Here is a 72089-nt window from a genome sequence, read left to right as displayed (position 1 = left end):
AAGTTAAGATTAGTATCCATTAAGGGTAGTATTTTCATATTATAGATATCATGGGAGTTTGGTGTTCATGTGTAAGGTGATAACACTATTGTGCTGAGTGTTGTGCTTGTAGATATAATGAGAGGATATGTCCTCAAGTCTAGAATGGGGACTTTGATCTAAGGAGGAGATGATGAATTAAGGTAGTTCCCAAATTTTCCAATGGTGGCAAGTTTTAGGGAAGAGTCATGATAAATCTATTCCTATTCAAGAAAACTCCCCCTACTTAAATTTAAAAGGGACATCTATCAGTGCCTTATGTATTTAATTTATGCCTATGCTGGAGATTTGAGTTCTTTACTCAACTTATGTCCTAGTTTGGACTTCCAAACAAGAAGCAATAATGTTCCTCAACAATCCAAGCTCTTAAGTATTCAAGCTCCATGTTATGATTGCTCGTGATCCATAAATCCATGTCTTATATCATGCTTAGTTCTAAGAAAATATGTTTTCTATCTGTACTAATAATTTTATGTCGGGTCTAGCCTAGAGATATAAGGTTTATCAAACATATGGTCATTCTCAGCTCTTAAATTAAGAAGCTATAGATTCGAGCAGCAATCCCCGTGTTATACCTTGAATAATAAATTTTGGCTTTATGTTGTACAACTCATGATGTGTGCACTCATATCTCTCATTGTGCCCAGTTTGAAGAACTCACGCTAAATTATATTTATTCTCAAACAACTCTCTATGTATGACCTAGGTGGTTTCTATGAGGTATTTCATGCCTATTGTACCTTCTCTCACATCGCAGGTCTCACCTTGATGATAGTGGCTATGGAAGGTAATGTCATAAGTAAGGGAGTAGATATTCTTTGATGTGAAAATTTTTTGTGTGGCTATTCAACTTAAGGTTAAAGGTAAAGAGGGAAGAGGGGTATGAACATTTGTTACGTAAAATAGTTAGGAAGAGGATATGTGGAAAAAACCTTTGTGAGAATGATTGAAGTTGCTAGTTTTTAGTGGGGAGATCTATAAAATGGGTGTAGTAGAGATAGGCTTGAATATTGTGATTTATAGATACACAAAAGAATGTTCTATGTGGTTAGTAATCCTCGATTTAATACCTTGAAGTTGTTTGATTATAGTGATTAGGCGAAGTAATTTTCTTAAAGGGGTGTAGAGTATAAGGTCCCTTATCTTAAGCTAACACTTTTTTACTATGGGTTATTCTTCAACATGGAAGTATGATTTAGTTAGAATTAAGCTCTTATAGTTATGTATTTAGTGAGGGAACTGTAAGATTCAGATGTTGAAATGTGGTAATCGTAGCTGAAAGCATAGTTGAGAAGCGTCACAAAATTTAAAGGCTATTAGACATATCATTTTAGGATGAGAATGTTTCTATTCTATTATTATGTCCTATGATCTCAGTTCATGTCTTATACCAAACTTAATCAGGCTGAGGATTCTTAGAAAAATTCATACCTTACAATGTTATGATTATGTGTCATAGAACACATGCCAAGATCATTTCTATGTCAAGCCTCATTATCTCATGCCTCATGCTTGCACGATTCACTTGGTTATGTCATGAAGCTCCTCTTGAATGCCTATATGTTTTATTCCTAATGTGGGATTACGTCCTTTATTCCATACTTTAATAACTTCAACAAATTCCTACCCATCATTCAGGATGAATGATTCCAATGGGGAGATAATGTAACACCCCTCATTTTCATACTAGAATTTGAACCGTCATTCCTATGTGTACAGAGCTGAGCTCAAAGATTCAATGTCAGTATGAGTGGGATGATCAAATCTAAAGTGTGGTTATATCTTTGGAGGTCAAGTGAGATCATAAAAATCTCCTAACTCAAAGACGGTTTGAGAACCTTTCTATCGATAGAGTTTTAGCTAACATACTAACTTGGGTCAACTTCTAACGACCATTTCTTCTATAATGTAACAATTTAGGAGGCCTACTATATATCAAATGAAATATCTTCGAGTCTTCTTTCCAACACATCCAATTTCAAATTAATCCAATATCAGAGTAGAATGTTATGTTTATTTTAATTCGGAGTGTTCTTCTATCAACTAGGTGACGACTAAGCTGACAAGCCATAACTTAGGTGAAGACTAAGTTGGCGAGCCATCAACTAAATGATGAGCCACCAGCTCTAGTTGTTAGTCTAGGTTAGTAAATGGTAAATCCCAACTTGTAAGTCACGACTAGGGTGACGAGCCGCCACCTAACTGATGGGCCATCAACCTTGTCATCAACTAAAGAATTTTGGCAAATTGTTTTGGTTTCTTTAGGGGTATTTTAGTATTTTCCTCACCTCAAACCCTACCCCATGACTTAAAAACACTTTTTAAACGTCAATTACCCATTGTATGTCAGTTTTTCATCGTTCATTTTCCTCTCCACTCTCAAGAGAGCAAAGTTAGGGTTATTTTCAAAAACTCATGCTTGCAAGGAATAGATTCAAGAGGTCTCAAATTTTCGTTCATAAAAAAGGTATGATTTACTGTTTTGCAAGCTTTTAGAATATGTATTATGTATCCTTTATAATGGGTTTTGAAATTATTAAAGAGTATGCATTGGGAACCCCATTTTGTGATAAAATCCAGTTTAAACTACTGGGATTTTCCCTATACTTGAATTATGTTCATGTGTATGGATGTTATGATCTTAAGAAATTATATGAGAGCATGATTTACAGAATTCCCTATCATGTTATGAAATCCATTGTCTTAATGTGTTGTTGTTTTTTATATGAATGGTTAAAATCTTGAGTTTAAATGTTTTCACTATCAATTGTGGATTTGCATCACTTTACAATCCAATGAGAGGGTGCTTTTTTTTGGTTAAATTTTTGGGATTTTTATTTATCAAAAATAAAACACCTAAAAAGTCTTAAGCAAGAATGGACCAACCCATCCAATTAATAGCCCAAATACAAAATAATTCCTAAAAATTATGGATCCTACCCGGTCCAACTCAAAATAAAATAAAGAGAAAATGAAAAAAAGGACAATATATAAAATCAATAGGGTTTTTGAATTGGACTGTTCTTTTTCATTTGCTGCCTCCATCGTTGTTGCGATGTTTCCCTTTGTCAACCATCGCTTCTCTCTTCTTCAACTTTGGATCATCAGAAAAGTACCTTGTCCTCCATTGCATGACTCTTGTCTCAGCTTGCATAAGTAAGTTTCCTTCTTGACTTCCCCTTTGCTCTTTGTTTACTGATGGAGATCCTTGTATTTGCACTAATTTCTTGATCTTTAGCCTTTTCAGTTCTGTTCTCCAGTGGACATGATTTAGTCTTGATTTTTGTAATATGTCACGGGATCTAGTCAGAGGAACAATGTCAACTCTTCTAAGTAAGTAACTCACACCATATATCGTTGTAATACATCGAAGCTTTGATGTGTTATAACTGATATCCCCTCTATTCTGAAGACATTATTGGTAGGGAGATAATGGGATGCTCGAAACCAGGATTGTTTGGAATGTACTTTGTTCCTCAGGTTCTTGAAGCTCAACCAGACCATCAGAACCCCCTTTTTACTGAGAGACTTTTTTTGTTGGCTGTTGTATACTAGGCTACTTAGCTGATTCACCTTTTTTGTCATTATGTGATAAGCAAATATAGCGTCTTGTAAAAACTTAGCTTAAGACTTCTCGGCTCTTTCACCCCTTTTATGGTGACAATCTTATATAAGGGCATTGTAGTTTATCACTATCAATAATTTTCTTTCATGTTGATGTATCTGCTAAACTATTATAAATATAAAGTCTCCAATATCCAGGGCCCAATTAGAAAAAAATCAGCTAACGGATTTCCTTCTTTGAATATATGTTGATATTGAACTTGCTTGCCTGTTATCAAGTCCCATATTTGTTGTACATAACCTGGTATGCTCTATGGACAGTCCCAATCCCTTGTTAACATCCTTTGCATTGCCAATGAGCCTGTCTGCATAATAATATTTCATACCTTATATGATTGGAGTGTTTTTCTGCATTTAGGATAGCAATTGCTTCAGGTTCCATATTATTGGTCTCTTCTATTATAGCCGCCTCAGCATGCATTAAATCTCCTTTGTCATTTTTTTAGGCAGAAAGAATATGAACTACATCCAGGGTTCCCTCTTGAGGCATATGCGAGGATGTTTTATTAATTTGTAAATACTTTTGTTTCATGATAAAGAATTGTATGCGATTGATGAAAGAGATGACCACTATATGTTACAATATTGAAAAAAGAGTGTTTTTGGAACAATTTTTCATGTGTTTTAAAATAAGAACTCTTATGTGACGTTAAATCTCTTGGGTGGTCATTAATATGCTTTGAAATAAGAAGGGCTATAGATATGATGTGGTATGAAAAGAGTGACTTGAAATTCTAAAATTAGGCTTAAAAAGAGTTAGAGGGTTACTCGAAGAAGTCATGAGTTCAGATAACTCATTACCTGAAACTGTGTTTTGCTAATACAAGTTTTATTTTTCCATGAAATAGGGGGATTGTATGCTGGTGACGCCCCAATGGCATAGTAGAGAGTAAAGACCCTAGCATTTACTGCAAACTTGGGTTAAGCGCGTGGCCGCTGAGTCAAAGGAGGATTCCATATAGCCCATGGGATTTCAAAATTGTAGGGTGTACCATCTAGCTCAGAAGTAAGACAAAGAGTTGAGTCAAGAGTTACAGAAATGTTTTGAGATCATTAATTCTGCCTATGTATTTCTATATATATTATGCTAAATTGTTTTCATAATGTTGTCACTTATTTGACATGAAGTTTGTGATAGCTTTGGATTTTTCTACATACCAGTACTTTTGAGTATTGACCTCCTATCTGTAGGTTTCGAGGTTCAGTCCTATTGTCCAGCTCAATAGTAGATTATTCCCAGTTTTTTAGAGTTTGGTGAGTCTTCCTTACACCAGAAGTCATTCCATCTATACGTAATCTCAGTCAGTTTATGGTCCAGCCAGGAGCGTTGTCCCGGCCTAGATAGTTAGTTTTTAGTAGAGTCTTCGAGGATGGGATTTGACTATTGTATTGTCATAACTTCGTTGACTCATTTTAAATTATAAGTTTCCACTGAATATTATTATAGCTTCCACACTTTAATTTATGTATGAATTATGCTTACGATGGTATGCTAAGGGGGTCTCTCAAGCCTTCGTGGTTCGGGATGCCCATCACGGCTAGGGCCTCGGATCGGGTTGTGACATATACATTTATGATTAGAAATCTAACTTTACGTTATTTATATTTTTTGAATAATGTATGGTTTGAATTACTTTGTTGGAAGCCGTACTTTTTCATAGCCAAGCTAAATCGACCTAATCATGCCCGAGAAGATTCCACCATCCCATATAAAGTATATTGCAGCTACCACAACACTGTTTTAGAAGATGCAATATACCCTGGTGGTATATCCATGTACACATCCTCCTTAAGAACGTCCTATGAAGAAAGATATTTTCAAATTATAGTGGTGCAATGGTCAGTCTGTTGCTGCAACAAATAAAATGTCTCCAACAGTAAATAGGTTTTATCAGATAAAAGGTCTCTTCATAGTCTACACCATATGTTTTTGTGTATCCTTTCCACAAGCCTAGCCTTATATCTATCAATAGATCCACCTTCCTTGTGATTAATGGAGAAAACCCATTTGCACCCTACTGTCTTCATTCCTTCAGGTAATGGCTAAACAAATCTCTTTATCTGTTGAAAAATGATAATTGTCTTTAACATATATGATTAAGTAGAGAGTTTGGAAGCGCCATTTGAGATAGTTTTGGACTTTTGTGAAATATATTATATGGAAAAATATGAATAACTGATACCCCCACCAGTTTTAAAAAATGGTTAAATGGAAGTATTTTTCAAAAGAGTACTAATTGTACGTGCGTAAAATATATAAATTTCATTGTTTCATCTCTTCTATCTCCATATTATGTTTGTTAAGGTTGCTAAGTTGAATTTTTTTGGTTGAATTTTGAGGCTTATTATTGTACTGCAATTTCAAGTTACAAATTTGGATTCAATTCTACATATGTTCTGTTTGGAAAAAGTTCTAGGAGTTTATGTTGAGAATTGGGCATCAATTCCTCAGACTTAATTATAGTAAAATAGCAACACTGACTATATGCAGTGTTTAGATTAGTTTGGGTTTATGTTGACAATTTACCCTTTGATAAATGTAATTAATTAACTTTCATAAGGGGTGTGCGCACACATAATAATTAAACTATGATGAATTGGCCATAAGTTGGTTTGGTGATGTTCTTTTCAATAGCTTGCCTGGAAACACGTACGTTACTAATCTAACATAATATATCCTAGTTAAGTGTGGTAAAGTAAAAGAACGAAAAACCCATCTAATTTAAAAGGGACATTCATCTTCAACTGGTGAATTTTTTCTGTTAGCAATAGAAAATTTTTGAAATAAACAGTAGTTATACAAGTTTAAGGGACAAGAAACCAATAACAAGTAAAAAATCTGTAATTTTGGCCCTTTTCGGCATTTGTTAGCATTTATAGAGATTTTCCTGGTTGATTATTGGATATGACAAGAGATTTTGGGTTAAAATTGGTTGGTTTAATGTTTTCTAATTTTTTGGCTTAAAACATTTGGTGACATGTCATTAAAAGCTAATTGGATTGACTTTTTGAGTGAAATAAATGATAAGCGACCTTTCTGATACAAAATTTAAATGATGTTTTTTTTAGTGAAATAACAAAATAAGAAACTTATCTTATACAAAAGAATGAAAGTGACTTTGAGGACGTGTTTTCATTAGTTGTGTGACCATATAAGAAATAAACTTAATAAGCCTAGCGTTAACTCAAAAACACAGCAGTTGCAAAGGATAAGATATTCGTTGTTATCCTTACAAGCAAGAAAAACAATCCTCAAGTTCAAAAATAAATAAATGCATTTCTAGAAATACAATGGATAGATTCATGAACGATAACGTAACTCCCCCACCAGTAAAATCTTGAACACGCAGATTGTTGTTCATGATTTTATTCAAATTGAAAACTATACCTGAACATATGGTAACCATTAGAATTTTAAGAATACGATAAAATAAATTCGAGGATTCAATATCTACATCATGTGATAATTAGCTGGTTTTCATGTCAAATATTGTAGCAAAATAAGGAGAAACTAAAACCAATGCAAATGTTTAAGACAAGTATTGCAATATGTCCTTTCTGCATAGAAGTATTAAAATCAGATAATCAAATTATGATTAAGAAGACTCAGTAATAGTGCAGCTATTCTTTGGCATGGTAGCTAAAATATCGAATAAAGTGATGCAGATTCACTATACATGTAGGACTGCATGCCAATAGAGAATAGCCCTATCACTGCTTCACTTATAATTCCAAGATCATATATTGTCAGCCATCTACCTGCTCTTCTTTCTCATTTTTATGTTTCTGCTTCATCACAACAAAGCCCTTTAATGCTTTTATATAGCATTTTTGTTCAGTTTAAGAGGTGGAATAAACCCCTGGAGAATCGACATATACTATAATTTGTGTTATGGCCAGTGCTGCTTCTCTAGGGTCAGCAAAATAGGGGTAACTTTCATATCCCTTTAAAATTCCATAAGATACTTTAATAATATATGTTCATCAGATTTTCCAGTTGCATTGTCCATGATGTTTTTGGTAAAATACAGATAAAAGATAGCTTAAGGCTAGAGATGCTACATGATTTTGCGTATAGAATTGTTCCATTTGACTATTGGAGGGTTGTGACTGTGGAGGCAAAAGGTCCTTCGAACAACATATCCTCTGTCATATTCCTCATTTTCCTCTTCTTTTTTCTATGTCAGGTTTAGTTTTCTTACTAGGATTTTATGTTGCTATTTCATTTCCCAATCTTTCTGAAATCAAGAATGGGTAATTTTTTTCGCAAGTACTTTTTACTCTAGTATGTTGTCATTTATGCACATTTACATATCAAAATTTTTAGACATTATATTCTATATTTTTATTTTCCTTGAGTTCAAGAAAAATTTCCTTGATTTCTAGTATTTCTTTTTCTTGAGTTCCAGAATATTTAACATAATTACCAACATATTTTCCTTGAGTTCCAACAAATTTTTCTTGACTTGTTCATACTTTGGAGTCCGGACAAATTAAAATCCAAATAAAGTAAAAAGGGCAAAAAGAACCTAGTTGTGAGCTAGCCCAACTAGGACCAAAATTCACATACCTTCATCATCCTGGAATAATTATTCACAAACTTGGAACTCTAGGAAATACTATGGCTTTTGAACTGATAATTAATTTTTAATAATATGTAACAGGTCATTAAGTTGATATATACAAAAGGCCACATTAATATTTATAACTTGAAATTTAAATTATTTGCAATGACAGTGTATATTACTTAAACTCATATATAAAATATAATGTTCTAGTACAAGTTGTGTGATGCTAGAACATGCGGCAAAGCATTTTCCTTGAGAGACTTGTTGATTGAGAAAACTAAGATGGTCGACAATAATTATTTTTTCTTTAGATGAAATTATCATTAATAATTTATCTATATTCAGTAACACTACATAATTTCCAACACTTGAATAGTGCTTGAAATGAGCCCATAAGACCTTTGAACCAAAAATAAACAACTTTAGGTTGGGTTTGAGTGGGTTGGAGCATTTTTAGGCTTAGAAAATGCCTGTACGATGCGAAGGGAGCACCATGGGGCAGCCCCATGCCACAATGGCCTCCTCAAAGGGCTACTTCCTTGCCAACACGGTGGGTTCTACACGGCGATGGGGGCAGCTTCATGATAGGGGTCACGTCGTGTAGCCTCCCTCCCTCGATGGGGTTGCGCCGCGAGCCTGACCCCGCGCGATGACGGTCGCGCCGTACCCCTCCCCTTTTCATCTATAATGCTCCATTTTTATAATATTTTAAGGGTCCTAGGGTCTTTTCACACCCTTAAGTCATTTCCAATTCCTTATGTACGTGAATTGGGCCTTAAAAATGACTTTATACCTCAAAAATCACTTTTGCTTCATTCAAATCGGAAGAGAGGAGAAAAACACCAAGGGCTTAAGGTTCCCACACTAATAGAGATCAATTACAATAATTTATATCCATTTTAAGGTATGTAGAATTATCCTAGTACTCATAAGAAAAATTATGATTTCTTTATGAATTTCAAAGTGTATTTATGTATCTGTATATGTATGATCTTTGAGAATCAATTTAAGAGCGTGATTTATGGCATTCCCTATTTCATGTTAAAATCTATTTACTTAAAAATGTTATGGGTTTCTCAAATGCAAGATTAAAGGCTTTAGTTTAATGCTTTACTATAAATGGCTAATTGACTTGGTTTTATTTTCCAAGAGAGGGTGTTATCTTATTTTTTAAATGCTCTTTGGTGATTAAATGAGGATTTCATGTGATTTATAAAAGAGATGACCACCTCATGTTAAAGTCATTAAAAGAAAATGTTTTTGCATAAGTTTTCACATGCAGTGTGAAATAAGAACTCTTATATGACATTTAACTCTTTTAGGTGGTTATTAGTTGATGTGTGAGTAGAAACTAACACATTTGAGGCTTTTAACGAAGAATAATTGTAAGGTCTTAAGAAACTTTTTTTTATTTTTGATTGTTTTATCTTTGATTTTGTAGTAGAAGCCAAGATGCAAGAGAACCAACAGGGATGGAAGCAAAAGAGTTGAAATCTGAAGAAGATAGAAAAGAAGTATGGCTGACGACATTCCTGGTAAATCGTCAGCCCTGTGATAAGTTATCAGATATACCATCATCCTTAAATAGTGAATGGACCTTAGCTGAAAGTCGTGACAACATTTCTTGATAAGTTGTCAAAGAGTTAATAAGTCGTCATAGTCGCCATTAGCCTTAGGCAGAACATATGAGCTGAGGTGGAGAAGTGACGACATTGTTTGATATTTCATCATATTTCTGATAAGTCGTTAGGATTCAACATCAACCTTAAACAGGAAGCACTAAAAGTGAAGAGGGAGCTGACGACATTTGTGATAAGTCGTCAAACTCTTGATAAGGTGTCACGAATGTCGTCGCCTAATTTGAGGAATTATTAAACTCTGTGATTTTGTTTCCTTATTAAGGATGAACTATAAAAAGTATTGTTTAGGGTTTTCTAAAGCAGATCTGAACATAATTTTGGAATACGTGTATTTTGTTATTTTTCTCTCTAGTTTCTTGGCTTGAAAAATAATTAACTTTGAAGAGATTTTCATAAATATTTTGGAATTTCTATTGTGATCTAATCAGAGAATCACTAGTTATTATTCATCTTGTGGTAAGTTCATCTTTCAAGTTATGAATACGTCTAGTTGTTTCGCTTATTACATTATGAGTGGCTAAATCCCTTTGACCCGAATTATGGGATCTATGGGTTAAGTCTTGGTAAGATGCTATGTGTTTTCGATTCTAAAGGTAATAGGACTCCTTGATAATTCTGAGATTTTAATTATTGTCTATTGGTTGCAAACGATAGATAGCACCTGCTTTGATTTACTTGAGATAAGAAATCAAATATAGTAGGAAGTGAATTATTGACAGGGACTTGGAAACATTAAACTTCCATTTAATAATCAATGTTGTAACAAGGTTAATTAACCTTAGGTAAAGTCTGATTAGTAAATATAAATTTCCTAAGTCTGAGAGGATTAGTTAATTAAATGTTTAAGTAGGTCGAGAGACATTTAGGCATAACTTTGATGAAGACAATCTATTGTTCCTACCTACTGTGAGAATTTTGAATCACTATTAGCATCTATCAAGTACTAAAACCCATAGTGAACATAGTTCTGGTTTTCCATAAACTTTTGATTACAAACACTGTAACTAAAGTGACCAATAATTATTTGCTAATCTCCAAAAACCCCATTTTTTTTGCCAGTTGTTTGAATTCAACTTGTAGCAATAGTTTTAAATTAGTTTAATCGTCACTCACATTGTTCCCTATGGATTCGACCCCAACTCAAAAATTTGGGTAAATATATTGACGACGACCGCCTTGTACTAAATTGACGTGAAAATTGAGCGTTATAAAAAATGTCACCGTTGTCAGGGAACAATTTGGCGTATTGAGTTGGTTTGGAATTCTAGTTTACTTGCTTGAATTCAAACTTGTAAGTATTTGTTTAGTTTATTTTTTTTATTTTCTTTTACTCTTTTTTCTCACACATTTCTTGAGATATCAGCCTGGATAGATAGTTTTTTGAGTGATGACGATTCTTGTCACTGTTCTAACTGGGGAACAAACTGTTACTTGGTATTTGTCTTGTGGTCAAAGTGATCATTCTGAAGATATGTGTGTTATCATGATTCAAACGAATAAATTAATGAAATGAATTTTAGAGAATCAAGCATAGTTGTGGGTAGAGCTGAAGGATTTACCGCTGCCACCATGTCTACAATGGCTAAACAAAGAAGAATATGAGGAGGACATTAGCCAATTTATGGGAAAAACACAAGAATCACAGCCACTCGATTGCCATCTCAATCTTGAGACTAACATTGAGAAGGTGAATAAAAGTGAGTGTGTAGTAGATAGTGTAAATTTTGGAGTAGAATTAGTTGGTCCTCACTCAAAGTATTTTACCACATTATATTTAGATGATATCTTACTTGTGGAATCATTTAAAATACTGTAAGAGTGTGAAAATGAGGAAGAAAAATCCTATATTCTTTATTTTACACTTGAAAAGCAACATAAAAACACACCTCACTTTAAGGCTGAGTGGTTTACCATGCTCAATCCATTACTCGACTTCTTAATTTTTGTATAACCCCCTATGATAGAGGAAAGAATAAGGATTCCTAGTTGGGGGTGAAATTCATATTCTCAAGGTAGAGGGAAAAGCTGAGTTGGGTCATGCCGCGACATTAAATCAAGTGCTTCTTAGGAGGAAACCCAAGGTATTTTATTGTTTGTATTCTTATTATATGATTGGCATTAGATCTTCGCACCCATGGTGCCACAGGTATGTTTCTAACTCTATTGCTTTGGTTTGATGCATTGGGGACATTGCATGATTTTAAGTTGAGGAAGGGGCTACTTATGGGTGCTGATGTCCTTTGGGGTTTTTGTTGTCGTACCTCTTTTCCCCGAAGTCTTGTTCCTAGTAGAGCCGGCATGTTTAGGCCTATTATGTTTGTTTTGTGATGTGTTGTGATCAACTGGGGAAAAAATGAGTACCTTAGGCAGTTAAAATGTTTTTGTTAATTTTTGAACACCTCTCCAATGGTCTATTTTATAACTGTGTGATATGCATTTATGTGTGACCACTGTGCATTTTGTTATGGCATTAGTACTAGTGACATAATAACCACTGCTAAATAATTGCATGAACCGAATGGGTAGTAGCTTATGATGTACCTTTGTGCCATGTGTGTGTGAGATACTACCTAGTTATCGTTGTGTGTTAAATACAAAACTTGCCCAGTTGGTCTTGCCTTGGTTGTAGGATAGCGTATAGGAAAAGATCATAGGTCATTGATATTAGCCAACTTTTAGCCTAAATGACCTTCCCTATATACATAATATCCCTTGATCCCTATTTTGAGCCTGAATAGCCTATTTCTTTTATGAAACCTATCACCATTCCATTTATATCGTAATGAACCTATTTTGGCCCTGGTTCTCCTTGGACACTGTGCACCTTGACTTAGGCAAATGGCCTAAGTTAAGCGTGGCTATCATAAGGGCGCCTAATGTAAAATGAGCATGAAGAAAGGTAGAATAAAAGAAAAGAATAAAAAGCTGGGTGCGGTGGAAAAAAATAATAAAAGAAAAGTTGTGAAAGAAAAAAAGAGAAGAGATTGTAGAAAAGATCGCACCCATCCTGAATATATGTAATCAAGAAAAGAGAAGAATAAAAAAAGGTTAATAAGTGAGACCCCAGAAGCTAGTGTAGTATCAAGGAGGCTTAGTCACTTTAAATATCATCAAGTATCATACCAGCCCCTAGCCTACATTACAAGACAAAGAGAAAACCTATAGTGATCCTAGTTGACTGTCTGAAATTCTTGTTAATGAAAATAAGGGCAAGCCTATAGTATTTGGCATACATTGATTGGTACTTCATTCTGAGAGTGAGTGTCTGGTGATTGTCCCCATGGTTACATATGTAATATCTGATATAAGTGAAGTGGGACTTCTTTGTAGTGAGGGCAAACTGGTTACGGTGCTAGTTGCTAACTTATTTGGATAGTGTAATCTTGAAACATGCATGGTTGTTGTTGCTGAGTTGATGTCATATCTTGATTCCTGTGTGCCCCATTGTTGTTCTTTAGTAGCATACACAATTGATTTGGAATTGACTAACCTTAGAGAAGGTAAAGATGGTTTTGAGATAATATATATAATTGACTGTCAAATGTACTTTGTGTCCTCTTGGTTGTGTTTTAGTTGCTTGAGAACAAACAATTATTTTAAGTTGAGGGTGTTGTTGTGTGAGCAGACGCTAATACATTTGAGGCTTTTAACTGAGAATAATTGCAAGGTCTTAAGCAACTTTTATCATTTTTTATTGTTTTATCTTTCATTTTGCAGTAGAAGCCAAGATGCAAGAGAACCAACAAGGATGGAAGCAAAAGAGTTGAAATTTGAAGCAAATAGAAGGGAAGTAAGGCTGACGACATTCCTGATAAGTTGTCAGCCCTGTGATAAGTTATCAGATATACCATTATCCTTAAACAGTGAATGGACCTCAGCTGAAAGTTATGACGATATTTCCTGATAAGTCATCAAAGAGTTGATAAGTCGTCAGAGTTGCTGTCAGCCTTAGGCAGAACATGTGAGTTGAGATGGAGAAGTGACGACATTGTCTGATATGTCGTCAAATTTCTAATAAGTCATTAGGATTCATCGTCATCCTTAAGCGGGAAGTGCTAAAACTGAAGAGGGAGCTGACGACATTTGTGATAAGTCACCAAACTCCTGATAAGGTGTCACGAATATCGTCGCCTAATTTGAGGAATTATTAAACTCTTTTATTTTGTTTCTTTATTTAGGATGAACTACAAGAAGCATTGTTTAGGATTTTCTAAAGCAGTTCTGAACATAATTTTGGAACACACGTATTTTTTTTATTTTTCCCTCTAGTTTCTTGTCTTGAAAAATAATTAACTTTGAAGAGATTTTCATCAATATTTTGGGATTTCTATTGTGATCTAATCAGAGAATCACTAGTTATTATTCATCTTGTGGTAAGTTCATCTTTCAAGTTATGAATACGTCTAGTTGTTTCGCTTATTACATTATGAGTGGCTAAATTCCTTTGACCCAAATTATGGAATCTATGTGTTAAGTCTTGGTAAGATGCTATGTGTTTACGATTCTAAAGGTAATAGGACTCCTTGATAATTTAGAGATTTTAATTATTGTCTATTGTTTGCAAATGATAGATAGCACATTCTTTGATTTGCTTGAGATAAGAAATCAATATAGTAGGAAGTGAATTATTGACAGGAACTTGGAAACACTAAACTTCCATTTAATAATTGACGTTGTAACAAGGTTGATTAACCTGAGGTAAAGTCTGTTTAGTAAATATAAATTCCCAAGTCCGAGAGAATTAGGTAATTAAATGCTTAAGTAGGGCGAGAGACATTTAGGCATAACTTCGATAAAGACAATATGTTGTTCCTACCTACTGTGAGAATCTTGAATCACTATTAGCATCTTTCAAGTACTAAAACCCATAGTGAACATAATTCTGGTTTTCCATAAACTCTTGATTACAAATATTGAGACTAAAGTGACCAACAATTATTTGCTAATCTCCAAAACCCCCCATTTTATCTTTTTGTGCCAGTTGTTTGAATTCAACTTGTAGCTATAGTTTCAAATTAGTTTAATCGCCACTCACTTTGTTTCCTATGGGTTTTACCCCAACTCCAAAAGTTGGGTAAATATATTTACAACGAACGCCTTGCACTAAATTGATGTGTAAGTTGAGCGTTCTCATTAGCATGCTCTAAAAAAAAGAGCTATGGATAGGACATGATGTGAGATGGATTGAAAGTTTAGGTATGATGGTACCTAATGAAAAATACCCTTAATATGAAAGGAATAGATGTTTATTATCATGAAGCACGATTTTAAAATCCTAAAATTAGGCTTAAAGAGAGCTAAATGGTCACCCGAATAAAGCACGACTATAAAGACTCATTTCTGGTGTGTTTTATCGACGCGTGTATTATGATATGTTATCATGAAAGGGGGATAACTTAAGTGTCCTGAGAGTAGGATGCATACTGTATGCATGTAAGGGGGTACACCATTATACAGAAACTCAAATCCTTGTGGAAATTTTGGATTAAAGGCTTAGCCGATGAGTTAATGATGGACCCATAGAGCCCATGATGTGATAGAATTATAGCGTGTAACGATGAGTTAATGATGGACCCATAGAGCCCATAATGTGATAGAGTTATAGGGTGTACCATCTATCTTAGAATTTAAAAGCGACGAGTTGTGTCTATGTTTTACAAGAATGATTTGAATCTCATTAATAATACACATGTGTTTCGATCTCTATTAAATTGTACTATTTTCACATTGCTCTTGATTATTTTATATGAACTATATATCTAGTGTTTGGATTGTTCTACATACCAATACATTCCATGATTGACTGTCCTCGGGGCGGCTGCATTGTCTCATAATATAGGTTTTGAGGTATAGTGCAACAATAGACCTCTTTCAGAAATGGGAGCAGGTAAGCCTCCCTTATTTCAGAATATATTTCTTCATATATTAGTCTCTTTCAGTTTCATGGTCCAATCGGGGCCCTTGTCCCAGCATAGACAGATAAGTTTTAAGTAGAGACTTCATATACTGGATTGGGTTTTGTGTTTTAGTATGACATGATGTATTAGTCTTGATTATGATACTTTGCCAATGTTTTGGTTTACCTTCTACTTATATATATGCATTATGCTTATGGTAGTATGCCACGGATCTCTCAAGCCTTTGTGTTTTGGGATGCACATTGTGTCTAGGGCCTCGATATCAAACCATGATTTAGAGACCCAGAGTATTTATGAAGTCGTGTCGAGTAGAGTCATTTTTATTGGTGTATAGTGCACCACACTTATAAGAGAGAGGCTACGAGGCATTTAGGAATGTTTCACCTTCTTTATGTTTTAGTTCGTGCTATAAAGACTCGTTACATGAAATTCTCCTAACATATGACTTTCTGCATTTTAGATCATGCTTCCTTGAAGAGCCAACATTAAGAATACCTCAGTTGGACCTTTTATTCCCATTGGGACACATGTTGAAGAGGCCCATCCTTCTTATGGTATACAAACCTAGTATAAAGATAATACTATAGAATTTATTGCTCTTCTAGAGCTTACAACAGTCTTAACTAGCCCTCCTAGAGCTTCTGAAGTAGGTAACAGCCATACCCAGTCTCCTTAGAGAGAGGTCTCAAATGTTGAGTTATATTAGTCTATCTATATGCTTGCTTAGCATATGGAATTGCAGTATCATAGGTCAAGAAATATTAGTTCTATCACTGGTTCTTCTGAGGAGGATCATCAAGGTTTTGTGAATAAAATGCAGAAAATATTTAGAGTCATGCAGGCTAGTGATATGGAGGGGTAGAGTTTACAGCTTATCTATTGAAAAAGGTGGCTTACCAGTGTTATGATGAGAGTGAAGAGTTAATAGATAGGGAATTTTAACTATCAGTATGGGGAGGGTTTTTGGATACTTTTATTTATCACTTCTTTCCTTGAAAATTAAGGAAAGTTACGATAGAGGAATTTATTAATTTGAAGTAGAGGAAGATGAGCGTCAAAGAATATGCATTGAAATTCACTCAACTATCCTATTATACTCTAAGATTGGTGTGCAATATGAGAGATCGTATTGGCATTTTTGCGTTTGGTGTTTTTGATAATTTGATGTTTGAGTGTAAGAAGGTAATGCTGAATAATGATGTGGATATCTCCAGGTTGGTTTTGTTTATGCAGCAAGTGGAGGAATAGAAGATGAGGCAAGCAAAACTAGATGACAGAAATATTAAGACAACTAAGTATGTAGGCCAAATAGTAGTCAGCATCAAGGTGGTAAATATGGCAAGAAATAGTCCAACAAGAAATTTGGGGCGATGCTCAGTCATCAGCTAGTGCGCCTGCACCGATACCTTCAAGTGAGCAATGGTCCAACCTGGTATTGGACCCCTGATGTAGGGCACTTAGTCTCAAGGGAGCGTGACTCTGTCCTTTAAATCCACCCCTCGATGTAACATTTGTGAAACAAATAACTCGGGGAAGTACCATATTAGAGACACGGTGTACTATACTTCCAGTCAGCCTATCCATCTCTAGAGGTATTGCACCTTAGGGAGGGGACATTTGGGGGTAGTAATACCCCAGCTACCACATCTTCTTCCTCTGTTGCTAAGAGAAATATTGCTGGATCAGGCATATGTCATAATCGGTTGTATGCCTTATCTACTCGCCAAGACTCAGAGGTTTCATAGATGTTGTTACATGTAAGTTATAGGTTTTCTCCCTTTATGTTTATGAGCTACTTGACTCGGGTCTACATTGTCTTCTATGACTCCTTATAAGACAGTGAGTTCTTATTTCAAACTTGAAAATAATTCTGAACCCTTCTCTGTCTCTACACCCGTTGGTAACTTTTTTGTTGCTAGATGAGTTTATGGGAATTATGTGGCATCTATTTTTCATTGGTATATTATGGTACACCTTGTAGAGCAAGACATGGTAGACTTAGATACGATTCTAAGAATGGATTGGCTTTATTCCTTTTATGCTATACTAGATTGTAGGACCATAATAGTTACATTCAGTTTTCCTAATAATCCCATCATAGGATGGGAGGAACATTTCTTGGCACCCAAGGGGAAATTCATAGCTTATCTTAAGGTCCGCAATATAAAATCTCTGGGTTATCTATACCATCTTGTTTGGGTCAAAGATTTCAATGTGTAAAGTCCTTCATTTTGGTAAGTCCCAGTAGTAAATAAATTCTCAGAACTCTTTCTTGATGATCTCCCAAGGATTCCCCCAAGATAGGAATTAGACTTTCGTGTTCACCTATTGCCTTATACACAACCTATTTTCATTCGGCCATATAGAATGGCTCCTACAAAACTAAAGAAATTTAATAAGTATTTATAGGAGCTTTCTTATAAAGGATTCCTTCATCCTAGCGTCTCTCCCTGTGGTGATCCCTTAGACTTCATGCATAAGAAAGATGGCTCCCTCCATATGTGTATAAATTACTGGCTGTTGAATAAAGTCACTGTAAGAATAAGTACCCACTTCCCAGGATTAATCATCTTTTTGACAAACTTCAGGGTACTAGATATTTCTCTATGATAGATCTTCATTCGAGTTATCATCAGTCGAAGGTTAGGGAGAGTGATATTCCTAAGAACGTCTTTCGATCCTGATACGGTCATTATAAATCTTTGGTCATGTCCTTTGTCTTAACTAATGCAACAAAAACTTTTATAGATCTCGTGAATAGGGTGTTCCGATAATTTTTGGATCTATTTATCATAGTTTTCATTGATGATATTTGTAACACCCCATACTCTTGGGCTAAAGTTGACCATCTTTCCTATGTTTATAGACCTGAACCCAAAGGTTTCTTCTTAGATATAAGTGTGACTAACATTTCCTTAGTGTGGTAACATCCTTGGAGATGAATATACAATATAAAATCTCTTAGCTCAAAAGTTAAGTTGAGCACTTTTCTATCGATTGACTTTTAGTTGATGATTTTTCTTCGGTCAAGTTCCAGTGACCATTTCTCCAAGGATGTCAACAGTCATGTGGCCTACTATATATCAAATTAAAGACCTTCAAGTCTTCTTTCTAAGTCCACCGACCGTTCATCAATCCGAGCCTGGAGTCAATGGTTATGAGTTTTTGAATGAGATATTGTCTAGGGTCTGCATTGGCCCTGTGCCAGAAAGATGCCTCAGCTATGCCTTGGCCATGTGAAGTACACCCTAAGGTTTTCTATGGCCATGCAACACAAAACCTTTTTGAAACATCAAAAAGAGTTCCATTTGATTTATTTTAAGGGCATAAAGGTCTTTTATCTTCCCATAATCATTCCCAACCCTATTTTGACAAAAATTAATCCTTAAAAATGTTTTTTTCACCTCAAAAATCCCTAATCATCTTCCTTTCAACAAGACAGGAGAAACCACCTAGGGTTTGAGGATTTTGAGCTCTAAAGGAAAATCTCTCTACGTTCTTTTTAAATTTTCTTTGTCAAAAGCTACGTGGGACTATCCTAAATCACATGGGCATAATTTTTACATTTTTAAAAATATTTAAAGTTATATATGTATGTATGTAATGAGTTTGGAAAATTTTTATAAGAGCATGCATCATGAATCCAATTTGATGAAAGTATGTATTTATCATGAGGTTTTTCCATAAGCTTGATTTATAATCATGCCCATACATGCTATGAGTATTGAAAAGTGATTTATGAGCATTATTTGTGAAATTCCCTTCCCCGTGATGAAATTCATTGTCTTAACATGTTACGAATTATGAAATGGGTTTGAGAGCATGAATTTTATGTCTTCGTTTTAATCATGAAAATTATGTGTGTCTAATGTTAGGGTTGTTTTATCATTGATGATCATTCTTGCGTTTAAATTCTTCTTGATTATTATACATGGTGGTTTGATGTATTTTTCAAAGAGGTGATTTCTATTAAAAATGCTATGGTTTCCTATTGAAGAAAACTGTATGTGATTAATAACAAAATTGACCACCATGTGTTAAATTCTTCAAAAGATAGTGTGCTGTATAAGTTTCATATTCTTTCGAAATAAGAACTCTCATGTGATTTGAAAAATCTTTTAGTGGTCATTAACATACTTTGAATAAGAATGGTTGTGGATAAGATGTGGTATGATTTGAATAGCTTGTAAGTCTAGGTATGACGATACCCTATGCTAATGTTCCCTTAATCAAATAAGAAAAGAACTTTTTTATAAGCATGAGTATTAAAGGACAAAAAATATGCTTAAAGAGAATTAGATGGTTACCCAAGGAAGGAATGAGTTAACATAACTCACAGCCCAAAACCGTATTTTGCCGATATTGGTTTCTTCTATGAAAAGGGCATGTCATGCAAGGAGGCATATTCTTTTTCATGAAAAGATATGTCATGCAAGGAGGCATATTCTTTTTTTATGACACGGTATGTCATGCAAGGAGTCATACTTAGTGTTTATTACATACTTCAATCTTGGCGGAAAACTTAGATTAGGGGCTTGGCCACTGAGTTAGTGGCGGATTCCATATAGCCCATGGGATAATCAGAAATGTAGGGTGTACCATCTAGCTCAAACGTAATACAAAAAGTTGAGTCAGTGTTTTATAAGAATGGTTGAATCTCATCAAATTATGCTCATGTATTTTTCAATTGTTTTATGCGGACTTGAGTTTATAAAATACTCTCACTTATGTTATGCAAAATATATTTTATTTTTGGATTGTTCTACATACCAGTACTTTCAACTATTGACTCCCTCATAGTACAAGTTCTAGGGGTCAGTCTCGTGGTCCATCACATCAGTAGAACACATGGGATAGTGATAGAGTTGGTGAGCCAACCATCTTTCTATAAAGCCCTAAGAGTACACCCTGGGCGTCACACGGTGCTTACAGTCTCACGGACCACAAGCTAACCCATGAGCTGGTACCTGTCGTGAGCACTGAACAATAATATCATAATTGTGGAAAACATCTGATATTGCCATCAGGTTTTATCACTGAATCAATACTGAAATATGAATCTATAGAAAAACTAACTGAATTTGATTAAATACTGATAAACTGACATGTCAACTGAAAATCTTAATAATGGATAACTGACTCTAATGTCTGAAAAGCCTCTAAAACTGACTAACTAAATATGAGTTGATGGGACAGGCCCCCAACTAACTCTGCTAACTACTGAAATAGAGATATGAAGTAAAATAATCTATCCTCAGATGATAAGGACTCACCACAGCTACTGTATTGCTGATAGCCTGAGGAGTGAGGTGTAAGAGCGGTTCAGGAACTGAGCATCAGAACCAATAATATAATACATCATAGCATAAAAGAAAGGTATGCGATCAGTACTTTAAATGTACTGGTATGCTAAATGAGGTAGGCTGACATGCAAGGTTTCATAAATAGGAATAATAAACTATCTGAATATATATGTAAAACATGGGATACTAAATAAAGATCATGAAATATGTAGGCACTAGAGATACGAGAAGCATGTAAATACTGTGTATGCATAAGAATCTATAAATACTGAAAATACGTAAAAATCTATAGACACTGAGGATGCATGACCAAAATATAACATGAACTGAGTAAAATCTGTAAACTAAAATACTAAAATAACTGAAATATGTATGCTTTGACCAAACAACACTAACACTGAATAACTGAACTGGAAATGTATCTGATACTGTGGGAGGTATCATCTAACCAACATTCCACAATTTGAGCTAACCGGGGTCCAACCTATAACCCTAGTTGGAATGGTGTTAATATCATTCCATGGGTACTAATGATGCCTAGATGGATCTACTAAACTGATATAATGTCCGAAGGACTAAGGGTGTCAAGCCTGAACTGACAGGTGACCCCTACAAGATAGTCAAGTCTAATCTAATGGGTGAATTATCATATCCTACACTGGCAACATAGTTCTGGAGTATAAGGACTGCTACTAACGACTCTGCCTATCTGACGGGGGAATCCTCCATCCCTACACTCGCTCGGTGCTAAATCCTACTCCCAACTGAAAGACACTGAAGTACTAGATTGTTCTGAGTTCATCTGACTGGTAACTGACTATTCTGATAATGCTCATAGTATGTTCTGAAGTCTATTTTGTAATGTACTGATACTAGACTAAGTAAACAGGTATTGATTTCGAGTATTCAATACACCCAGGACTAAAAAACAACAATAGTAAAATGACACTAAAGCTTGAAGGACAAAAGATGAAGGCTTTTATTTAAATCAATTACTTTTGTAGGCATTTTATCAAACACTTGTAGTTCAGGGTTTAACACAATCTTAGGAATGCCATGAAACTTATAAAAATAGAATGAACTCATCATAATAGTACTAAATCATGGTTTTATTCAATAAATAATAATATAAAAACATGGAGGATTAAATGATATCAATAATTTCATGGTAACATGTTATAAAATCAATAGAACATAGAGGTTCATGGGTGAAATTATAATTTAAAATCAAAAATCTTGAAAAGATTATAACTTGGTAATTAAAATAGGATATTTGGACTCCATGGATGAAAGTAATCCATGGATGAACATCTAACATACCTTGTATAGTGAATTTCTTGAAGTTCTGGGTGAGTTCTTAAGGATTGGCCTTCAAATTAGAGAGCTAGGGTTCTTGATTTGGGAGAGAAAGATTCTTGATTTGGGGGAAAATAATTTTAAAAATGAGTTTAAAAAGGTTTTTGGGGCTTAAAAGCACACCTGGGCGGATTAAAATTAGGGAAAAAGACTGTTTTACCCTTGGCAAAACTTTTAATTTTTGTCAAATTTTTTTGAAATGGGCACCTGGTGCGACGCGGAGCTATTGCACTGTGTCAATGGAAACTGACAACTGGGAACTGGCTAAAGGCGCAATGCAAAGAATCCCGGTACCCCTTTGATTCTGATTTTCACCATTGGCGCGGCATGCCATGATCGCGCTGCCTCACTAGATTTAGACAATTATGAACTGTGCCTATGGCGCAATGTGCCACTTTTGTGGAGCAACACTATAAATTGACAATTTCTATTTACACTGACTCCGCGATGCGCTAAGGGTTAAAATGAAGGTGTTTAACGATTGAAACTTAAAATCACCATAACTTCTTACCCGATTACCGAATTTAGGCAAATTTTATATCGTTAGAAAGTTAATTGAACTTCCTACTTAATGGAAGTCTATAATCTAAGAAATAATGAGTGTTTTGAAATTTTTATTTATGAATACTCATGCACTAGGACTTAGATTATGCTAGGGAAAATATGGGGTATTACACTTTCGAAAGGCGTGTTATTCATATATATATCTAATATAGTTTATGGTCCAGTCGGGGGCCTTGGTTTGTCCTAGATAGTTAGTGTTCATTAGAGGTTTCTTAGATGAAAGTTGAGTATTGTATTGTCATATTTTGTTGGCATAGTTTGTATTATAAATTTCCTTTGAATTTCCTTATAGCTTTCGTACTTTTATTTATGTATTGATTATGCTTATGGTAGAATGTTAAGGGATCTCTCGAGCCTTTGTGATTTAGGATGCCCGTCGTGGCTAGAGCCCCAGATCGGGTTGGGATAATATTTTGATTTACTATAGAGAGATTAGGACAATCCCAATCACATCTAAGTTGTCTTTCAAAACCTTAAGTACCATGAGATGTATGCTAAATTATTTAAGTGTGAGATCCGGCTCATTGTAATAGCTTTTCTGAGGCATGTTTTTTCTAGTAAAGGAATTAAAGTTGATCCCCAAAATACTAAAGGAGTAAATATATAGCCCAAACCCACCAATCTAACCGATATTAGTAGCTTCATAGGTTTATCCTGATATTACCTAAGGTTAGTGGTAATTTTTTTACCTATATATTCTCCCCTTACCAAGTTAATGCAAAAATAAGGGAAGTGTTTATGGTCCGAAGCGTGTGAAAGTAGTTTTTAGATTAATGGACATGTTGACTATAACGCCTGTTTTGACTCTACTGGAGGGTATTTAGGGATTTATTGAATGTTGTGCTGTATCATGGGTGGGACTTGGTTGTGTACTTATGCATCATGTCAAGGTGGTGGCTTATGTATCTAGGTAGCTTAAAGTCCATGAAATAAACTATCCCACCCATGATTATGAATTGGCAGCTGTGGTGTTCGTACTTATGACCTGGAATTATAATCTTTATGGAGTGTATGTTGACACTTTTACTAATCATAAAATTTATAGTACATGTTCACTTAGAAAGAGTTGAACCTATGTTAGAGGCAGTTGCTCTAGTTGTTGAAGGATTATGAAATAAGCCTGCACTACCACCAATATAAAGCTAATATGGTTGTTGATGCTCTTAGCAGGTTATCTCTGGGTAGTTTTTCACATGTTGAGAAAGAAGAGAGAAATCTAGTTAAAGATATTCATCAACTTGCTAATATGGGAGTCTAACGCTTGGCTCTGAGGATGGAGGGTTGGTCATTCAAGAAGTGGCTAAATCCTTCTAATGTGCAGAAGTTAAGAAAAGGGAAGCTAGTGACCCCATATTTATGCAAATTAAGAAAGATGTTGTCAAATAAAAGGTTATGGCATTTGAAATTTGGAAGATATTATTTTGAGATATCAAGGAAAGTTGTGTGTTTCAGATATTGAAGAGTTACCTGAATAAATTTTGACTCAAACGCATATTTCCAAATATATTATTTATCTCGGTTCCACTGAATTGTATCATGACATAATGGAATTGTATGTATGGAATAACAAGAAAAGAGATGTAGCTAATATTGTAGCAATGTGTTTAAATTTCAAAAAGTCAAGGTTGAGCACTTGAGGCCGGGTGGTACCTCCCAAGATATTTGCTTACTCATGTGGAAATCAGAGATGATCAACATTGATTTCCTTGCCATCCTTCCCCGAACCCGAAATAAGTACTATTCGATTTTGGTTATTACTAGTAGAATGATCCAGTCTACTTACTTTCTACCGGTGAGGACTAACTATTCCGGAAAAGATTATTTGAAATTATATTTTCACGAAATAGTTCAATTGTATTGAGCTCCGGTGTCAAGTATATTCTATTGAGGTACACAATTCTCTTCTTAATTTTGGCGGTCTTTTAAGAAAGGTTTGGGTAGCCAAGTGAACCATAGCACCGATTCCCACCCTCAAGTAGATAGGTATGCGGAGCGTGCCATTTAGATTTTAGAGGACATGTTAAGAGCGTATGTGATTGATTTTAAAGGCAGTTGGGTGGATCACTTGCCCCTTATAGAGTTCACCTACAATAACAGTTATCACTCTAGTATCCAAATGGCCCCTTTTGAGGCTCTCTATAGTAGGAGATATAGGTCACCTATTGGTAGGTATAAGGTGGGTGAGAACTATCTGTTTGGACCTGATCTTGTACATTAAGTGATTGAAAAAGTAAAATTCTTTAGAGAGAGACTTGAGACGGTCTAATGTCGCCAAAATTCTTATTCTGTTATGAGGATAAGAGAGTTATAATTTGAGGTTGGTGATTAGGTATTTGTGAAATTCTCCCAAAAGAAGGGAGTCATGAGATTTGTGAAAAATGGAAAACTCCATCCTCATTATAAAGGTCCTTATCAGATTATGAGGAGGATTGGTAGCATTGCTTATGAGTTAGATTTGTTGGCCAACTTAACTTTGTTTTATCCCATCTATCATGTGTCGATACTTAAGAAGTTTGTTAGATATTATTCAAATGTTTTTCTGGTTAAGGAGATTGGTTTAACAAATTCCTTTTCATATGCTGAAGATATTGGATCGACAAGTTTGAAAATTGAGAATTAAAGAGATATCTTAAGTTATAGTATTATGGAGAAATCTAAACATAGAGGAAGTTGCTTAGGAATTAGATGATGATATACATGCAAGATACCTATCACTTTTCAAAACGTCGGATGGCATCATCGAAGGTATTATTCTCATCTTACCACTCTATTTCATATGTCTTTAAATTGTGCTTAAGAAATTTTGAGTCATCATTCGAGGACTAATGATCCCTGGAGGGGGGGAGGGGGGTTAATTTATAATCCTAGACATTCGAACACTTGAATAGTTCTTTAAACAAACCCATAAGATCCCTAAATTGAAGATAAACAACTTTAGGTTGCGTTTGAGTAGGTTGGGAGTTTTTAAGGCTTAGAAAATGCTCATGCGACATGAAAGGAGCACTATACAATAGCCTCGCACCATAATTGCCACCATAATAGACTACTGCCTTGCCCACGTGGGGGGCTCTACTCCTTGAAGGGTGCGACATTGAGACAGGAGTCGCATCACGTGGCCTCCGTCTTACGATAGGGGTCACACCGCACCCCCTCCACTTTACATCAATAATTCTCTATTTTTATTATATTTTAAGGGTACTAAGGTCTTCTCACACCCTTAAGTCTTCCCAATTCATTATGTATGTGAATACTTAGAAATCTCTCTTCCTTCATTCAAATAGCAAGAGAGGAGAAAACCACCTAGGGTGAAAGGTTTCCAAATTCATAAGAGTCAACTATGCTAATTTCTCTCAATTAAAAGGTATGCAAAACTATCCTAGTACTCATGGGCTAAATTATGATTTTGTTATGGATTTCAAAGTGTATTTATGTATACGTATATTTTTGAATTTTTATAATCAATTTAAGATAATGATTTATGACATTCTCTCTTTCATGATGAAATTTATTTGCATAAAAATGTTATTAGTTGCTCAAATACATGATTCAATGCTTGAGTTAAATACTTTACCATCAATGGTGAATTGACATAGTTTTATGTTCCAAGAGAGGATGTTGTCTTACGTTCTAAATTCTTTTTTGTGATTAAATAGAGGATTTAATGTGATTTATGAAAGAGATTATCATCTCATGTTAAAGTATTGAAAAGAAAATGGTTTTAAATAAGTTTTCATATGCTATTTTAAATAAGAGCTCTCATATTATGTTTAACTCTTTTGGGTGGTCATTAACATACTGTGAAAGAAAAGGTTATGGACAGGACATGATATGATATGATATGACTAGCAAGTATAAGTATGATGGTACCAATTCGGAATGCCCTTAACATGAAAGGAATAAATGTTTATCATCATTAACCATGGTTTAAAAGGCTAAAATTGGGCTTAAAGAGAGCTAAATGGTCACCAGAAGAAAGCACGAGTTGAAAGACTCATTGCTGAAAATCAAGATTTGTCAACGTGAGTATTATGATATGTTATACTAGAAGGTAGATAACTTAGGCATCTTGAAAGGGGGATTCCTAGGGTATGCCTCTAAAGGGGTATACCATTATGAAAAAACCACAATCTTTGCGTGAAACATGTATTGGGGTATTGGCTGACTAGTTAATCATGGACCTATAAAGCCCATGGTATGATAGAACTGTATGGTGCACCATCTAGCTCAGAATTAAAAGCAAAAATTTGTGTCAATATTTTACAAGAATGATTTTAATCTTATTAATAATGCCCATGTGTTTTGATCTCCATTAAGTTGAATGATTTTGACAATGCTCTTGATTATTTCAAATGAACTATGTATATGGTTTTTGAATTGTTCTACATACCAATATATTCCATGAATTAACCATCCTCGGGTGGTTTCATCGTCTCATAATGTAGGTTCTGAGGCACAGTCTCACAGTCTAGTGCAACAGTAGACCTCTTCCAGAATTCTGAGTTGGTAAGCCTCTATTATTTAGGAAGGCTTTTCTTCATATGTAATTTTCTTTCAATTTCATGATCCGACAGGAGGCCTTGTCCCGATATAAATAGACTAGTATTCAATAGCGGCTTCGTAGACTTGATGGGGTTTTGTGTTTCAGTATGACTTGATGTATTAAACTTGATTATGAGACATTTCCCATGTTTCAGTTTACCTTCCGCTTTATCTATATGAATTATGCTTATGATATTATGCTAAGGGACCTCTCAACCCTGTGGTTTGGGATGCTCATCACAGCTAGGACCTCGACTCCGGTTGTGAAATATTGTTTCTCAAAACGTAATAGAATAATCCAATGGGAAAATTATATTTCAAAAGATAGTTACTCAAATAAATATGTTGAAATCAGGAGGTACACCCTCATCAATTGAATAAAAAATTCTACTCATTTGTGATGGCCCTTACATTTTTGTAAACACTGTAAAAGAGGGACAAACATCAAGATTTGTTCCCAAGACAAAGAAGGCATACAATGAGAAGTATTTGAAGATTATTGACAAGAATAACAAAGCAAAGAAGATCTTCAAGTGTAGAATTTTTCCTGACGAATACAATTAAATTTCTGCTTGTGAAATAGTCAAGGAAATTTGGGACCATTAGAGAAAATCTTATGAATGCACTAGTCAAGTCAAACAATCCAAGATTCACATTCTCATAAAAAAATATGAGGTTTTTGCAATGAAGTTAGTTAAATCAATTCAGGATATGCACATTGGAAGTGACTTCTATCACCAACGAGCTTCACTCTCAAGGAGAAGTGATAAGACCTAGAAAACATATTCAAATGATATTGAGTATGTTGCCAATGTCTTAAAAAAACAAGATTGATGCTATCAATGAAGCAAGAGATCTTCAAATTCTCACCATAGATCTTCGTTGGTAATTTAGATATGATTCTTCTCTACTAGATATATAACCTACAGTAAAATGTTAAACTAAACTAGTAGATAAAATAATATAGACAATATAAATCAAGGCTAATAAACTTAAAAATTAGTAGCACCCCTTTTTTCCACCATAAAACTTCATTTTCGATGTTTAAATGCAAACTAAATCATTATTCACTATTAAAACTATTTATAAATTTAATACAATAGATATAGTAAAAGATAATTTCAGCAAGTGATTTGAAATAAAATATGTAGGGACAATAAGATTTAAGAAGGAACACTGGTAATAACAAGAACCTGGACTATATAGAATAGAACAATTTGTATGCAAAAAAGAGTTCTTTGCATTTTGGACAAAATTATACATATATTGGACCATAATAACCCTCCACCTTTAGTAGCCCAATCATTTCTCGTCCAACTTAATAACTCATACATGAATAGAATACAAAAAACAAAAACCTCTCACAATTTCTATCAAGTTGAAGATTAATGTACCTACCTTAACACTTGGAATCTGATAAAAAACACTTGCATATTTTTTTCACCTATAAAGATACCCTCATATAAAATAACTAAGCAAGCTAATTACTAAATTATTTTTCATAAAACAAAACTTGACCATTTTCACTTTAATGAGAAGTTTGAGAGCATGGAATTTCTTCCTTAAGAATCTACCTCTTGTTGTTGTTGATGTTAAACAACATATCCCCCAATCGCTAGAAGAAAAAGTTTATTTGACTTAGCATATCCTTGTATGCTTCATATTTCCATACCCAATGCTAAGCATCTATTCATCGAACAAAGAAAATTCATCGGCAATTGCAACATGCCTGATCGAATGTACCTTTCTGTCACTAACCAATTTGCCCCCTTAATCTATAAAAGAGAAATCCATAACATATGAAGAATCTAGAAAAGTTTTTTCTTGAATTGCATCTTCTACATGATCAATGCAATTTTATGTTATCAATGATAGAAGATCAAAATTTCTTTTGCATTTGAAAATCAAGCATTTTATCATTGATTTTTTTTTTACGTATACACTTTCATAGACAATATTTTCTGTAAAAATGCTAGCAACTATTGTCTTGAATCAATGTGTTTGGGGGAATCACATCATCACAGATTTTTCAAAATACACGTGAAGATTCTCCTCTATCACAGACACTCATCAATTTATCAATTGATTCAAAAATAAAATGATTCAACATTTTGATGATTTCCTTACTAGAATAATGATTAAAACTTGATTTCATGTTATTATCTAAGTCGACTACGGGGAATCGAAGAGGAACTCTTGCAACTGTATGTCATCATCTTCTTGTATGACATCATCCTCATTTGTTGATATCTAAAATTAGCCGGAGGCTATCAGTTTCTTTATTGCAATTGGAGTCTTGGATATTTGTTGGTTCCATTTTGTTTTTCCTAACGCCTGTAGGTCTACTAGATTTAGGTTTTCTCTGTTTTTCCTGGCGCCTGTAGGTCTACTAGATTTAGGTTTTCTCTGATGTTAGTGGAAATTCTTCGATTTCATGATGTTGAACCAATGTTACTATCACTAATTCAGTTTGGGTACAAGCATTTTATTCAATTACTAGCTGAGCGAAATTGAGAACTCCCTCGTGGCTATTCAAGCAGTAGCTATATTTCATTCCTAGTGTGCATATAAGTTATAACCGTAAAGACATATATATTGTTTTTTCCTCATTTTTCTTGTTTTAGAAAAAATGAGTTTCAACTTATTTCACATTTAGAGTTTAGGCTTTTTTCCTTTTTAGGATGTTTGACTGGACAACAAAATAATGTTTCACTAAATTTGGACTATGCCACATGTCGAATGAGATGAAACATGTCTAGTCAAATTAAATGGCTATAAATATGTTCCTTGCGCATAACTGACATGTTCCGTCCTATAATAATGGTTTAAAAAACTATCCTTGCCACAACTCTTCCACCTCAACATGAGTAACATGTTTCAACCAATTAAAAATCACCACATCAACTTTAAAAAGCTTGTCCTTGGAATAACTTATCCATCTCAGCATAAATGACATGTTCAAGAAAATCAAATATCATCATACAACCTTCATTAGATGATTGAGCAAAAAGAGTTTTTCTTCGTCATGACTCTTCCATCCCAGCACTAATGACATGATTGAACTAACCAAATATGGCCATGTTAACTTCAATTTAACTAATTAAAAAGAGTTTGTACTTGTCACAACTCTTCCGTCCAAACACAATTGAGATGTTCAAACTAATCAAATATCATTATGTAATCATAAATCTGATTGGCCCAAAATAGTCTGTTTTTATCTCAACACATCTATTCCATCACAAGGGACATGATGAAATCAATCAAATATTGAAATATCAACTACAATTTGATTGATTGAAAAAATTATCCTCATCATAACACTTTCATCCCAACTCAACAAACATTCTCCAACTAATCAATCTTGGCGAAAAGTGTTTGACATTATCATAACTATTCTCTGCCACAACTATACGTAAGGTCCCTTATATACAAAAATGACACTGGAAATATAACCAAAAGATGATATTCCCTATCAAAGAGAAAGGCAAACAAGTTTCTTAAAATGTTGCAGTATGATATCTACTAGTGGTTAAACAGTTTAACATTTTAAGTTGTCTACACAATTTTCCTTGTGGTATTTAGTATGTATATTTTGATTGTGAAAGTTCAGAGTATATTCATGTATTTCCATTTAGTATGTATATTTAGATTGAGAAAGTTTTTAATCTCTTCAAATATTGCCATTTAGTATGTATATTAAGAATGAAAAAGTTTTGAATCTCTTCAAATATTTTCACAAATTTAGAATGTTATTGTTACTTTTTGAAATTATATTTACTTATTTAAATTTTTCCTTTCTTATACTTAATTACAATTACTATTAAATGGATATTTACTGAGGTTCCTTTGCTTATTTTATGGGTCAGAACATGTCAGTTGTGCACAAGGAACATGTCATAGCACTTTAATTTGACTAGACATGCAATATCAATTTAGTGAAAAATTATTTTGTTGTCCTGTCAAAACCCCTAAAAAGTAAAAATTATTCTAAACCCTAAATGTGAAACAAGTTGACACTTATTTGTCTGCCAAAAGAAAAATGAGAAAATAAACTATCTATATATCTATACAGTTATATAGCTTATAAACACACTAGAAAATAAATATATCAATCGCTTGAATACCCATGACGGAGTTCTAAATTCTGTTGTACCGCTAATTGAATAAAGAGTTATATCATAACCTGATTCTTTTACCAAAAATAAATATGTGATGAAAAAATTGGTTAATCATCAAGAAGTCTAAGAATTTCCGCAGATGTGGGATATTCAATCCTCCAATCGTGATGAAGAAACTGATAGTCTACTTCTTAGTTCAGACGTTAGCAAAAGTGGATGACGCCATGGAAGAAGATGATGATATACAATTGCAACATATCCTCTTTTATTCCATGCAGTTTCGCTCTGGTAAGAACGTGGCATCAAGTTCTAAAGATGCTATTAGTAAGGAAGTTGTTGAACCTTTAAATCCTCTCATTTCTAAATCAAATAGGAAAGTGAAGAGTAATGAGAACTAGGAAATCTTCATGTTTGTTCTGTGACATCTGTGATGATATGTTTTCCCTGAACTCATTGATTCAGCATAGCAGCTTCTAGTATTTTACTGTGAAGATTGTTTACCGAAGAACATAGGTGAAAAAATCAGGAACATTATTCATCAAATGAAGTGTCCGATAGCCAAATGCAAATGGACTTTGGATCTTTTAAAATTGATACCGTACAATTGTATTGATCGTGTAGAAGATGCAATTCAAGAAACAAGAGTTCTGGATTTGCCTTAGGTTACGGATTTCCCATAGATGGATGGTATGCGGAAATTGGTTGATGATGGAAAGGGACATTTGAATAGGACATGTCCTAATTGATGGAGAATTTTGTGTGTGATGTAAAATGCTTGGCATTAGGGATTGATGTGTGAAGGGTAGGAACATATGCTAAGTCAAATGAAATACTTCTTCTAGCCATCCGTATGATATGTTGTTGGACATCAACAACAACAAGAAGCAAATTCGTAAGGAGGAAATCTCACACTCTCAAACTTCTAATTTCAGTGAAAAGGCTAAGTTTTGTTTATTTTTAAATAATGCAGAAATTAGCTTTCTTAGTTATTTATACAGGTAATTTTATAAGTAAAAAATAATATGGAGTCTTTTATTAGACTCGAAGTAGTTAAGGTAGGTAAATTGATCTCCAATTTGATAGAAATTGTGAGAGTTTTATGTTGTTTGTAGTATGCGCAAGTATGAGTTGTTGAGGTGGACTAGAAATTATTGGGCTCTTTATAGTGGAGGTCTATTATGGTCAAATGTCGATTTGCTCCAAAATGCAAAAACATTACTTTGTAGACAAACTGTTCTATTCAATATAGTCCGGGTTCTTATTACAAATAGTGTTCCTTCTTAAAACTTATACGGCCCAAAATTTAATTTGGAAGCACTTGCTCAAATTATATTTTACTATATCGCATGTATTGAATTTATAAATCGTTTTTAATAGTGAAGAATGGTTTTATTTGCTTTTAAAAATCCTAAGAATCATGTATACGGTGGGGGAAAAGTGGGCGCAGATAATTTGTAGGATTATTAGCCTATAGTTAAGCTGTCTGCGCTATTTATAATCTAGTTTAGTTTAACATTTTATAGAAGAGAATACAATTTTGAATAGTTCCTGTACCAAGATAATCTAGATAAGTTCTTCCCAAAATTTGTTCTTGTACCTCGATCATTCTTGAATGTAGATCATTTAAATATGTTCTCCTCAAAAGCTATTCTTGTATTTAGATCATGAAGTAAGTTTTTCTCAAAAGCTATCTCATTAATAAAACAAATCAAATCTATTTAACATGAGATATGATTCATATGGCTGCAAAATTAAAATACTTTGACCTAGGTCTTGCTGGAAGTGATCGATTCAAGTGTAAGGAATTTAAATATTCAAGTGTATTCCCACAGTCTCACAAAATTCTGAAATTCGAAATATCAAAAATATTACTGAGATAAAAAAAAATTACACTCAAGATAAAAATCGTGAAACGATGTCAAAGAGATCAGTAAGCTATTCCCTAGAGGATAAGTGAATTCAGGGCACATTTACTTATGTCACAGAGCGTGGGGATAATTGGCAAAGAAGAACTTTTGCAAAACTATTTTGCTAAATACCCACTTAATTTATTTTTGATTTATTTTTTAGGTTTAGGGTGTAAAAAGTGGAAAAAGTGGGGCCCACAGTGGGCCAAGGGACCAATACATCATTTATACATCTTTACAAATTTAATATAATACACCTAATCCCCTTCACTTATTCCAATATCCAAAAAAGAGAAATCCCTCTTTCTCTCCTCTTCAATTCCCAACTCCCGCTTTCAAACAACTTCTCCCAAAAATGTCATTTTCGTACGTTCTTCGTTGGCAGCTGCTAAGGGGGCATTGTTGCTTCACAAGGTTAGTTAAAATTGAGTTTCGATCATTTCTAGATCCATTTAAATGGTTTTTCTTTTTGCTAATCGATTGGTAGTGATGTAGGATTTTTTTTTTCGAATTTGGTGTTTTGATTTAATCATGTTTTTCTTAGCAACAAAGTGTTGAATGGTGGTATAATTTTTGTTTGAAGAGTTATTTTGACATTTTGATTTGAACAGCATCCTATTTCAATTCGTAGACTCGTGGTCTATGAAATGAGAATGCCCTAGATATATTTTAATTTTTAGACGTATGGAATTCTTTTAAAACATGATTGCTAAAATAGTGAAAATTGAAATATTAATAGCTAATTAGTTTGATTAGATGCACTAGTTTGATTTTTAGCAATTGTTGTGTTTTGATATTTTGCATGTTCGATTTTAGTTCAATTATTGTATGTTTGTGTAGTGAACTATTTAATGGTGGGGTGTTTGTTAATTTTTTTCTTTTTTTGGGTGGGGCGTGGGGGTTCATTTGATCATTGAGTTATTTCTGTTGATAGACTTGTGTTCTATGAACTGAAAATGGGAGATTTGTTCTTTAGGTGTAGATTGTATTGAAAATGAGTACAAAAAATGTTATTCCTAAACAAAAAGATGATACTGCTGGTAGAAGTAGAAAAAGAAGAGCTGTGGTAGTTGAAAAAGTATCAAAAAGAAAGAAAATTAAACAGTCGGTGTTCGAATCAGATTCGGAGTTAAAGGAGATAAGCGACTATGTCAATTCTAGTGAAAATGTTGCCAAGCGGAATGTCAGTAGTGACAGTGAAGAGTGCGAGGGAAGAGGGAGTAAAAGTGATGATGGGGATAATGATTCGTTGTCCGTGCCATATCTTTCAAGGTGCATTTTCATGGAGCGGTATGACCTTCGAATGATAATTGAAGAGGTCGGATCTTTCACAGCAAAGATATCGGTCAAATCAAGAATGGATGCTTATCAAGAATATAAGCAAATTCTTGTCGACCAAGAATTGAAGAAAAGATTCAAGTGGTCCTGTTTTGGACACCTGAGAAACCTACTGGAACATCTCAAGTTCAATGGGCAGTTGGTCCATTATTTGTTGTTGCAACGCATTAAGAACGATAAGATACGTCATGATATGTGGTTTTGCGTTAACAACAAGCCTGCCCGTTTTGGCTTGAAAGTGTTTTATTTGATCACGGGGCTGAACTACTCATCATACCTCAGTGAATAAAAATAAAGAAGGTGTTAGCAAAAGGGGACAATTTTTGTTTTAAGGTGACAAAAAACAAAAACATCACGGTGGCCAACTTGTTATACCTGATCAGAGGGAATAAGCTGAACGAGGACCAGAAGTTCAAGTGTTGTCTACTGTGATTCTTGCACACCATGTTTCTTGCGAAAGAGTCGATGAAGATTCTCGACACAAAACTGATTCGAATGGTCGACTCTTTAAGTTTCTTCGAGAAGTATCCGTGGAGGAAAGAGATATTTCAACTGACCATGGACTATCTGAAGAACAAAAGTAACCTGAAGAAGTAGAAGGAAGTATTTGATGAGAAGCAGAAAGCATCCTATGCTCTATTTGAATTTCCCTGGGCATTCATGGTATCTACCATAAACCCTTTAGTGAGTTTATCGTAGATTATCATTTTATTTATACTATGTCATAGACTCATAGTTATTTTCTTCACTGTTGTACTGCTTACAGATTTAGATCTATGAGGCCTTTCCTCATCTAGGAGAATTTGCTAGAAAATCAATGGATGAGCCCTTACCCATCCCCCACATCCTCAGATGGCACACTTCAAAAAGCGACAAGATAATCGAAGGCGACCCCTTCAAGTATAAAGGAAAAGTTACCGAGGTATGAACTTAGTTTCTATAATGCAACAATAGTACCGTTTTATTGAATATTATGTAATTGTTAATTGATATTTGGTAGAACGTGCACCCATACATCATCCCTATTGTTTGTGAGACGAAGATGGATTACATGATTATGTTTGAGCTATATACAGACGAGGTGAAGAATAACGTCCTCGATGGCTTGAAGAAAGAGTTAGAAGGGGTGACTGTCCTCATTTCAAATGAGGACAGTGATGATGACGGAGATTTGGGTGGTAACCCCATTAGAGTATGCATTGGTGATAATGATTCTCCAAGCACCTCCAAATATGTAGCGGGAACCTCATCCCCTGGGAATCTTCATAAGCATATGGTTGCGCTCGAGGAAACAGTGTTGGATATTACTACCTATATCAAAGAGAAAAGAATAAAGAAAAAGAAAAATGATGAGCGACAACATAAGCGAGATAACTTCATTCATTAAATGATGTTATTAATGAATATTTATCTTTAAATATTAGTAACACTTTGTAATATTATGAAATAGTACATGTGCATGAATCGGAGAGGAATGAAGAAGGAGAAAAAAAGAGCAAAATAGATGAGTTGGCCGCCATTGTGGCAGAAGAGGAAAAAAATAAGAAAAGAAGGATGGTGAAGAAGATAAGATCCAAGAAGAAGGTGGAAAAGTAGCAGTAACAGCATAAGAAGAAGAAGCGGCAACAGATGAATGAGGAGGCGCGAAAAAAGAAAAAACTGTTGAAGAAAAAACTGACAAAGCTGACAAAGAAGAAGTTGAGCAAGAAGCAGCAGGTGAACAAAAAGAAGAATCTGAGGAAGAAACAGCTGCTGAAGCTGAGGAAGAAACAACTGCTGCAGGTGAAGTAAGAAAAGAAGGTATGGAAGAAAAGGAAACTGAAAAAGCAGCAGCTGATGCACATGCTGAAAAAGAAGGAGAAGAAGGTGAGAATAAAGAAGCAGTTGCAATTGTTGAGAAAAAAGAAGTTGAAGCTGTCCAAACAGATGTGGTCATGGACATTGTTGATGAAATCAACAGTAACACTTGTGTTGATGAGGAACTTAGGGAAAGAGACATTTAAATGCTAAGATGTTTAATTTGTTGTTAAATGATGAGTTGTTAGGATATGATATTTTTTTTTATTTCACAAATATGAAGTTTGAAGGATCTGGTGGTAGGATATGACAATTATTCTTTTATTTTATGAAACTTGTTATGATTCTGAGCTGAATCTATTTCTATCAAACTGATTTGTGGCATGGAATTTGAATATGCAGGGTGTGGTCATAGTTGGTACATTGTATGCTTGATATCATAGAATGCATACTTAATATTCCTTATACCGTATGCATAGTTTATCATTATCCTGCTAGTCGAATTTAAGTTGATGTGTTGTTTAATCGACTATGGTTCTATCAAAAATAATATTTAACATTATACAAAAGTAGAACTATTATTATTTATTCAATATCACTACATCCATATTACACTTTTCCAAAGAACGATACTAGCATTATAGCACATAACATCATTTTTAGGACATTCTCTCTTTCTTCGGCCAAAATCAATTTTTGTTTTAGTTGATCCCTCTCTATTTGAGTGTCATGTAGCAATAGTTTAAAGTGATCTCTCCGTTCTTCGGCTTCTTTGGACAAAGTCATGAGAAAATCTTTATTTTCTTCGCATTGTTGGAGCCTTTGTAGTAGATTAAATTTTGTAAAACCTTGAAAATTTGATGTCTTGAGTCCCAAAATAAACGTTGATGGACTGGATGGAGGTGATAGCTCATCAAGCCATTTGAAAATGAGCATGCGCCATTATCCTAGGAAAAAAATAATTACATAACCATTAACTTAAATTTTTAAAGAAAAACATGCACACCTCACGTTTGCAATTGCACAATTATAAAATTTGCGACCTGAATATGAATCCGCGCGTGACATCCTCAAGACAGTCGCATTCCCACAATGACAAATTATAGTATTTTTAGAAATGGATGATTGAGATACTTGCGACATTGTAGAATTTTTAAAAACAAAATAAAGTTGATGAAATAAAATAAGGAGGGATGTACACCTTATATATGAAGTAAAAACAAAGTGTTCACACTGATGGCTTACAAACGTAGCTGTTTTTTACCGTTGGAAAAGTAATTTTCCTCTTTTGAACTGGTGGTGACACTAAATAGACCGTTGTAGATCATGACCTATGTCAGCCATCGATTTGTATGGTTTACCATAGACTTACACCTTTATTAGTGCATCTACTGATATCCTGATTATGCGTAGACTATCGTGATCTATGTAAACATCTATAGACCATCACGTGGAGGTAGTTAAAAAATGAATAATTAAATTAAAAACAATTTAAATAGATAATAGTAACATGTTTTGGGGCTGGTGGAAGAAAATAATTAAATATAATATGATTTAAATGGATAATCACATATTTTAGGGCCGGTGGAAAAAAACAATTACATTAAAAATGATTTAAATAGATGATCTTAGACTGGTGATGACACTTAATAGACCATTGTAGATCATGAACTATGTCATCCATCAATTAGTGTAGTCTATCGTAGACTTACACGTTTATTATCGCATCGACTAATATCATTATTAGATGTAGACCACGATGATCTATGTACAAGGTTATAAACCATCACTTGAATGTAGTTAAAAAATTATTAAATAAATTATGAATAAATGTGGTGTGGATTTATACACATGTGAAGGAGTGTAAACAAGTCACATAATCATATTAGAGCTTAGACAAATTAGGGAGGGTGAATTAAGAAGTGTGTGGATGAGTAGTGGTTGAATGCTCAATATCGTAAGAGTAATATTTAAACAAAGTATAAGTATGTATATAGAATATGTATTGTATTTGATGCCTACACATTCCACATATTTCTTTCATCACCACCCCTAAATCAAAAGAGTGTATGCAATTGATAGTGGTAAAACATTTACCATCCTCAATACATACTTGTGCTTTGAGAAACATTACTCTTACGATATTGAGCATTCAACCACTACCCATCCATACACTTCTTAATTCACCCTCCCTAATTTGTCTAAGCTCTAATATGATTATGTGACTTGTTTACACTCCTTAACATGTGTAGAAATCCACACCACATTTATTTATAATTTATTTAATCATTTTTTTAACTACATCCAAATGATGGTCTATAATTGTGTACATAGATCACCATGGTCTACGCATAATAATGATATCAATCGATGCGATAATAAACGCGAAAGTCTACGATATACCAGAATGATCGATGGAGGACATAGTGCATGATATACGACGGTCTATTAAGTGTCACCACCAGTCCAACATCATCTATTTAAATCTTTTTTAATTAGATTATTTTCTTCCACCAGCCACAAAACATGTGATTATCCATTTAAATCATATTATATTTAATTATTTTCTTCCACCAGCCCAAAATATATGTTACTATTATTTATTTAATTTTTTTAATTTAATAATTGTCTTTCATAATTCCTAAAACGTGTGATTATCTATTTAAATTATTTTTAATTTAATTATTTTCTTCCACCAGACATATAACATATGATAATTTATTTAAATCTTTTAAAATTAAATTATTTTTTCAAAATCTGTTATTATTTTTTTAATTTACCTGATGATCCATCGATTCATGTAGTCTATGATCAACTAATATGTACAGTCGACGAAATACTTTGTAAAAAATCTAAACATTAGATTTTAGTCTTCAGGAAATTAGTCAAGCCACAATACTGTAACTTGAAAAGGCAGACATATTTGATTCGAGTTTTCAAACAAGGGATCAGAACAAAGATGACAAGCACACAATGTTAAAAGAAACTGAAACATAGTTGTATTCAAATTTTTCATTGCATTACATAATAAAATTTGCATCAAAAAAGAGAAAAATGGAAGAAGTTTTCTTCTAACAAGATCCTACAAAGAAAACTTCTTCAGGAATGAACAAATCAAAAAAACTTAAAAGCATATTCTAAAGTAAATATTTAAACTAAATTATGGGGATGGTTGGGGGGGGTGATGTAGTCAGGGCCTTTCATTCCGAGCCTTTCCAGAATTGCCCTCAAGAAACGAACAATTCGACGGAGCTCCCGCTCCAGGTAGATGCGGTCTTGAGCCAGCCCGCAGAAAATCCGGTCCAAATCATTCCTTAAGAGGAGAAGGTCGTAGTGCCTCGGAGGAACACGTCTGATGGGGCGCAGGGGTATCCTTCTTGGAGGCATTTTTTTGATTTGGGTGAAGAAGAAGAAGAAGAAGAAGAAGAAAAAGAAGAAGAGATGATTTCTGATATTTTCGATTTAGGGAAAACTGAAGAATTGCGTAGAAAGAGGGCATGTACTTATAGACTTGTAGATTGTGTTCGTTCATATATCCACCCAATGGTAGGTCGACGTGTCTGACAAGAGAAAATGTTTTGTATACGTATACCAGCTGTTTTTCCTCGTGAAGAAATATTTTGTGCAGCTTTTTAATAAATGGGAATGGGAAACAAGGGAAATAATGACTCATTGCATCGATTGGAGAGATAAGTCAGGAAAATGACCAACATAATGTGTTAGATCAGCAATAATATAATCAATACATAATATTTCATAGACCATATATTATATATACCGTAGACTATAGATAGTCCATTATAGACAAAGCTTTAGGTCGATAAGAACTGAACGTTAAAATCTACAGAAATGCGCATTCATCCCCCAAAACAAAATCTTTACAGTTGAAGCTAAAAAAAAGTCTATTTATGATTTGATGCCCATTCTACATGTGATTCTTTTGTGTCCGGATTTCTTGCATATTGAACACCTATTCCTCCTTTTGGACTTGAATGTCTTACCGACGCCCTTAGTGAGTTTGACTTTCTTCCTTCCAAGTTTGAGATTGTACGGGGGTGGAGAAATTTTGGTGTCTACCATTTCCTATGGCATAGTCTATTTAGCCTCCGGAGGGACCACGTTAATTGCTTCCGAGTATGCGAGAGGTAACTTTCAGCTTTATAAATTGGCGAAGAGTAGTCATAGATGGAGTTACCATAATCTTCGCCATCACCGTACTTTGCTCGCAAAGCTGTCATCGCTTGTTCACACGGCATTTTCACCAAGTCAAATTTCTGACAAGAACAACTCCTCTCCAAGAGATTAACCTTGGCAGTAACGCCATTTCCGAACACTGTATACTCGTCGAGAACCCCGTTTGGATTACCCACATACAAATAATCACTCGCACTCTTATTATCCCTTAGGATCCTTTCCACAGAAGGCACAAATATGTTCTTTTTACCACCGACAAATGCATGTCGCTCCCTAAACTTATCACCAAATTTTTTAGCAATTAAATTGAATATGTACGATACGGGGTACTCCCGTTTATCCATAAAAATCAAGTTGAGCGACTCAGCAATATTTGTGGTCATCACGTTGTACCTATTGCCCGAAAAGTATGCTCTACTCTATTTTTCAAAACCAAGCACATTTTTAAGGACATGAGCTGCCTCGGGGCATTTACTCTTCAATCCCACAAAATTATCGCTAAACTCATCAAAGAAATAAGCCTTTGTTGTGGCATAGAATAGATAAAGATGTTCTCTGCAGTGTTGATTTACGCAAAAATTTTCAGCGAGGTGCCTCATGCAAAGTCCGTGATATGCACGACTGTATACACGAGAGAAGACATTGACGATGCTAATGTGCCTGTCGGAGATGATGCATAGATCTGGTTCATCTTCTATGATAGACTTTAGCTTCTGGAAGAAGAAGGTCCAAGAAACATCGTTCTCTTTATCCACGACACAAAAGGCAATCGGAAATATATGATTTTTGGTGTCCTGTGCAACATCGCTCACCAAAATGCCCCCGTATTTTCCATACAAATGTGTGCCATCGACGGCAATTATCTTTCTCATGTGGGCATATCCTCGTATGCAATCTTCGAATGCTAAGAAGTAGTAAATGAACGATCCATCTATCCGGTTTACCATGATAGAGTAAGAAGATCCTGGATTCAATAACTCCACCATGTGGGAAAAAGCCGGCAAGCAAGCATATCCGTGCTATGGTGTCTCGCGAATGTTGTTCTTCGCAATTATACTTCCTTTCCAACACATCCAATAGCTTGCGTTGCAACGCAACTCCTTAAATATAATTTTTTGAAGTTCTCTTATGCTTGGACCCTTACCATCCCAAAAATGATTTACGCATACTGAAACAATCAATTCGGATGAGACTTTTTTGTGCCTGTAGGTGGCATTTTCAATGCCGCACGTGTGCATCCCGACACACTTATATATGTGAAATCTGTCCGAGGTGTCGTACTTTTTTACCCGCAACAGCCAGCCACAACCATGAGATAAGCATTACGCCTTCATCAATTTCGTGCAACTCTTCTCCATATAATAATCAAAAGATTTCCTCGCCACTGCTTCTAGTTATATTTTCAGCTCTTTTTTATCGGCGAATATTTGACCACAATAGAAATTGGTTCCATCGGTGAAGGAGTATCCTGCTTGTGATTCTGTTTCACGATCTTCTTCATTATCTTGCGAGTCCGATGAAAATTCTTTCATATGCATAGAATAATCTTCCATATTAATTATATCATCGACATCGTTCTCGTAATCGATCAAATCATCGTCGACTGCCGGGCGCCGCGGTGGGGGTGCTGATGAATTCAGCGGTCCTTCAAAGGACCTCTCAACCACATTTATCCTCAAAATTGGCCTAAAGCCATCTACATCAGTATTCGTTATGTAAGTCATCACACGTACATCGCTATTTATGATCGTAGGATTCACCTTTTCCCTCGAATGCATTACATAACTAATCATCACATCGCTCGGCGCGCAATCTAGATCCCCGCTCTGCATTACGCTTGCAACAAATTCGTCGTACAAACTGTTGTGGGGAACAGGAATAGGAATTGTCACCTTGGTAAATGATCTCCATTTCCAACATTTCAAAGTCTCCACCCATTCTCCCTTGAAATCACCAGAAATCGGAACAAATTCTGCAATAAACATCCTACAATTAAGCTTCGATCGATGGTAGATTATACTTATGGTCTATGTCATGTTGTATGCACGATCGATGACTGGCAAGGGTGGGTCGATGACTACGCAGATTTCCGTACAAATACTTGAAATTGCAAATATTGCTTGTAATCAATGATTTTTGGGTTTATGGAATAAAGAAATGAACTTGGAGTCACCTGAGCTACTGTAATGCACTTTCTAAAGTGGTTTTGAGTAATGTGAGTGATTTAAAGCTTTTCAATAATAGTGGAAAGTGTGATTGAGAAGAGAGGAAACAAATGGGGTAACAATGGATGCAATGGATAAGCTTATGATGTTTGTGGACTAATTTACAGCTGATCGCCGGAAAATAATGCCAGAAAAATGGCCGGAATCGGAGCTTTTTGGTGGGAAAAATAACCACTTTCTATTTTTAACTTTTGGAATTTTTTTTTTTTAATATTTTTGGAAACCTAGATATTATTTTTATATATATAGTGATGGATGATGGAGTGGGTTGAAGTGTATTATTAGAAACTTGTGGGTGAATTTATTAAGTTGAAAGTTCTGGGTTAAAGTGAATTATTATAAAGGTTGGGGTTGAAATTGTTAAGTTGAAAAAGTTGATGGTGAGGTAAAATTAAGTGGGTATTTGACAAAGGATTTAAAACTTGTGGGTATTTGATAAAATAGTTTGGATAAAGAATCTTTTTGGCATAAAGGCCTAGAGAGTGGAGGATTAACCACCAAGCTTAGTAATATCAACATCACCGAGAGGGAAAGATTAAGATTCTTTGGCTTCCATCAGTGTTTAGCTTTACATTCATTATAGGAGGATTAACCATATTGAATTTTCCTAATCCTAGACATTCATTATAGGTGTAATGGTGCTTCAAAGGGTGTGATATTGGCTGTTCCAGTCATTCCCAATCCTTGCACTCCCAAATGGTTTCAGAAAAGAACTAGTACAAACTACATGATATAGGAACAAGGTTCTGATTCTATAAGTAAAAAGAACCTGAGATTTATCGTGAAAAACCTTTTTGGTCAAAGGAGTAAAAAATCACTTACCTAGGATTTCCAACCAACTTCCATGAAATGCAAAGTGCGGTTTTAGATAACAACTCTATTATCAAAGAGACTAAGATTAGTACCTCAACTCAACAGTTAACTCTAGCGTTCTAACTAATTCTCCATGAAGATGATTCTTGTTGAAATTCCTCACAACTTATCCCGATGCAGCATAAATAAAATAGATAGACCCAACAAAGATCCTATCCCAATCACAGACTAAAACAAAGAACAATCAACTCAGCTTGTGCTGGGTTCTTTTCTTCAGCTGCCACTAAATTCTCTTTTTGCTCTACTGCCTTTGAGAAAACCCTTTCTGTGTGTGCAATAGAAAAGTGATTCTGTCATTGTTGTATTCCTTATATTGGAAATAATTAAGGATGTTTCCCCCAAACCCTAATTATTTTCCATAAGGTTTTTCACCTCTTCTTGATGTAGCTTCATTTAATAAATCCTCAGATGTCCTCTTTCCTGTATTAGAACAACTTACTTCACATCCAATATATGCACCTGGAAATATTACTTTCCTAAAAACTTTACAGCCACTTGCACTTTCATTGCAATAGATCAATTAGTATCGGAGAACCTGGTTGTCACGTAACATGTTTGCTATACCCCGGTTTAACATGAGTCAACTTAAGGTACAACAATTTGGAAACTTAAAAATAAAATTAAGAAAATCTCCACCTAACTAGTTCTATGGTGGATTAGGTTATAAACTATGTGATTAAAAAAAATAAAGACTTTATTTTAAGGTCTACTTAACTTATGTGTTTCCAGGTACGGATTCTAATTATCCTAAAGGGAAGGTTTAAAGAACCCTAATGGATCCGCTAACTATGATTAATCGGTCAAATATAGATTAGATATAGAAATCAAATTTTATATTAAGAAGGATGTAAGTAAGGCAATATATATATATATATATATATATATATATATATATATATATATTGTTTAAAATGATGTATGCTAGTCCTTTAAGAAAAAGATTAGAAAGAATCTTTGTAAGTATTGAGAACACTAGCCATTTTCAAAAAATACTACAGATAACTCTTACAGTCCTCTAAAAAATATGCAACCTTAAGGTAATCAAAAGAAACTTATTTTAGATCATTTCTTTTAAAACATATACAAAACTTCTAATTAATAATTTAAATTCCTAGGTAATGAACGGATTAGTTATGCTGTATAAAGAACATCACATTTTTCTTCGTTGTTAAAAAAAAAGTAATTCTAATTATATAATATATAAGTCAACGGAAAACTAACCTACGCTAAGTGAATTATAGGAAGATAACTATAAAAATTTAATTGTTTAAATTTTTAATGACTCGAGAATCTATTTTTTAAGTAAGAAACGGCTCATTGTTTTTCTTTTAAAACATTGTCATTTGAAATCTCTAAAAAGAAAGCCTTGCGAATCAGTTTGGCCAAGCTGCAATCATTTTATTGAAATAGATGAAAAACTGAATTCATTTACCATACCCCAAATTATTAAAGTCGATTTTCGGGTCTAAGGATGATAAGTTCAGCTACCGTAAAATTTTTATTTTTAACTATTTTGATATTACTAACTAGTGAGAAACTAACTTGGATTCAAAAGATCAACCTATTATTCTATATTAAAGAAGTATTGAAGGACTTTTAACAATTCGGTCAATTTGTTATCTAACAAATTTTATCCTTTTAACGATATAAATTAAACACCTAAGCTTGGAGATTATGTTAAATTTAAAATTTAATAGGCGAGAAGTGAACAATTAAATTCACCATCAAATTAAAGGATTCACACTAATTCAAATAAGAACATACAAAATTACCAATTTCAAATAAAAATGTGTGAATTGTTAAATGTCAATAATAACATGTATCTAGAAAGGAATATAGCAAAAGGGAAGGAGGCACTAGACTTCTAGACGGAAACACGTAATGCATCTGTTATGTCGCTTCTCTGATTTGAACAGAGATGGAATAAAGCCGCCAGACTCCAAAAATTCTCCCGAATGTACATGTGAAATAAGAAAATAAGAAAATTAGAGGCCATTAAACATGTCATGGTATGGGATAAAGGAAGACCAAACAGTTATACGGGCAAATTATGGCATATAATGAATTTATCATTCAAATATGAAACATGCAAATACCCAGTGGGAAATCGTGTTTGCAATCGATAACTTCTGAACAAACTCAAAAACAATTAAAAAAAAAAAAAAAAAAAAAATTTATAAGACATAAAAGAATAGTCCTCATATAAGACATGTCAAAATTATATAAAAGTTTCTACTCTAAAGCACGAAATCGGTCATAGGTAAATCCATATCTAACGAAAAATCAAAAAAAGAAAGAAAAAAAACTAATGCATTTTAATTGGCATGATGTATTTCTGAGCAAAGAAAAGGTTTGAACATAAATCTTAACAAGACACTACAAATAATTATTCTTGGACTATAAGAGAAACATAAGGAAAATGTTTAAGAGAGAACAATTTTCACACGTTAAAACTCCAAATGTTGCTAAAACAACAGATCAGTCGTAAAGATGTTAATTCTTAACTAGTTTGGGTCAACCATATAGATCCTCTGTACGTAACCCTCCATACTTTAACAAAATCAATAGTTTTCATTGTGTTCATATATAAAGCTCGTATCGACAAGGAAAGGAATCCAATTTAACAATCCACCACCATCAATTCATAGAAACGATGACAAGATACTGTTCATAGAAATTATGGCATAACAAACACAATACTAAAATATTAAGCCCCTAAAAAGTCCTTTCTAGGAGTGAGGTCACCGTACACTATACCATCTTCACATCCCTTTTTGTGGGACGAAATCAAAAACCTGCTTCCTTCATCTTTGATCATTTAACATTCAGAAGAAGAAAATACCTCATGTAAGCAACAAAGTAGGTTAGGAAAAGATTATTAGGACTTACGAAAATAAAAACATGACCATATCTCCCATAATTTTTATTCGAGAATATCTACAGTAGCATAATATTCTTTTTCAAAACCAAAAAAGATAATGAACATCTCTGTTATAACACGTTTCTGTATAGAGGCACATATGCCAAATGTTTTATCACGTAAAAATAACACAGAAGAAAACATTCATCAATCTTAATAATTTATATTTTCTAACGAAAAATTCAGGGGAACTATATCATTCTTGAACGAGGTAGCACAATACAATTTTTACATCATTTGTTATTCTAATTAACTATGCAAAGTTATTGGCAAGAAAGGAGTTTCTTAGAACCGTGGAATAATAGTTCTTTAACGGAAGCAAAACAAAACGATAAGTAGGGAAGAGAGGCTAAAGTCACCTCTTGCGGGGCAGTAAATGGGGACTTTTAGATCGCAAATCCACACTCCAAATTTGACAAATAGAACTCAAATTTTACACACAAAAAAAACTTCGAAACTTAAAGGGAGATGAAAGGACTGGATATTTCTTAAGAGATCAGCTTTTTGTCTATGTTGTGACTTAAAATTTTTGCTTCCAAAAACCCCTCGTAAAGGCTCTGTATTCTCTTGGTAATATAAGTGTTAGGTTCTAGTTTATGGAGGTTCATGGGGCGGTAGCTCCTTCAAAATCGCCGTTTGAATATGAAACATTATGAGTTGTTGGACGGATCTTCACGTGATTGTAATGATCCATTACAAAAATGGAGCAGCAGCCTCTGTCCACTAAGGTGAAATGGTTAGCAAACTTTTATTTTTAGGGGAAAAGACATTTTTTTTGTGAGTATGTGAGAGAGAGACAAATAGTGAGAAGGAGTGGGATTTGAGAGAAAAGATGATAACAATATGATTTTAGGGCTTTGAGGGTTTTAAAGTCATTTTAAGTGAATAAAGTGAAGGCATAATATGAAAATGCGAAATAGGATCCTAGGAATTTATGTTGGATGTTGACCATCCGATAGGAGAGACACGTGGTGGAGGGAGAACCAAACATGTGAAAGATGTGGAAGAAGTGTGAAATGTGTGTGTTTGTGGCTGTTAGAACCTTATTTGGCACAAATATGTCGTCCACGCAACACTGAGATAAAAGAGGAGAGAGGAAATGGGGGGCTTTGTGGATGAGGCCTACAATTGGGCCAAAAATCGGAAGAATATTATAAATTCTGCTAATTTAAGATGTCTTCTTTCTTATACTCTATGAGCTTCTAAATTAACTAGTTTTTTCGACACGTGCTTCACACTTGTTGCCATTTTATGTATGCACGGTATAAAAATTTATTACAACTATGTATCAAGTAATTATGCTAAAGATAATTCATTTATTCCTATAATTTTGAAGGAACCTTTTATGAAATAAATTACTCATAAATTCCTACCATAAATTATCAAATATTTTATCGTCACTAATGTTTTTGGTCTCTTTCAAGGATAAAAATGATTTGATACTTTTTGGGGGCTAACACTATTGTCAAATTCTTTTACATATATTTGTTAGTAAAAGTCATTTTAGCTTCTTTCGGCACTAAATAGTAGTAGGTGTTAACACGATCCACTTGACCATTAATAATGTAATATTATTTATTTGGTTAAAAAGTGTACATAAATTTTGCATCATAATTATAAAAAAAAAAAAAGTATTTGTTTGGCGTTGTTCCTTATTATGGATTTTAACCAAAAATAAATGTCATTAAAAAGGTTAAATTATATTATTTGATGAACAAGCAGTAATATCCATTTTATTTTGTATTATATTCTTTGCTTATGTGTTATGGATTTTTGGGAATCTTGTTGAACCTCTTCAAAATACTAATTTGTAACACTCAGTGAAATAAATAATTTTTATGAATTGTCGATAGTTATATTGGTTTGTTAATTTTGAAAAAAAAACTATGATGGTTAGGTGGACAAAGTCAAAACAAAATAATTGCCTTATAATATTTCTTTCAATTAACATTAGTATTTGAAATAGACATCATGTTGAGAACAATTTTAGGATGTTTAACGTCTTGTGTTGGGAATAGCTATTAGTATTGTTTTATAGCTGGTCGACCAAGCTATTATGGACGCAAGAATATTTATTCTCCAATAAACATACTCTTCTAGAAATTTGAGGTGTTAAGTTAGAAAAATTATTTTTAAAGTGATCTCATTGATGTTTGGACATGTAGATATAAAATTTAACTTTTTTCAATACAAAATATTTTTATGATTAAATATTTTTATTTATAAAATTACGTTTATTGATTTCAAAAGAGGAAGTGGGTAGGGTCTAAGGCTAGGGATGTGGACGGTTACAAGCTGTGGTACTCTGGGAGCGACAGGCGTAAGAATGGAGTTGGCATCTTGGTAGATGAAGAGCTTAGAGGTCAGGTAGTGGAGGTGAAGAGGATCAACGATAGGTTGATGACTATTAAGTTGGTCATTCGGGGGTTTACCCTGAACGTGTGTAGTGCCTATGCGCCGCATGTGGGATCGGAGGGGGAGGAGAAGATGCGGTTCTGGGAGGCTTTGGAGGACGTGGTGAGAGGCGTGCCCAGTTCGGAGAAGATTGTTGTAGCAGGGGATTTCAACGGGCACATCGGGGCGCTACCGGGAGGCTTTGGGGATGTGCATGGTGGTTTTGGTTTTGGGGAGAGAAATGAAGAGGGGGCGACCCTATTGGAGTTTGCGAGGGCGTTTGGGCTGGCGGTGGTGAACTCGGGCTTCCCGAAGAAGGACGAGCACCTGATCACTTTTCGGAGCGCGATAGCCAAGACCCAGATTGACTTTTTGTTGCTTAGGAAAGGGGATAGGGCGTTGTGTAAAGACTGTAAAGTCATCCCGAGTGAGAATCTTTCGACCCAACATAGGCTCTTGGTTATGGATTTGGGTATAAAGAAGAATAGAAAGAGGAGGAGTAAGGAGTGTAGACCGAGAATCAAGTGGGGCGGTTTGACGCCAGTGAATGCGTGGGAGATAGGGGAGAGGTTGGCGGGAATGGGGGTGTGGGAGTGTAGGGGGGATGTGGATAATATGTGGGACAGGGCGGCAACGTGCATCAGGGAGAATGCAAGGGAGGTGTTGGGTGTTTCTAGGGGCCGGGCCGGACATCATCGGGGGGATTGGTGGTGGAGTGAAGAGGTGGGGAAGAAAGTGGAGACCAAGAAAGAGGCGTATGCTAAGTTGGTGGAAAGTAAGGACGAGGAAGAGAAGCGGGTAAACAGGAAAGAGTACAAGCTAGCGAGGAAGGAGGCGAAGTCAGCGGTCACGGCAGCTAAGACGGCCGCTTTTGAGAGCTTGTATGCAGGGTTACAGGGGAAAGGAGGGGAGAAAAAGTTGTTCCGACTCGCTAAGGCTAGGGAGAGGAAGGGTCGTGACCTCGATCAGGTGAGGTGCATTAAGGGGGAGGACGGTAGAGTGTTGGTGGAGGACGGCCACATAAAGAAGAGATGGCAGTCGTACTTCCATAGGCTCTTGAATGACGAGGGGGACAGAGCTATTGTGTTAGGGGAACTGGAGCACTCAGGGGAGTGTCGGGATTTTAGCTATTGTAGACGTTTTAAGGTAGACGAGGTTAGACAGGCAGTCCGCAGGATGCGAAGGGGTAGGGTGACGGGGCCGGATGAGATACCGGTGGAGTTTTGGAAGTTCGTTGGAGAGGCTGGTGTAAGGTGGTTGACTGCATTGTTCAATGAGATTTTCAGGACGGCAAAGATGCCCGAAGCGTGGAGGTGGAGTACCATGATCCCTCTCTATAAGAATAAGGGGGACATTCAGTGTTGCAATAACTATAGGGGGATTAAGCTACTGAGTCACTCTATGAAGATCTGGGAGAGAGTGGTCGAGGTGAGGCTGAGACGGTTAGTGTCTATTTTGGAAAACCAGTTCGGATTTATGCCCGGCCGCTCGACGACGGAGGCAATCCACCTGGTACGAAGGTTGGTGGAGCAGTATAGGGAGAGGAAGAAGGATCTGCACATGGTGTTCATCGACCTGGAAAAGGCGTACGACAAAGTTCCCAGGAAGTGCTTTGGAGATGCTTGGAGGTGAGTGGAGTACCGCAGGCATATATCAGAGTAATTAAGGATATGTATGAGGGAGCGAAAACCCAGGTGAGGACGGCGGGGGGAGACTCAGAGCATTTCACTGTCCTGACAGGATTGCATTAGGGATCTACGCTTAGCCCCTTTTTGTTTGCGTTAGTAATGGATGTGTTGACGCAGCGTATCCAAGGGGAGGTGCCGTGGTGTATGCTTTTTGTAGATGATGTAGTCCTGATAGATGAGACTCGAGGGGGTGTGAATGACAAATTAGAGTTGTGGAGGCAAACTCTGGAGTCTAAAGGGTTCTGGGTGAGCAGAACCAAGATAGAGTATGTGGAATGTAAGTTTAATGACGTGAGGCGGGAGAATGAGGTAGTAGTGAGGCTAGAAGCACAGGAGGTAGGGAAGAGGGATAAGTTCAAGTATCTCGGGTCCGTGATCCAGAGTAACGGTGAGATTGACGAGGATGTCTCGCACCGTATTGGGGCGGGATGGATGAAGTGGAAACTGGCATCGGGGGTGCTGTGTGATAAGAAGGTGCCGCCCAAGCTTAAAGGAAAATTCTATAGGGTGGTAGTCCGTCCGGCCTTGCTGTATGGAGCGGAGTGTTGGCCAGTTAAGAACTCCCACATCCAAAGAATGAAGGTGGCAGAAATGCGGATGTTGCGCTGGATGTGTGGACTGACCCGAGGGGATAGAGTTCGGAATGAGACTATCCGGGAGAAGGTTGGTGTGACTTCAGTGGAGTGTAAGATGCGGGAAGCACGATTGAGATGGTTCGGACACGTGAAGAGGAGGGGCATGGATGCCCCGGTCCGTAGGTGTGAGAGGCTAGCGTTGGATGGTTTTAGATGGGGTAGGGGTAGACCGAAGAAGTACTGGGGTGAGGTGATTAGGCGGGACATGGAACAGTTACAGCTCACCGAGGACATGACCCTAGATAGGAAGGTTTGGAAGATGCGAATTACGGCAGAGGATTAGGGCCAGTTCGGGTCGCTAGTGTAGGGAATTAATTGGTGGGGGTGTATTCCTGTTATGATTCCGTATTCAATGTTCCGTGTTCCGTGTTCCATGTTTATTACGAATATGTGTGCTTTCCTCTGCTTTATATTCCTGCATTCCTGCTTGACTCTGTTTTATATTCCTTATGGGTGCCGTATCTATGTTATGTCATCTGCTTCTGTGCTGTACTATGTGTTTGTGTGATATCTCGTGACTTGAGCCGGGGGTCTTTCGGAAACAGCCTTTCTACTTCATCAGAGGTAGAGGTATGGACTGCGTACATCTTACCCCCCAGACCCCACTAAGTGGGAATACACTGGGTTTGTTGTTGTTGTTGATTTCAAAAGAGAAATCAGTCATCAAAACTGATTCCTTATCCTTCTTCACCATAACATTTATTCTCATTGTCTTCCAAGCTTAAAGCATACCAAATCTCAAACAAAATACGTATTTTTATTAATTTTTTTTTTTTGAAATGATAACTGGAGCAAGTATCAATAAAGTTAACAAACAACTCACAAATTTGTTAACATTTTAAAAAGATTTAATAGAAGAAGAAACTTGATTTTGAAAATAATCACGTGCGATAAAAATAAGATGAGTTAATTGAACTTTTATATTTAGTGATTTCAATAGAACACTTCATCATCAATTTAACAAATAGTTGAGGAGAAAACCAACAATATCATTTATTACCTAAGGACTGTGGTTGCACCAATCGAATTTTCAAAGAGAAAACACGTAGTAAAGCAAGAACAACTAGCTCGAGTAATTTTATGAAAGGGTAGAATTTAGCCCAATTTTACTATGTATTAAATATCTTCCACCAGATACATATAAAAAATAATCAATACAATGAGAAGTCCACATCTCCAAATACAACATGTCATATCGAAGGTCATTTTTCACGTTTTCTATGTGTAACATTTTAAGCTAGAGGAATCATTATCCTTCCCACTATGTCGATAGGAAGACAATAACAAAATTGATTGCAAGCCTTTGATTTGTGTCTAAATGTATATCTGTCTTTGATCACAATTGCTTTAGAAGTATAAACTTTTCTGTTTGCCACATATAATCAATATGATGTTAAAGGTTAATGATGATAGTATAATGCTCTCTGAATTTCTTAATTATCTTATATTTTTTGGGTTTAATTGGTGTGAATGAAAAATGGAGGGACACAACCCTTTGAGGAAAAGACACATTGTTTTGGAAAAGGAGTGACTGTTCGGATAGTTGTGTTTGTTCAGAAAAAGATACAATGTTTCGAAAGAACAGACATGACTCTTCCAAAGGATAAACCTTTTCGGATGAACCATTGCCACCTTACGAAAGGGGCACTTTATGGCTGTATAAACCTACATTTTTCCATAAGTTTAGTATGAATTTTTTTTGCAAAAAGCTCTTATTGTTTTCTGAAAATACTCTGTGTGATCATCTAATCGTTGAGTGAGTTCGAAGAGAATCCGATCATTTGAGGTGCCACTATAGTCGGATTGTTAGGCCATTTTATCCTAGGAGAAAAATTCCGCAACCTCGGGTACTTGAGGGGAAATATTTCCTTAAGGACACTTCGTGAAGTTGAAGGACTTGGCCTTTTTCTATTTCATCTAATTTTCTGGAAAAAAAAACACTTCTTTGAAAGGTCTTTTCGGTCTTGTGTTGAGGGTGTTACTAACTTTATAAGTTTTCTTGTTTTATACTTGAACTTGTGTTGAAGTTGTTGAGCCGAAATATAGATTTTTATATACCCAAAGAACAACAATCTTAAGGAAATAATATTACTACTTTGTATTGTTTCGTTTACTATTTTTTCAGTAAATAGTTGAACTTCATATTGATAGTTCTTCAACCTTTTAAACTTGTGTTTGAAGTTCTTGAAACTTGACTTTGATAGTTCATAAGTTGGGTGAACTTGTGTTGAACTTCTTAACATTTGATTTTGCTATTTTTTAGAAAATAGATTGAACTTAATTTTGTTGATGTTCATAAGTTGGGTTGAACTTATTGTTAAAAGTTCAAAGTTGTAAATACAGAGTTAAAACTTCACTTGATTGTTCATATGTTAAATGAACATGTGTTTGACGTTATTATTGAAAAATACATATTTTATCAAAATTGAGAAAAACAACACTAAGGAAAGTATAAAAATATTTATTTTTGTGCTTGTTTGGTGAAGGAAAAAAAATTATCGCCATTTATAAATCAAGTGTTTGGTTAATCTGTATTGGGTCTGATTTTGTGGAGACTAAAATTTTTTGATTTCTACTCCCTCGATTAGAAGAATATAAAAACTTTATCGAGAAATCAGTATGAGAATTTGGTTCTAAGAATATAAAAACTTCACCGATCCGATATGATCTCTGTATTGATTTCTGGAGTTTAAAATATGTGAGATTTTACTCTGTTTATTTTTTATTATGATTTGAAGTCATAAAAACTTCGTTATGTTTCATAGTTCATTCGGTTGATGATTTGAAAATATAAAAACTTCATCATTGACTAAAAATAATTTGGATAAAGATTAAATTCTTTATTGTTAGGATTCTGAAATACTAAAGAGTATGTCAAAGATTGACAAGAAAATGACGAATGAAACAGAACAATAAATTGATTTGGTTGTTAATGGTGTTGTCCCAACGACTATCAATGTTGCGTCATTAAGTGGTTCAGGTATTGCTCTAGCAATGAAAATGACAGAGAAATAGAAAAGTATTTTGGTATGAACTTCAAAGAGTGGCAACAATTAATGTCATTTTGACTGGCCAAACTTGCAATGCAAATGTTCACAAGTATAGATCCTCATATTTTTAAATAATAATAATAATAATGATTGAAAATCAATTGTCTGGTTTGAAAGATCTTATTAGTCATTCCAAGATAGATGAGGATAATGAGTTGAATGAAAAATCATCAATGATGGTTGTAAATCCTATTAAGGATGATGCTCCAAATAATAAGAAGTTGAAGAAGTCTTATGGACAAGAAAAGAGATTAGATAAACATGTTGGAAACAACTAGAAAATTTGAAAATCTATGTGATATAATCACTGAAAGCAATCTAGTTGGATATCCAAATGAATGGTGGCTTAATTTAGGCCACTGGACATGTTTGAGCAGACACAGAAGCTTTTGCTACTAATGATTTCATTAGTCCCAAAGAAGTGATCTTCATGGGAAATAATATAATAACAAAGGTTGAAGGAACTGGGAAGATATTCTCAAAAGTGATTTTTGGCAAGGTGTTAACTCTCTACAATGTTCTTCATGTTCCTACTATTAGGAAAAACTTAGTGTCGACGACACTTCTCATTAAAAATGAATTTAAGTGTGTGTTTGTTTTGAAAAAATTTGTAATAAGCAAGAATGAAACATATGCAGGAACGGGCTACCTCAATGAGCGACTTTTTAAACTTTATGTAATGGTTTCTGAAATGAAGAAAGTTGAGGTTTCTTCTTACTTGCTAAGAGTCAAACAATTTGTGGCATAGTCGTTTAGGATATGTCAAGTACAAAACCTTGCAAAAACTGATTAACTTAAAAGTTTTGCTAAACTTTGAATATAATAAATCAAAATGTCAAACGTGTGTGGAATCAAAGTATGCTAAGCATCCATATAAGTACGTTGAAAGAAATTTCAATCCCTTAGACTTAATTCACACTTATATTTATGATTTGAAGTCAACACCATATCATTGTGTGAAAAAGTATTTTATAACTTTTAATGACGATTGCACTAGATACTGTTATGTCTATTTGTTAAATAGTAAGGATGAAGCAATAGATGTGTTTAGGCAATATAAAACAGAAGTTAAAAATCAGTTGGAGAAAAAGATCAAAACAATAAGAAGTGATAGGGGTAGAGAATATGAATCTCCCTTTGCACAAATATGTGTAGAGAATGAAATTGTCCATCAAACTATGGTCTCGTATTCACCCCAATCTAATGGAACTGCGAAAAGGGAAAATCGAACCTTGAAGGAAATGATGAAGGCTTTACTAATAAGTTTAGGTTTACCACAAAACTTATGGGGGAAAGCTATCCTTACAGCTAACTGAATACTCAATTGAGTGCCCCATAGTAAGACACAATCAATTCCATATGAAAAATTGGAAGGAACGAAACCCAACTTGAAATATTTCAAAGTGTAGGGGTGTCTAGCGATGGTCTAAGTTTCTATGCCTAAAAGAGTAAGGATAGGACCTAAGACGATGGACTGTATGTCCATAGGATATGCTAAAAGTAGTAAAGTATGTTGATTTTTGGTTCATAAATCTGAAATCCAGATATCAATGAAAATATGGTAATTGAATTAGATAATGCTGAATTCTTTGAACACATTTATCCATATAAAACTAGACATGAACAGTCTAGTAGGGGTCTAAACGACCTCGAGATGAACCAAGTGAGAATGTACATAATGATGAGAATCCAAGACGTAGTACACGTCAAAGAACGTCAACTTCGTTTGGATCAGATTTTGTAATATTTCTCTTAGAAAATGAGCCTCAAATTTTTAAGGAAGAGATATCGTTGTCAGACTCATCCTTTTGGAAGGAGGAAGTCAATAGTGAGATTGATTCAATCTTAATAAACCATACGTGGTAGTTGGTTGATCTTCCACAAGAAAATAAACCTTTAGGTTCTAAATGTATCTTCAAAAGAAAAATAAAAGCAGATGGTACTATTGACAAATACAAGGCAAGACTTGTAGTAAAAGGCTTCAAATAGAAAAAAAGGCCTTGATTACTTTGATATATACACGCCAGTAATAAGTATAACATCGATTCAAATGTTAATTGCCTTAGCAGTGGCATATAATCTTGAAATCCATCAAATGGATGTGAAAACTGCATTCCAAAATGGAGAATTGAAGGAAGAAATTTACATGAAATAGCCTAAGGGTTTTGTGGTTCTAGGAAAAGAAAATGAGGTGTGTAAACTTGTTAAGTCACTTTATGGACTAAAACAAGCACCTAAACAATGGCATGCAAAGTTTGACCAAACCATGTTGGAAAACGAATTCAAGATTAATGAATGTGATAAATATGCGTATATTAAAGACACTCCAAATCACCAAGTCATTGTGTGTTTATATGTAGATGATATGTTGATCATTAGTAGAGATATTTCTGACATAAATGCAACGAAATGAATGCTCAAAAGCAAGTTTGATATGAAAGGCCTTGGAGTTGCGGATGTGATCATAGGAATAAGAATCCATATAACTCCACAAGGGTTGGCATTGTCACAGTCTCATTATATCAAAAAGGTACTTGACAAATTTAAGTATATGGAATTTGGTATTTCCAAGACTCCATTGGATGTGATCTTCGCACTTTGAAAAAATGAAGGTGAAAGTGACTCACAATTGGAGTACGTAAGAGTGTTGGGATGTTTAATGTATATAATGAATTATACACGACCAGACATAGCGTACGCTATTAGTAAGTTGAGTCGGTACACGAGTAATCCTAACAAAACTCATTGGATTGCAATGATAAGAGTTTTGGGGTATCTTAAATACACTCAAGACTATACTTTGTATTATAATAAATATCCCGTGGTACTTGAAGGATATAGTGATGTAAATTACATCACCGAATCTAATGAAGTAAAATCCATGAGTGGATAAGTATTTACTATCGGTGGAGGAGCGGTCTCTTGGAAATCTTACAAACAGACATGTATTGCTCGCTTTATAATGAAATCTAAATTTATTGCATTGGATAAAGACAGTAAAGAAGAAGAATGGCTCTGGAATTTCTTGGAAGATATTTCTTATTGTCCCAAACTAGTGGCACCAGTGTGTATTCACTGTAATAGCCAAACGACAATAGGTAGGGTACGGAGCATGATGTATAACGATAAATCTCATCACATAAGATGGAGACACAATACCATTAGAGAACTTCTCTCTAGTGGAGTTATAACTGTTGACTATGTGAAGTCAAAGGATAATGTGTTGAATCCACTTAAAAAAGTCCTGTGTAAAGAAGGAGTTGAGAGGACTTCTAAGGGAATAGTTTTAAGGCTTAGGACAAGTCAACATAGCAGTAACTCTACCTAGCATATTGTAGATCGCAAAAGCTAGGTTTAAAGACATCAAACAAAGTTGTGTCTGATAGGTTCAACATTGTCAATATACCAACCCATTCTCATTATGCAGATAATGTTTAGTAAACATGAATAAGACTTAAGGTGAAAAGTCATTTAATGATTATCTAAATTTGGCAGATTTGACCAAATAGTTTAATCTACAGGATTGAACATTTAGAAATTGCCTTTGTGAGGGAAAAGTGGAAGCCACTTCAAGGAGAATGTTAATAAGGGCCTGTTCTCTAAGCTCTCATGATACTGAGATGTGCTCATGGCTATGAGAACCATAAATGGTAAAAGACTGTTTGTGTGACATGTATTATCTAAGTATACGTTAAATCTCGTTGGTTCAAAGATATCAGATCTACCGATTGATCGAGTGCATCTGATACATTTCACTATGGAAAGTCTAAAGGGAAACCCACTTATCCAAATGCAATCAGTCTTTGCTTGATGATCACATACTAGTCCGTAAAGTTTTACAAAGAATAGCAATTTCCCATACACGTGGGGGATTGTTGGTTTCAATTGGTGTGAATGGAAAATGGAGGGACACAACCTTTGAGGAAAAAATACATTATTTTGGAAAAGGAGTAACTGTTTGGATAGTTGTGTCTGTTCAGAAAAAATACAATATTTCAAATGAGCATACATGACTCTTCCAAAGAATACACCTTTTAGGATGAACCATTTCCACTTTTTGGAAGGGGCACTTTATGGCTATGTAAATTTGCATTTTTTCCACAAGTTTAGTATGAAATTTTTTTCCAAAAAGCTCTTCTTGTTTTCTAAAAATGCTCCGTGTTGTCATTTAATCATTCAGTGAGTTTGAAGAGAATTTGATCAATTGAGGTTCTATTATAGTCGAACTGTTAGGCCATTTTATCCTGGGAGGAAAATTTCTCAACCTCGGGTACTTGAGGGGAATTATTTCCTTAAGGACGCTTCTGAAGTCAAAGGATATGGACTTTTTCTATTTTATCTAATTTTCTAAAAAATAAAATTCTTTGAAAGGTCTTTTTGATCTTGTGTTGAGGGTGTTACTAACTTCATAAGTGTTCTTATTTTATACTTGAACTTGTCTTGAAGTTGTTGTGCCAAAATATAGATTTTTGTATACCCGAAGAATAACAATATTTTATGTCATTGTTGAGTAAAATTGATACTCGTCATTAACATATTTATCTTTTTCACAAAGAGAAAAAATAGACCCCCTATTAGCATTAGTTGTATAGCTATAGCCACTTGCACTTGGTAGTCAATATTAAAAAAACTTAATATCATGATTCTCTAAGTTAAACATGATTACTCCTTAGTATGATTGTAAAGTAAAAATGTAGTGTCATTTTTAATATTGGACCAAAACAAAGAATTCAATCATTATGAATTGAATGAAAAAAAAAAACAAAATCTAATTCTGAACTACAAATGAGTTTTCATTATGTAAGGCTCCCATTAAAGAATAATATAAAAAAAAAACATCCCCACTAAATGTTTTTTTATATACTTTCTTTTTTCTTATATGAAATCGATAAAACATTACTTCCTCAACTCTAGTTTATTTGTCTTACTTTTTTTTAGACTATTTAAAAAGGAATATCTATTTCTCTTTTGGCAACTCTTTACTTACAACTTTCTACTTGACATATTTAAAACTATAAGATTGAAAGAATTTGGTATATTTTATGTTGGATATTTGATAGTGGGCACAATCAATTTCGCACAACTTGAATTATATTATTACAAAGTAAAGACCTGCTTCCATCTTAAAATTCTTATACTCAACCGACTCTCTCTTATTTTTTCCGTACTTATTTTTTTCTCACTTTCTTACTTCTTAAAATATCTAATTTCTGCAAATGAACAACACCTATGAGTCTCTTATCAGCTGCTGAGAGTAGAAAGCATGCCTCCGTTTGTTGTTGGTGTTAGAGTTGTGACTCAAATTTTGTTGATCCAACCCAGAAAGTTTCACGGTGCGACCCATGTTGGTGATTTTCAATGGGGTCTATGGTGGTATCGTAGGGATCAGGCTGATAGGCCCGATGGACCTTCATATTTTGGTCCTAGGACTTATTAGTATGCACATATTATATAAGTGCATTTAGTGGGTTGCTTCGAGTATTCAAAAAATTTAGCCTTCTCCACATTGTACTCTTTCTCCATTATATTGAAACCTCCTTTGCCTCTACCCGTGGTTTTTCCCACAAGGATTTCCATGTAAATATGTGTGTTTTTGTTTTCTTTCTACTTGTGGTTTACTTTATTTCTGATCAATTCATAACAAACTGGTATCGGAGCCTATTTGATTGTTTTCTTGGAAATGACAATCATGAAGTATGATATTTCATTCTTGGATCGCAACACTAGACTTTTGTTATGGCAGGTTAAGATGTGGGTTATGCTTGGACAGATGGATTCGGAGGATGCTTTATTAGGATTTAAGAAGATTCCCTCATCGTGGATGGACGAGGACAAATAATATAAGGATCGGAAGGCTCTATCTCAGATCCACCTTCATTTATCCAATCAAATTCTACAAGATGTTTTAAAGGAGACCACAACCGCTGTATTATGGTTGAAACTGGAATCGCTGTGTATAATGAAAAGCCTAACAAGTAAGTTGCATCTCAAGCTATGAATTTATTCCCATCGCATGTCTGAGGGTACATTCTTGGAGGATCACCTATCTATATTTAAGAAAATCATCTCTAATTTAGAGACTCTAGAGATCTAATTTAGAGACTCTAGAGATTAAGTACGATGAGGAAGATCTAGAGTTGATTTTGTTGTGTTCGCTGCCTGCATCATACATGACCTTTAGGGATATAATTTTATATAGTCGTGATACCCTGACGATTGATGAAGTCTATGATGCATTATTCTCTAAGGAGAAGATGAAACATCTTTTGAATAATTCAGAGACTCAAGAAGATGGACTTATTGTTCAGGGAGGAAGGACTCATGAGAGAAATTTTATAGGTGATGACAGGAATAGGTCAAAATATAGAAATAGAAACAAAATCTGTAATTACTATAAGAAAAAAAGCCATATCAAATCCGAGTGTTAGAAGTTACAAAATAGAGAGAAAATAGAAGCTCCAAAATCAAAGAAAAACTAACCAGAAAAGTTCGATGAATCCAGGTTTGTTGAAGATGGAGGTAGTGATGAATAACTCTTTGTAGTTTTTGATGGTAACTCCAAACCCTGTGAGGATTGGATTCCTGATTTAGCTTGCACATTTCATATGTGTCGTAATTAGGATTGGTTTACAACATATGAAATAGTCTCTAAAGGTGCTGTGTTGATGGGAAATAACACACCTTGTAAGATAACTGGTATTGGAACAATCAAAATCAAGATGTTTGATGGAGTTGTAAGGATACTTGGTGATTTATGGTATGTCCCAGACTTAAAGAGAAATCTTATTTCCTTGAGTACCCTTGATTCGAATGGTTATAGGTACACTGGTGAAGGTGCAGTCCTAAAGGTTACTAAATGTGATCTTGTTGTGATGAAGAGATAAAGAAAGTCTGCAAATTTATATATCCTGTTAGGCTCTATTCTTACAGGTGATGTAGCTATTTCTACCTCTTCTCTATCAAAAAGTGATATTGCTAAACTTTGGCATATGCGCCAGGGGCATATAAGTGAAAACGAGAAGGTTGAACTAAGTAGGAGAGGACTTCTTGATGGGCAGAGTATTACCAAATGAGAGTTTTGTGAGCACTGTATTTTTGAGAAGCAGAAGATCGTTAAATTCACTAAAAGTATCCACTAAACTAAGGGCACACTTAATTACATTCATTCTGATCTCTGGGTCCTACTAGAGTACCTTCTAGAGGAGGCGCTAATTACTTGTTGACTATTATTGATGACTATTCCAGAAAAATTTGGGTATTCTTGCTGAAAAAAAAGAATGATGTGTTGCCTACTTTTAAGGAGTGAAAGACTATGATTGAAAAACAGACAGGGAAGCAGGTAAAATGTCTTCGGATCAATAATGGTTTAGAGTTCTATTTTAATGAATTTAATGCTTTGTGCAAGTCATAAAGAATTGTGAGGGACTTGATAGTTCGTCATACTCCACAGTAGAATGGTGTGGACAAATGAATGAATAGGACTATAATTGAGAAAGTGCATTGTATGCTCTTTAATGCTGGTTTATCCAAGTTTTTTTGGGCTGAAGCTTCTTTCACAACTTTCGTTCTTATTAAACACTCTCCCTCAGTCATGATTGATAAAAATACTCCACCAAAGGTATGGTCTGGTACTCCTGCTAGTTATTCTGATTTGAGGATATTTGGATATTCTACGTATGCTTATATTGATAATGGAAAGTTAGAGCCTATATCTGTCAAGTGATTATTTATGGGTTATAAGTCTGGTGTTAAAAGTTATAAGCTTTGGTGTCTTGAAAGCAGAAAATTTATAATTAGCAGGGATGTTGTGTTTGATAAAACTGCCATGCTTTGGTCTCCCTTCGAATCTAGTGCTTTGCCCCCAGATGAGCTTAGTGACATGAATCAACAAAAGTCAAGCAACCATGTTGAATTGTAGATTGGAGTAAATTCTACACTAGTGCCTACTTCTCAGTTAAGCTCGGAGATACAGAGTGGTACTATTTCTTCTTTACCACCAGTGATGCCATAATATCTATTGCTTAAGATAGGCTTAGAAGAGATATTAGACCTCCTCAGAAGTATGCTGAAGCTGATTTGGTTGCTTATGTATTGAATATAGCAGAAGGTATTAATTCTAGTTAGGAACCTTATTTTTACTCAGAGGCAGTTAGTTGTGATGATTCTGGCCGATGGATGATTGCTATGTAAGAGAAGATGGAATCACTTCATAAGAATCGCATATGGGATTTGGTGAAATTTCCTAAAGATAATAAAATTGCCCGTTGTAAGTAGGTATTCAAAAAGAAAAAAGGAACATTGGGAGTTGAAGATACTAGGTACAAAGCAAGACTAGTCGCTAAAGGTTGCAGTCAGGTTCCAGTTGTTGACTTCACATTCTCCAGTTGTAAAGCATAGTTCGATTCGAGCCTTGCTTGGTATTGTAGCCATGCATGATCTTGAGCTTGAGCAGTTGGATGTCAAAACTGCATTCTTAGATGAAGAACTTGAGGAGGATATCTATATGCAGCAACCAGAGGGTTTTGTAGTCTCAAGAAAGGAGGACTATGTATGCTTGTTGAAAAAGTCTCTTTATGGCTTAAAATAGTCCCCCAGGCAGTGGTATAAGAGGTTTGACTCTTTTATGACCTCTCATATGTTTAGAAAGAGTAATTATGATAGTTGTGTCTATTTGAAGGAGGTAAGTGATGGTTCATTCGGGTATCTTCTCTTGTATGTTGATGATATATTGATTGCAATAAAGAATATTAGAGAAATAATAAAAGTCAAAACTCAGCTCAGCAAGGAGTTTGAGATGAAAGATCTAGGAGCAGCAAAGAAGATTCTTAACATGGAAATTATAAGGGATAGAGAGAAGTGTAAGTTATACTTGAGTCAAAAAAAGTATATTGAGAAAGTGCTTCACAGGTTCAATATGCAAAATGCCAAGCCTATAAGTACTCCATTGGCATCTCACTTCAAACTCTTGGCCATTTTATCTCTAAAGATAGATGATGAGCGTGACTATATGTCTTGATTTCCATAATCTAGTGTCGTTGGGTCTCTTATGTATGCGATAGTGTGTTCCCGACCAAATTTATCTTATGTCATTAGTGCAGTTAGCAGATACATGGCAAATCCTAGCAAAGAACATTAGAAAGTAGTTCAGTGGATTTTCGGATACTTGCATGGATCTGTTGATGTTTGTTTTCAGTTTTGGTAAAATAGAGATGGAGTAATCAGGTATGCTGATTCTTATTTTGTAGGAGATCAGGATAAAAAGAGTTCCCTTACAGGCTATGTTTTCACCATTGGTGGTTGCATTATTAGTTGTAAAGCTACCTTACAGACTACAGTTTCTTTGTCAACTAATGAGGCAGAGTATATGTCTATTATAGAGGCTTTCAAGAAAGCTATTTGGCCGAAGGGTCTGTTTGGTGAACTTAGAAAAGACTTATATATTACTATGGTTTTTACAACAGTCAGAGTGTTATCTTTCTTACGAAAGATTAAATGTTTCATGAGAGGACAAAGCACATCGATGTTCGATATTATTTTGTACGAGAAATTATTGCTAGTGGTGATATTGTTGTGAGCGAGATTAGTACTCATGATAATCCTGCTGATATGATAACCAAGCCACTACCAATTGCCAAGTTTGAGAATTGGTTAGACTTGGTTAGTGTTAGCTTTTAAGATGTGCCCTTAGGGGCTTTTGTGGAAGAGGTGGACAGTTTGTCTTGAAATGGATTTGAGTTCTAAATTAGAATTTATGTCAAGGTGGAGATTGTTAGAGTTATGACCCAAATTTTGTTGATTCAGTCTAGAAAGTTTCATAGTGCGACCCATGTTGGTGATTTTCCGTGGGGTCTCTGGTGGTAGTGTAGGGATCGGGCCAATAGGCCCTATATGGACCATTATGTTTTTGGGCCTAGAACTTATTTGTATGCATATATTATATAAGTGTATTTAGTGGGTTGTTTTTGGTATTTAGAAAATTCAGCCTTCCCCATATTGTACTCTCTCTCCATTATAGTGAAACCTTCTTTACCTCTACCCATGGTTTTCCCCGCAAAGATTTCCACGTAAATCTGTGTGTTGTTCTTATTTTTTTCTACTTGTGGTTTGCTTACTCTGTACGAATCATAACAATTGGAATAAAAACTTCCCAACCGGGTCCTTTCAGTGGAATGACATCTTCACTTGATCCAGAGCTTAGATCTTTATTAGTAATACCTGTCTGTATCATCTTGTCCTCTTCGACATTATCTTCTCTCAAAAGCCTATCAAGTCCTCTTCCTCCATAGTATTTGTAGCAAGCTTTACCTTTCGCTCTTGCTTAAACTATCCTTTTCCAATCGCTATGCTCAAGCTTCAACTTACTAAAAGCTCTTCTTAGCATTCGACCTTCCGTAGAGAGAGTAGTTGAAGGCCAATAAACATGAACAGGTTTTGTGTGACCTATTCTATGGCACTAATCCATAGCTTGTAGATCCATTTGCAGATTCTAGTCACTGTCATAGAAAATGTAGGTGTCTACAGCAGTAAGATTAATGTCAAGACCACCAGCCCTAGTTCTCAATTAATATATCCTGAACTCACTGTTATCAACATCGAAGTCCTTGATCTGTCTTTTTCTTTCATCCAACTTCATATGGCCATCAATTCTCAAACTTAAAAACCCTTTTGACTAAAATAGTAATCAATTATATCCAGTACTTTAGTCCACTGAGAGAATACCAAAACAATGTGTTTAGGAGCAAGCAATTCTGACAAAAGCCTTTCCAGTAAGCATAACTTGCCACATTGTGAAACTATTAGTTCTATAAGTGGATAACGATAAGAACCATCATATGCTGACTCCACGAGGTCCGGATGATTGCAATTTTTGTAAATTTCAATCATTAAGCTATTGAAATTTCCTTTAAAATGATTCCTAATGGACACATTCTCAGTAAATTAACCCTCCAAGGTCTTGTTAATTAGATGGTCCTGGAACTTCTTTTGGCGCTCAGTCATGGTAGCATATAAAAGTATATTTTTTTTCTGGAAGCAGTTTCTCAACATCTACCTTCAATTGCCGAAGGAGAAAAGGATGTAAAATTCCATGGAGTTTTGCGACAACTCGTGCCCTATTTATCTCTTCCATTTCTTCCTTTTGAGGGTCACTGCAGCATCTCACATCTAGATTAAACCATGACTAAAATTATTCTAGGGATGAAAATATATCTGGTATGGTGAAATTTAACAATGACCACAACTCAGCTAAGTTGTTCTGCATAGGTTTCAGTTAATAAAAGTTTGCTTTCAATCGGCAACAACTTTAGTTCCTTGAGCAGTTTTCACTTTAAGTTTTTAAACTTGTGTCCCTCATCAATAACAGATACTTTCAATTATAATGCCTCAAGAATTTCTTTGCATCAATCATTAAAATCTCATCAGAAGTAACTACAATAGGAAACGGTAGACCTAGATCCTCGTCATATACTTCCTCCTTATTTTCACTATGGTATATGATTGCATTAATAGATGAGACAAACCTCTCTATATCATTCACCCAATTTGAAAGAGTTGATAGGAAAGCAATGACCAAAAAACATCTAAGCCGTTCCCCTTTAAATATGCCAGAAATGAAATAATTTTAATGGTCTTTCCAAGTCCTATTTGTTTTTTGAGAATCCCATTCAACCCATTTTCTCCCATAATGAAATCAACCACTTGACACCTTTTAGTAGCTAAGATTTCAAAGCTCCATCAGTCAGTCACCAAAGGCACAAGTTCCATCTCTATGTAAGCTCTCTCCTTCTCAGTGAGGGTTGAATCCTTAATAGAACCACCTTCATTATATATTGAAAGCATAACAACAATAGCTCCCTTGGCCTTTTTCTTACTATAACTAATGACTACCCTTTTTTTCTGCCATGACCCTGAACACCCCGCATTTTTAAGCTAAAAATTAAACTTTCATTCTTACTTGTGCAAACTCTAATCCCATGATTCATAATTTGATTTATGTGTCATGATGTTTATCCTAGCATGGGAAGTACTTTTGAAGTGAAAAATGTTTATAGAAACCACCTAGAGCAAAGTTAAGCTAAGAATCTTTAATTCGTTCAAATTTAGATATTCGATTCTACCAGGTCTATTTTAGACGTGTATAACTTTTGATATACGTGGAATTTTTGAGCTCAAGACCCACCATATTATTGATAGTTGAGTCAGCTTTCCAATGATACCAATTTTGCCTTAATTTGATAGTTGAGCAAAAAGTTATAGCCATTTTTGTGAGAGGCAGTGAGGGCACGTGATAAGCTTGCGCAGTGGGGCTTAGAGTGTCGTACTGGAGTGGGCATCATGGGATCTACTACCCCATACTAAGGGCGCGCTTCCTGGTCCATTCCAATGCTATTTTAAACTCTTTAAGGGTCAAGGGGCACTTTGATCCTTTCCCCTCAGCCCCAAACGTCCAAAGGATGATTTATATCACCCAAAAGGGCAATATTTGCACATCTTCTTGAACATCAACTCACAAAAAACCGTCCTTTTCCCTAAGAACTAAATCCAAAATCCTTTTATCCAAGAATCCAAGGAATTCATGCTTTCTTCTCCAAATCAAGAAGCTTCAGGTACGTGGGGATGTCCTAAGAAAACTCCATGGGCATGAGTTATTGTTTTACAAAGTTTTGAAAGCATATTATGATGTTTATAAAAAGGGTTTTGAAAAATTGTTTTAATAGACGAATCATGAAATCCTTTTTCAATGACATAACGTTTTGGTCTTGAGGCCTTTCCTTGAATTTTGATTATGCTCGTGTATATGTATTTGTGCGTTTTGAGTTTTGAAACTTGAATTAAGAGCATGAAGATTTATACTCCCTCTCTTGGTATGAAGCCTCTTGATTTCACATGTTATGAATTGTTCAATTACATATTGAGAAGCATGAGATAAATATTTTTACTACTGTTTAAGGACTTGTTATTAGTTATGAATGGAAGAGAGGGTGTCTTTCTTGTTTATATATATATATATATATATATATATATAAAAGTGATAATTTAAAAAAGTGCATGCTTTGCTACAAAGTGATTGACCACCACATGTTTAAGAATTGAAAGAATAGAATCTTTGCATAAGTTGACATGTACTTAGATTTACAAATTCTCTTGTAGTGTTTAAATGATTTGGGTGGTCCAAATAACATGTTTTGAATAAGAAGGGCTGTGGAATTGATATGATACGAGCGACTTGCAAGTTTGGGTATGACGATACCCTGTGATGACATGCCCTTAAGATTTTAAGCATTGAATGATTTCGTATATGAGGCATGATGTTTAAAGAACTAAAATTGGGCCTAAAGAGAGGTAGTTGGTTACTCGAAGAAGGCGTTTGACTGTAAGGGCTCATCAATAGAAACTGAATTTTGTCGATTCGAGGGATATGATTGGCTAATGCCAATGTATACTTGTCCTTGAGACATTGGTATACTAGAATAGTGATTAGGACTCTAATCCTTGCAGCAAACTTGGATTGGGGGCTTGGCTGCCGAGTTAAGGACGGATTCCATATAGCCCGTGGGATTGTAGAAATGTAGGGTGTACCATTTATCTAAGGAGTAAGACAGTGTTAAGTCATGGTTACAAGAAAGCATTTTGAAGCTCTAAATTATGCCCATGTATTTTTTCTTATCCTATGTAGAATGTTTTATGAATTTCTCTCACTTATGTTGTATTAAAGTATGTTATTTTAGATTTCTCTGCGAACCAGTACAATTGTATTGGCTCCCTATATTTTAGGATCTGAGGCTTAGTCTCGATGTAACGACCCAAAATCTCACCCTGAGACATCACACGATCCTTAAGGCTATAAGTAGCCCCAAGCTAACCCTTCAAGCTTGCTACTAAGTCTAGAACTTACTTTAAAACAAATGAATTAAGTAGTATCTCTATATCATGTCAAATTTGGGCTAAAGTAACCGAAAAAAATCATTTGGATAACAAATACTGAAAATCTAAAAACTCTAACTGATAGTCTGATAAGCCTCTACTTACTAAAGAACCAGAGAATAATTGGGAAAAATCCCCAACTGACTCAAGCTGAACTGAAAATACTAAATGACTGCTATCAAGACTGAAAATCTGAGAAAAGGTCCTCGAGCCATGAGGACTCACCAACTGCGGAAGTATAGATGAAGGTACTCGGAGATCACTATCGTTGTTGAGGCTGATCACCTAAAACTACATTATGAGATAATGTAGCACATAGACATATATGTGGATCAATACTTTGAGGATGTACTGAGTATATGGGGGTGTATACAATAAGTAAACATTATCATTACTCTTTATAAAACCATGTATGCTGATATTATGACTCACATAGCTTGAATAAATCTGAAATCTAAATTTCATAAATCATGAATAATTAAAAATGTAGCATAAATCTCGTGAGTCATTATACTTAGTTCTAAAATCTGTATTCTCCTTTTATTCTCAAAGCTTGTAAGCAAAAGGAATCTTAAAACAATAACTTTCAAAACTTATGCTTTTATCTTGAGGAGAATAGGGCTTTGGGAACTCAAGGACTTGGGAACTTTAGGGCTATAAAGATTTGGAGTCTTAGAAACTCTGGGAACTTGGGAGTTTCTTCTAACTGACATAAAACATGTGAGCTGATATGGAGTCCAACGTCTTACCCACATTGGGGGAGAGTTATTCTACCCTTGCCATCGGAATAGAACCTTAACTTTAGTGATCACTATCTTAACCCACTTGGGGTAAATCATAATCCTATGGTGGCTCATAGTTTTAGGGTATGAGACCTTGAAATCAAGTCTAACTCAGTGCTAAATAATACTCCCATACTTAGGCTCAGAACTTTTTGGAAATGCACCTTAAAACAGTACAAGTATGTATAGAGGAAGCCAATTATGCTTCTCTTTGCTTTAAATCATAAATACTGCGGATTCCTGTTTTAGCTTAGGATTCAAAGATCAGCTTTTTTTCTTGAGACTTGGTAAACAATCATCAAGGAGGCTTAAAATCATGATCTTCTTAAAATATCAAGGCTAAATCTTAGGGCTTATGTTAAACACCAAAGGTTCATGCTTGATAATGTAATTATTGGTAAATCCACTCAAAATCTGGAAAAAAAAATATGATCATATGCATAAGTATTCAAAAATAGACATGTCACTCAATATCCAAATCACTTAATGTCTCAAAATCATGCAATTAGCGACATGGTGTATAAACCCTAACTAAAATTTCATGGAAATCAAATCAAAATTCATAAATTTGTAACCTAAATTAAGTTTTTGGGAACAAGAACAAAAAAATTATTCTTGTTGGAACTTCACATACCTTATTTGGCTTGATTTCGTGGAACAAGTTGATTTTTGAAGCCTCGAGAATGTTCTTGGAGGCTTTTCTTAAAGGTTCTTGAATAATGATGTTTTGATTCTTGAATTTTCTTGAAGAAGCGTTTGAACCTTGTTCTTGAGGATTGAGGTCCCATTAAGCAGTAGATCTATTGTCAGACATCTAAAGTTGGTGAGTCTCCCTAATTTCAAAAGTATTGGTGTCACTGAAATGTTTTGATTTTGTTTTAGCTCATGGTCTAGCTGGGGGCAAACATGTTTTAGACGGTTTTGGGTCTTATTGAACTTATGTCTGTATTGTTTAAATGATATATTAAGTTGACCATGATTCTATTTTGTTTTTATGCACTTTTATAGTATATGAATTATGCTTATGATTTCTAGTTAGAAAAGGGCACTTAGGCCTTCATGGTTCGAGATGCTCGTCGCTGCTAGGGCCTCGGTTCGGATCGTGACAGACCCTTTTTCTTGTCTTTACTGCCTTTCTCTTCATTTTCCATTCCATTCACTGTGATGTTATCCATCTTCTCCAGCGGGAACTCTAAGTAAAGTTGGGTTTATGGACAAAGCTCGTCCAACTAACTAAATTGAAGACCATTCAAGTTGGGGGCTTTTTTGGAATCATTTACTTGTTCCTCTTTTGCACGCGATTTTATCAAGTTCTACTCGTCATTTGCCATGGATTCAGAAAAAGAGAGGCATCCCCATTTTTTTCATCAAGATTTACTTTGTCCTCCAATTTAACAACAAGTTCCTGATTACTTGTATCCTCATCTACAAATACGAAAATAGGAGAATCCATTTTAGTAACATCCTTTACTCCGCTGTCGGTGTTATCAACCATCTCAGTATCCAAACCCTATTGAACTGGAATGAGGTTAGGTGGAAATGGGAGACAGAAAGAAGAAAAGATTCAAGAGTTTTTTTACTTTCTTAAATTCCGTGTCAAGTCAAAATCACACATTTTAACAAATTAAAATGGTTGGAAACGACTGGAGTATTAACATTCAACAAAAGTAATAAGTTTGTATTGATTATTAGACAATAAACAAACATTAAAGTAGGCTATATACAAAAACATTTTATAAAGGAGACTCCCAAAAGCAAGAACGTTTAAAATCTCATTAACACAAAAATTAGCTAGAAAAATCAACATCTTAAACTTGAACACCCAGTATTCATGAAAGAAAAAGAACAATGACTTAAAACTTTCTTAAACCATTCTAGAGAATGTGAATATAGAGAAGCAACATCCACCCACATATACACATAGTGTGTGTCTAGATCTATTTCAAGTGTAGGCAAAGTTATCAACAATAACAACATAACCTGTATATTCCCAAAAAGTGGGATACGTATAGGTAAAGTTACCATTCAACTAAAATAAATTTTCATAATAATGTAAGTTCCAGTAGTCAAATTAATAAGTTCATTGATAAAATTCGAAGTCCTGCATCTTCTTCATCGGGAACAACCCTTAAAAAGGCTTTACTTGATTTAGGCTTACTATTGTAGCCATTACAAGTAGATTTTTAATTTTAAAAAGAACATAAACAACTACTCAATTGTAATAAGGGAGGAATTATAAAGTCAAATTCTCAAATACTCAGTGTTTAGAAGCACATAATCGTGTGGAAAATAATCAAGCCTAATAATGATGGATTCCAAAACCATAATTATGTATTTTTTTAAAGAATAACTCCCACTTGTGAGTGCTAGGCTAGCATGAACCCAAAGTTTCAACAATATGTTGGTCAACTCAATAGTTGTCTTGTCTAGTCAAGCTAGGTCTATTTGATTTGTTGTAGAAAGTTAGCTGATGAGAGGTATAGATCCTAAGCAGGGCATATCTAGCTATGGAAAATTTGTTTACGTTTTGTTCCCTTTAAGTTGTACAAGAACACTTTGGTAATAACTTGTGGATAGTTACCCCAAAAAAGAATGACTCACACAATTCGTTGCACTCTCAGATTAAAATAGGCCAGGATCCTAATGCATAATATAGAAAAGAGAAACATATACAGAAATTAACAGATGAAAAAT

General features: G+C 34.8%; 1 pseudogene; it reads right to left on the bottom strand.

Moving 5' to 3' along the window:
- Positions 1–59931: 59931 nt before the first annotated feature.
- On the bottom strand, positions 59932–71565 carry LOC107865130 (annotated as a pseudogene).
- Between the last annotated feature and the right edge of the window lie 524 nt (positions 71566–72089).

This window comes from Capsicum annuum, chromosome 3 (genome assembly GCF_002878395.1).
Source record: "Capsicum annuum cultivar UCD-10X-F1 chromosome 3, UCD10Xv1.1, whole genome shotgun sequence".
NCBI lineage: Eukaryota > Viridiplantae > Streptophyta > Magnoliopsida > Solanales > Solanaceae > Capsicum > Capsicum annuum.
The sequence above is the reverse complement of the archived record's forward strand: the minus strand, read 5'-3'. Positions and strand labels throughout refer to the sequence as shown.